At 41.9% G+C, this 72089-nt stretch overlaps 1 protein-coding gene across 1 annotated transcript; it reads left to right on the top strand.

The window, feature by feature from the left end:
* The first annotated feature begins 25692 nt into the window (after window positions 1-25692).
* LOC126234734 (hemolymph lipopolysaccharide-binding protein-like) lies at window positions 25693-59957 on the top strand. Its single transcript, XM_049943479.1, has 5 exons — window positions 25693-25764; window positions 37172-37299; window positions 37378-37504; window positions 52237-52536; window positions 59673-59957. The coding sequence occupies exons 1-5, from the start codon at window positions 25752-25754 to the stop codon at window positions 59825-59827; spliced, it is 723 nt and encodes a 240-aa protein (XP_049799436.1). The 5' UTR covers window positions 25693-25751; the 3' UTR covers window positions 59828-59957.
* Window positions 59958-72089: the final 12132 nt, after the last annotated feature.

The following is a 72089-nucleotide window of genomic DNA, read 5'->3' as shown; positions in this document are numbered from 1 at the left end:
TCCATACAACAACTTCAGGTAACCACACATACGAAGAAAAAGAGTACAGCTGCGATAGCGACAGAGGCGCTGGTCACATGATATGTCTAAAGATTGGAGTATCTTTCTGTTCAGGCACTAACGGATATTTATACGCTCTATAAAATAGAAAAAAGATGCGCTACGAAGGAATTAAGAGGATGGGACCGTGATCGGCAGATGTGATGTACATTTAGAGACAAACAAATGATTACAATTTCAGAAAAAATTGATTATTTATTCAAGAGAAATAGCCTCACAAATTGAGTACGTCAATAACGCGTTGGTCCATCTTTGGCCGTTATGGAAGCCGTTATTGAGCTTGGTAGGCATAAAGTTCTTGGGTGCCCTTCTGTCACGTTTCGTCCTCTTGGTGCGTTAGATCGTCAGAACACTGAGCTAGCTGGAGGGCCGTCCCCATAATTCTCCAAACGTTCTCAACTGGAGAGAGACAAGGAAATCTTACTGGCCAAGGAATGGTTTCACAAGCCAAGACAAGCTGTAGAAACTCTCGCCGTTTGAGAGGGGGGGAGGTTCAATTTTGCTGAAATGTAAGTCCAGTATGGCTTGCCATGAAGGGCAACAAAACGGTGCACAGAATATTGTCGACCTATTGCTGTGCTGTAAGGTTGCCACGGATAACAACCAGTGGGGTTTTGCTGTGAGATGAAATGGCACTCCAGACCATGACTCCTGGTTGTCAGGGCGTATGGCGGGTGAAAGTCAGGTTGGTATCCCACCATTGTCCAGGGCGTTTCCTGACACTCGGTTACTGGTCATTGGGGCTCAGTTCGAAACGGGAGTCGTCGTTTAGCACAAATCTACTGCAGTCAATTGAATTCCAGTCGAAGACGTGTCTGCAGACGCACTGGACAGCGGTGGGATTCCAGGCTAACAGTCGGTGCCATAAGAATAGCACCAACCAGCAGTGAAAGTCTGCGGTGCCATTCCCTTTCATTGCAGGACTCCTTTGATTGTCATCCGTGCAACCCTTGCAGCACAGCGGTACCTCAACAATATTCTACGCTCCGCTTTGCTGCCTTTCGTGGTAACCCACCCTGGGTTTATATTTCAGCCTTCACACGGCGAGACTGTCTACTGCTTGTCTTCGTGTTTGCCAGACCTTGTCTTGGCCAACAAAGTGGTCGGATTTCTCTCCAACTGAGAACTTTTGGTGCGTTAATGGTAGTGCCCTTAAACCACCTCGGGATTTTGACGATGTAAAGCGCCTGTTGGACAAAATATGACACGATATTCCTCAGGAGGAGACCTAACAGCTCTGTCTCAGTGCAAGCCCAGTGGATCAATACGTTATTGACTTGCTCACTTTGTGAAGCTCTTTCTCTTAAATAAATCATCCATTTTTTCTAAAACTGCAATCATTTGTTTGTCTGTACGCATGCATCCACCGATTTTCGTTCCTTTAGTGTAATTCCTTCGATTTTCTTTCCTTAGATTGTACACTCATGTTCAGAAAAAAAACCGAACATCTTCAACGACTTCATATTCACAAGACATGTACAATAGTATCTTCTGCAGACATTACCAACTCGATTCAGCGTGTGTCCTGTTGCCTACTAGGCACAGCGTCTGTCATGGGCACTAATATACAATGTGATCAAAAGAATCAGGACACCTGGCTGAAAATTACTTACAAGTTCGTGGCGCCCTCCATCGGTAATGGTGGAATTCAGTATGGTATTGGTCCACCCTTAGCCTTGATGACAGCATCCACTTTCGCAGGCATACGTTCAGTCAGGTGCTGGAAGATCTGTTGGGGAATGGCAGCTCATTCCTCACGGAGTGCTGCACAGAGGAGAGGTATCGATGTAGGCCTGTGAGGGCTGGCACGACGTCCGCGTTCCAAAACATCCCAAAGGTTTTCTGTAGGATTCAGGTCAGGACTCTGTGCAGGCCAGTCCATTACAGGGATGTTGTTGTCGTGTAACTGTTCAGACACAGGCCGTGCGTTATGAACAGGTGCTCGATCGTATTGAAAGATGCAATCGCCGTCCCCTAATCGCTCTTCAACAGTGGGAAGCAAGAAGGTGCTTAAAACATCAATGTAGGCCTGTGCTGTGATAGTGCCACGCAATACAACAAGGCGTGAAACCCTCCTCCATGAGAAACACGACCACACCATAACATCACCGCCTCCGAATCTTACTGTCGGCACTACACACGCTGGCAGATGACGTTCACCGGGCATTCCCATACCCACACCCTGCCATCGGATCGCCACATCGTTTACCGTATTTCATCACTCCACACAACGTTTTTCCACTCTACAATCGTCCAATGTTTGCGCTCCTTACACCAATGCGATGTACGGCTTATGGGCAGCCGCTCGACCGTGAAATACAAGTTTTCTCACCTCCCACCTAACTGTCATAGTACCTGCAGTGTATCATGATGCAGTTTCGTATTCCTGAGTGATGGTCTGGATAGATGTCTGCCTATTACGCATTACATCCCTCTTCAACTGTCGGTGGTCTCTGTCAGTCAATAGACGAGGTCGGCCTGTAAGCTTTTGTGCTGTAGGTGTCCCTTCACTTTTCCACTTAACTATCACATCGGAAACATTGGACCTAGGATGTTTAGGGGTACGGAAAGCTCGCATACAGACGTATGACACATGTGACACCCAATCAAAAATGGTTCAAATGGCTCTGAGCACTATGGGGCTTAACTGCTGAGGTCATCAGTCCCCTAGAACTTAGAACTACTTAAACCTAAATAATCTAAGGACATCAGACACATCCATGCCCGAGGCAGGATTCGAATCTGCGACCGTAGCGGTCGCGCGGTTCCAGACTGTAGCGCCTAGAACCTCTCGGCCACCCCGGCCGGCTGACACCCAATCACCTGACCACGTTTGAAGACCGTGAGTTCCGCGGAGCTTCGAGTTGCGCCGTAGTAGCTGTTTATTGTTTGAAAGTGCGTTGCACCACGCAGAATGCGGCCCCTATGCATATGCTCTTCTCAGGTGAGGAATAGATTAGTCGCGGTTCATAAGAAGCGAGTCTCTTTCTGCGAGTGGCTGTCCTGAGGGAACTACAGAGGGTCACCTAAAAGAAATACCGAAGATATCACAAGTACTATTTTCTCCCATGGAAACTGCCTTCTCTTAAACAAGCACGGGACCTGTCACCTCTAGGCAACTTGACAGTACGTGGCGGGTCAGTAGTAGGTCTAAGACGCTTGCACAGTGTGATGGTTCTGCAGTTTTGCAATCATGGAATAAAGGATGTTTCTCTCTATGTATCAGAATGACTTTACATTTATTTTGAGGATCAATTTCCACTCCCTGTACCAAGCGTCAACCCTTTGCAGACCTTCCTGCATTTCACTACAGTTCCAGCGTGCAACTGACAGAGAAGGTTGAGAAGACTAGTCTTGATGACGGAATTTCATAAAGGTTCGTGCCTCGCTGAGCTGTTCCTTTGATCGTGGCCCTGGTTCTATCGAGTGGATGACTCGACCCAGAGGCTCCAATGGTTCAGGGACAGGCTAGGCTGTGAATTTCTTGCGTTGCATCACATTGTTGTGAACTGAACACTGCCCCTAAATGGGTCAGGTGTGCATAACACATCACCTGCTGACTGTATATAGGAGCCACGCTTTCTTTTCTTTAATGTCCAATTCTTCCTTCATCGAACGTTCACATCGTATGAAATCCCATGACTATGGCAACTTGTGGCAAACTCATGTAGCCTCAGAAGCAAACACTTCTACATAGTTAAGCCAATATATTCCTAAAGAAGTTAATAACGTACTGCCTTGTCGGCGTTATCTACATATTCTTTCAGCTAGTTACGGGTTAGCACACCGTCGTTTCACCTACACAGTGTTACACTGCCACTAGGAATGTGTCTTTTCGGAGAACGTGCAGCACGCAACAGCTCCTGTCCACGTTGTGTAACGCTCTCCTCTTATTTATTTATTTTTATTTATTTACATGTCAAGTTCCGTAGAACCAAATTGAGGAGCAAATCTCCAAGGTCATTGAACGTGTCAGTACATGAACTTGCAACACAAAAGTAATAACAGATAAAAATAAGTGTTCATGAACCTGAAAGAAAATCAGTCCATAAGTTTTAGCAAACGCTATCAGCAATACAATGAGAATCAGCTTAATTTTTCAAGGAACTCCTCGACAGAATAGAAGGAGTGACCCATGAGGAAACTCTTCAGTTTCGATTTGAAAGCGCGTGGATTACTGCTAAGATTTTTGAATTCGAGTGGCAGATTATTGAAAATGGATGCAGCAGTATACTGCACACCTTTTTGCACAAGAGTTAAGGAGTCCGATCGAAATGGAGGTTTGATTTCTGCCGAGTATTAACCGAGTGAGAGCTGCTTATTGTTGGAAATAAACTAATATTAGTAACAAGAAACGACAATAAGGAATATACATATTGAGAGGCCAACGTCAAAATACCCAGACTCGTGAACAGAGGTCGACAAGAGGTTCGTGAACTCACACCACTTATTGCCCGAACCGCCCGCTTCTGAGCCAAAAATATCCTTCTGGAATGGGAAGAATTACCCCAAAACATAATACCATACGACATAAGTGAATGAAAATAAGCAAAGTGGACTAATTTATGTGTCGAAGTATCACTCACCTTCGATACCGTTAGAATAGTGAAAATGGCAATATTGTCTTTGAACAAGATCCTAAACGTGGGCTTTTCACGACAGCTTACTATCTATCTGAACACCTCGGAATTTGAACTGTTCAGTTTCACTAATCATATGCCCGTTCTGTGAGATTAAAACGTCAGGTTTTGTTGAATTGTGTGTTAGAAACTGTAAAAACTGAGTCTTACTGTGATTTAACGTTAGTTTATTTTCTACAAGCCATGAACTGAGGTCATGTACTGCACTACTTGAAACCGAGTCAATGTTGCACACAACATCCATTACTACCAAGCTAGTGTCATCAGCAAACAGAAATATTTTAGAGTTTCCCATAATACTAGAGGGCATATCATTTATATAAATAAGGAACAGGAGCGGCCCCAACACTGATCCCTGGGGCACCCCCCCACTTGGCAGTACCCCACTCAGATCCCACATCACAGCCGTTATCCACATTGTGAATAATGACCTTTTGCTGCCTGCTGCTAAAGTAAGAGGTGAACCAATTGTGAGCTACTCCCCTTATTCCGTAATGATCCAACTTCTGGAGCAATATTGTGAGATCAACACAGTCAAATGCCCTGGTTAAATCGAAAAATACGCCAAGCGTTCGAAACTTTTTGTTTAGCCCATCCAGTACCTCACAGAGAAAAGAGAATATAGCATTTTCAGTTGTCAAACGACTTCTAAAGCCGAACTGTACATTTGAAAGCAAATCGTGTGATATAAAATGATCAATTAACCTTACATACACAGCCTTTTCGATAACTTTTGCAAACACTGATGGCATAGAAATAGGTCTAAAATTATCTACATTATCCCTGTCTCCATTTTTATAAAGCGACTTTACTACTGAGTACTTTAATCGCTCAGGAAACTGACCATTCCTAAAGGAAAAATTACAAATATGCCTAAATACAGGGCTAACATGTGCAGCACAGTACTTTAATATTCTACTAGACACTCCATCATAACTATGAGAGTCCGTAGTCCTCAGTGATTTAATTATTGACTCAATCTCCCTCTTGTCTGTATCATAGAGGAGTATTTCAGACGTCAACCTCGGAAAGGCATTTGCTAAGAAATTTATATGATTTCCTGTAGAAACTAAATTTTTATTTAATTCACCAGCAATGCTCAGAAAATGGTTGTTAAATACTGTACATATCAGTAACGGAAATATTATTACTGCGAACTGACTTTATATCATTAACCCTGTGCTGCTGACCAGACACTTCCTTCACAACTGACCATATGGCTTTAATTTTATCCTGTGAATTAGCTATTCTATTTGCATACCACATACTTTTTGCCTTGCTAATAACATTTTTAAGCACCTTACAATACTGTTTGTAATGGGCTACCGTAGCTTGATTGTGACTACTTCTAACATTTTGATATAATTCCCTCTTTGTTCTAAATGATATCCTTATCCCACTAGTCAGCCAACCGGGCTGTCCATTACTGCTAATATCCCGTTTAGAATGTTCTAATGGAAAGCAACTGTCAAAGAGCATGAGAAATGTGTTAGGGAAAGCATTGTATTTATCATCTATATTATCGGCACTGTAAACATCTTGCCACTCTTGTTCCTTGACAAGTTTTGAAAACCTCTCTATTGCTGTTGGATTAACTTTCCTACGTAGTTTGTAGTTAAATACGACGTTGGTTTGAGTACAAAAACCTTTTAATGTTAAAATTTGTGCATCATGGTCCGAAAGGCCATTGACCCTTTTAGTAACAGAATGCCCATCTAGTAATGAAGAATGAATAAAAATATTGTCTATGGCTGTGCTACTGTTCCCCTGCACCCTAGTTGGAAAAAACACAGTTTGAATCAGATCATATGAATTTAGGAGGTCTACCAACATCCTTTTCCTTGCACAACCATGTACAAAATTAATATTGAAGTCACCACATATAACTACTTTCTGGTACTTCCTACAAAGTGAATCAACAACCCTCTCTAGCTTAAGCAAAAATGCTCTGAAGTCGGAGTTAGGGGACCTATAAACAACAGCAATTAGAAGTTTAGTTTCACTAAATTCAACTAATGCTGCACAACTTTCAAATATCTGTTCAGTGCAGTGTCGTGATACGTCTATGGACTCAAATGAAATACTGTTTTTTACGTACAGAGCCACTCCCCCACCCCGCAAAGAACTCCTTGAGAAACAGCCAGCTAATCTGTAGCCTGGTAAAGGAAGCCTCTGAATTATCAAATTATTTAAATGGTGCTGTGATATACCAATAATTTCAGAGTTAACATCTATTAGCAGTTCACTAACTTTATCTCTAATACCTCTTATATTTTAATGAAATATGCTAATTCCTTCTCTACTTGGAAACATTACATCCTCTGGAGGTGAGCCCTTAGTTAGAAGCACTTCCTTTAAGCAGGTATACCTATCAGCTGACTTCAGTCTAAAAAAGGTGCAGCTCTAACACCAACTACTACAGGAATTTTTCCATGAGTGATACCACCACCACCACCACCACCACCCACTACACTGTCACCTATAAGCTTAGCCAGCCTCCCCTTCCCATATCTATTGAGGTGCAGGCCATGCCTAGTGAAACCCCATCTACTGACAGACCCAACTGGCATCACTGAGATGTGATCCATGCCCTCCGCCATCAGTGCCCTCCCCAGCCCCACATTAACGCGCCTAACAGCCGCATTGAGGTGAGGCCGATCATGACGCTGAAACAGTTGCACGAAATGCACGTTAGTGCCACCAGTTTGAGTAGCTATCTTAACCAAGTCACCACTGACATCATATTCTCCGTCCCTCTTGAGACTGTTCCCTGCTCCACCCACTAGCACTACCTGATCCTCTTTCGTAAAATTCTTACATAACTCCCCTATGCTTTCAGTCACCTGAGCCAATCCTGCACTAGGCTTCACAATGCTGGTGACCTGGTACTCACTCCCCAACACTTCCTCCAACTGCTGGCCCACACCTCTACCGTGGGAACTACCTAGCAGCAGAACCTTCTTTCTGCTAGACTTTGCAACTAACCTAGGCCTCCTAATTGCTGAGGACTGCTGCAGTTTACCTACATCTACGGCTACACGAGGCTCCTCTCCACTCAACTCTGACAGTTGGTCGTATCTATTGCATGTATGCAAAGTAAAACTGTCTGAATACCTCCTCTTCCTAGGTACCTTCTTGCCAACTGCCAGTTCCCATTCCCCACCACCCTTCACCCTCCTCAACCTATCTAGTTCCTCCTTTGCGCAATGTAACTGCACCTGAAGGGCACAGATCTTACGCTCCTGCTCCTCTATTAACTTGTTTCTACTACAGATTCTACATTCCCAGGAGAGGATCTCCCTAAAATGACCACTGGCTTCCCCACTGCATTCCCCCCAATGAAAATACTTTGAACAAATCCCACACCGTAATCCACTACTCACAAACCTACGACAGAGCCCACACTTTTCACTCATGGTAAAAATTTTACAGTTACTGAAAAAAAGTATACGTATACGTTACCAAAGTTAGTTACAGCAGTAGAACTCTCTGTTGTGCGTTCATTACTTTATATAATTTTTGTTTTATCTTACCTTTACGACATAGGTTAAAAATGTTAAAATGTCCTTTCTTTTCCCAACGAATATTTTTACAACTCTTTAAAGCAATTTGTGCTTATGTAATACTTTCTAAGGAAAGAGAGTTGAAACTCTAAACTGACAGGCATGGTATTTTAGGCACTTTAACTGACAAAAAAAGGTAGGTTAATGAGAAATGTTATTAGTTTATTTGTCGTGGTAGACAAGAATATTAAATTCACCGAGACAGAAACTCAAGAAGATGCGAGATTATTTGGCCAAGAGAAGGTATCAGGCGTGAGTATATATAAGTACTTGAGCTCTTTTGCCTTCTATCGACTACCAGCGCCTATCTTCACGTCCGGATGTAAATTTTTGAGGTAACGTCAGCTCGACAGTAACGAGTGTTCTCTAATCATAATGCCATCATTTCAAGACCCTTTTATCTGGAATAATTACAATTATGCACGTAGTGGACATGATACGATAGTCTCTGAAGTAATGTTAAATTTTTTCTGAAAACTTATTACAACAGATAATGAGGAAACCCCCTCACAGCGGAATCAGATCCTCCGGTAACGAAGATAGCTCATCTCTTTCTTGATATCCACAATGGAACTGGTACTAGTGATCAGTAGAGGGGAGCAGCAACAGTGTATACGAAAGAAGAATTGACATCTAAGGCAGGATGAAAGGTTTACATGAAAGGTAAAATAGGTAAAGGGGTAGTAGTATCGCATCTCGACCAAGAAGTAGAAACAGTTCAGGTGGTTGGCAATAGTGAGTCGTTTATAAAAACAGTTAACCAAGCTGTATATGGATATGTTCCTTGTGGAACTGTTCATAGTAGGATGTGCAGTAGCCGCAAAGAAATTTCTAAGGAAAAAGCGATTACCACGCAGCAGATGTAAATCAAGGCATAGGACCGTAGAAATATGGTAAATGAAACGTGTGTGCCTCTCAAGAGAGCAACTTTCGAAGCCTTCATCATCTACCATAATAGAAATTTTCTCGTAACACCTCTCACAAAACTCAAAGAAATTCTGATCGTATTTAAAAGCTGTCAATGAAGCGAAAATTGTCTCCACACACTCATGGACGACACAGAAACTGAAACTGAGGGCAGCCAAGCAAAAGCATGAATACTGAAGTCCGTTTAAAAATGGTTCTGTACTAAGTAAAGTACGGCTGTATGGTCCCAGTTTAATACTCAGGAAACTGCAAAGAAAGATGATATCGATATTAATGATAGTATTGTTGAGAAGCAGGTGAGGAGTATAAAATTTAATGAGGCCCTCTCAAACATATAAAGGTAACTGAAGAAAGCAAAGACCCCATCCGTCTACAAGAAGGGTAGCTGATGTGATCCAAAAACTAGCGTCAACTACGACTGACATGTATCTAATGTAAAACAAGCTCTGAGGTCTTACATACTGAAGTACGTCGAGCAGAATCCTCCATAGTTTCAGAAAACATCGATCTGGCAAAGCCAGACTTGCGCTTTCTTCGCTCGTTGTTCCAAAACCCATGGATCAAGGAAATGAGGTAGACAGTCATATTTCTTTACTTCCGAAAAGCATTGGAGTCCGTACCACAACAACGCTTGTAGGATACTAAACCATATTTGTTACTGGACTGAGGATTTATTGGTAGGGAGGACAAAGCTTGATACCTTGCACAAAGAAACATCTACAAAAGAAACTTCAGGTTTGTGCCTGGAAAGCATGTTGGGGACCTTGTTGTTAAATTTTTACATTAGTTACCTGAACTCAGTTTAATAGAACGCCAATCTTTTTCAGATAACGCAGTTGGGGTTGGGTTGTTTGGGGAAGGAGACCAGACAGCGAGGTCATCGGTCTCATCGGATTAGGGAAGGATGGGGAAGGAAGTCGGCCGTGCCCTTTCAAAGGAACCATCCCGGCATTTGCCTGGAGAGATTTAGGGAAATCACGGAAAACCTAAATCAGGATGACCGGACGCGGGATTGAACCGTCGTCCTCCCGAATGCGAGTCCAGTGTGCTAACCACTGAGCCACCTCGCTCGGTCAGATAACGCAGTGGTCCATAATGAAGTGCTATCTGAAAGTGCGTGCTTCGGTATTCGCGAAGATCTTGATATCATTTGGAATTAGTGGAAAAACTGTTGACTTGCTCTGAATGTTTAGGAATGTAAAACTATGCGAGAAAGAAAGATCAGAGCAATCCATGACTACAACTCATACAAAAGCATCGGTGCATAAATTTTTGGGGATGTGAAATGGAAAGATCATGGAGATTCAGTCGTCGGTACAGCGTATGACACACTTCGTTTGGTTGTAAAAATGCAGTCCGTCTCCAAAGGATATTGGTTACAAAACACTGGTCTGTCACATCCTAGAATATTGCTGAAGTGTGTAGGATCGATACCATATCTGTTTAACAATGTATACTGGAGGTACATAACGAAAGGCAACAAGAATAATCACCGATTTTTTTGATACACAACATTGTTACATAGAACAGCCAGGCGCTGGAAGATAGGTGCCAAATATACAGCGAAAACCAACTTACAATGGTTCAAGAACCGGTATACAGTCCGGATTCCATGAATGTAACACAGATACCTACAAATTGTCCCTTAGGGGCTACTAAGATAAGAATAAGAGTAATTATTGCGAGTTCGTTTACGCAGTGGTTCTGGAAGTGCTGGATACGCAATTATTGGAACGGTAAGAAATCCGAATAAGAGATACAATGGGATATGTCCTCTGCCACGCAATTCATAATCGTGTAAAGAGTATAGATCTCTGTTTCTCATGAAAACGATAATTTCCCAGAATTCTGTTACAAAGCTAAAATCTGATGCATGTTTCACCGACAACAGAGTATTTGTGATAGTTCCGCTACATATCGCTGCTCATTATGCCTTCCAGGAACTTTGGTGACATTACTGACTCCAATGGAGAGTCATAAATGGCATCATAGTGAACTATAAGAACAGCAAAAACATTAAGAAGCACCTGTACAATATAATGTGGCGTGTGGTTAACAACAAATAAACGTTAACGTTTCTGCCATAAAGAAAACAGAAATTATATCCAAAATTGGATCTAGCACAAGTAATGAATGAAATCAGCTTAGAAAAATTCTAATTAAAAAGGAAAAGATCAGCAGAGAGACACTTAAAACACTACAGCAGGTATTAGCGTCCATGAAATTAATTCACTGGAACAAAAATAGAAGCCGTAACCTCTCCATAATGCAACAAAACATTAAAGGTGTAAAGTTTATCAGAATACAAGAAATCAAATATATAAAACGCTTAGTAAATTTATCTTCTTATTACGTGAGACAATGATGAAAGCCCAACGGAAACTTAGAGACAATGAGCATACAATAAATGGCGAATTGTACGCTCCATGCTCCATAATCTGTGTCCTCATCGACGATATTATGCAGCCATGCCTCTGTAGACTTTTACCTAATTGGGGACGTGTTAGGTTATCGTGTGAGGATTTAGTGCTTAAATGCGAGGTTGTCACCCCATTACTGAAATTTTCAGAGATGAATGAGGCTCAACTGAGTAAAATTAAGAAAACTAAATGAGTAATATACACAGTCATTTAAAATCCTTCTTTACACTCTAATTTTCATTGACATTCGCCTGCCAAATCACGTTCAGTTCTTCATTTTGTTAAATTGAAAACGTGGTCGATTGTAACATCTCTGAAACTAATAAGCATTAATGAAGAGGACAATAAATTAATAAAATATGGCAGAGTAATCACCTGACAAAATATTTGGTTAGGCTCACCACCCTGACAACACAATGAAATCTTATCGATTATAATCGGGAAAACATGTGGGAAATTTAACATTATCTTAACAAGTTTACTGTGTTGATCGCGTATTCTGCAAAAATTATGTGTACAGCATTAAAGACACATAAGTTGTATCCACAGAACATGTGGTCTGTAATTCAAAAAGTGTCACGGTGATCTCCCGATCTCCCCATTGGCAAAATATTCCAGTTCAGTCCCCCATTCGTATCTCCGGGAGTGGTCTCCCAAGGGAGGGGGGGGGGGGTGACCATGAGAAAAATATGGAATAACCAAGACGGGATAACAATCTACTAGACGAAGCGAGTGTCGGAGTAGTTTTAAATAGGTAAATAAGCCAAAAAATATCCAAAACGAAATGCAAAGTCAGTCTTCACGTAGTGGGGGAGGGGGGTTAATGAAGTGAAATGGAAAGAACAGAAGGGTTTCTGGTGAGACGAATATACGATATTATCTTCAGCAGATGTCATAACGGAAGCAGTGTTCGTTACGAATAAGAAGATAGAGCAGAAAGTGAGTTAATGTGAACACTCCTGTGATACGGTTGTTCTCATCAGATTCTACAGCAAACCTGCACCGACAACAGTAGTTCACGTATTCGTGTCGATGTCGCAAGCAGAAAATGAAGAGACGCAGTTAATATATGGGGATATTAAAAGGGCAATTCTGTATGTAAAGGGAGATGAAAATCTAATAACCGTGGGAAATTGAAATGCTGTTGTCAGGGAAGGTAAAAAAAGAAATGCTTACACCAGAATATGCACTAGGTAGTTGGAATGACGGAGGAGAATCACTAACTGAGCTCTGTAATAAATTTGTTAGTAATAACAAGTACAATGATAAAAAATCAAAAGAGGACGAGATATACCTGGAAAATGGCTGGGGTAAGATTACAGCTGGATTAAATGATGGTCAGACGAGGGTTTCCGAAATCAGATATTGTATTGCAAGGTGTACTCTGGGGCAAATATAGATCCAAACCACAATTTAATAATGATGAAGAATAGGACGGAATTTGAGAGAACCGTACGCGAGAATCAGTGTGGAAGGAAGTGGGTTACTGAAGCATTGAGGAACGATGAGATGCGCTTGACGTTCGCTAAATGTGTGGAAGCTGCGATAATTAACACCAGAGTAGGCATTTCCGCTGAAAATTAGTGGACACCTGTAAAAAGAGCAATCACAAATATTGGAAAGATCAACATAGGTACAGGAAGGTAACTGTGAAGAAACCTGGGGTAAAATGACACTTCAATTGATCGATGAGAGAAGGAAGTACAAAAATGTTCAGGAAGAGACAGGTATAAAGCAATATAAGTCGGGCTGGAATGAAATAAATAGGAAGTTCAGGGAAGCCTAGGCGAAATGGTTGCCGGAAATACAGTACTGGTCATTAAAATTGCTACACCACGAAGACGACGTGCTACAGACGCGAAATTTAACCGACAAGAAGATGCTGTGATATGCAAATGATTAGCTTTTCAGAGCACTCACACAAGGTTGGCGCCGGTGGCGACACCTACAAGGTGCTGACATGAGGAAAGTTTCCAACCGATTTCTCATACACAGACAGCAGTTGACCTGCGTTGCCTGGTGAAACGTTGTTGTAATGCCTCGTGTAAGGAGGAGAAATGCGTACCATCCCGTTTCCGACTTTGATAAAGGTCAGATTGTAACCTATCGCGATCGCGGTTTATCGTATCGCAACATTGCTGCTCGCGTTGGTCGAGATCCAATGACTGTTAGCAGAATACGGAATCGGTGGGTTCAGGAGGGTAATACGGAACGCCGTGCTAGATCCCAACGGCCTCGTATCTGTAAATCTGACAGCTAAATAATAGAAGAAAAAGGGTGTGCAGTTGATTGCATGCCCATTGGTACAAAAACTGTGGTAGAATGATTCATGCTTGCGTTGTGCAAGAGGTAGGGCATGATCAGATGTATGATATTCTGCTTGCTGGTCATCTGCTGCTTCTGAGTCAACTGAGACAACAGTTTGCACTGGAAAAGAATCGTCATCCTACTCTGCACTCATCTCACTACCGGATTCATCACACAATTGCTTCAGTAAAACGTTCTCCGGACGGTATAGATTCTCGGCCCCCGAAAGACCACGTCGTCTTGAGGACCTGCTCCAGATGTGGACAGGTAGGACATGTGTGTACTGAATGCCTGCAACGCCGTCTCGTACAGACGCCCTCAGCAGATCAGATTCGACCGTCAATAGCGACCTCTATGTCGATTACGTTTGTTACGGCGTCGAGACGGGAGACGTCACCTTTATATGGCGACCCTTCTATACTGTTGCAAGCCTTGGAGGCCCCCCGCAACAGTTCCTGAGGAGCCCCCTGCGTCTTCCACCGCCGATGCCTCTGTTGCCCTCTCGTCGAGCCCAGGCGCACCGCTACAATGACAAGCCGACGGTGCGGCGGAAGTTGAAGAACAGGATGGCGCGTCCAGCCCCTGCTCTCCGTCGGACACAGAGGCGAGACAGCGTAAACAGAAATCGCCGAAGCGCCATAAGAAACGGCCCATAACGAGCGACGCAGTAGAACGGCCCGAGGAAGCAACGATGGATGATGAGGCACGTCAGCCGATACTCCGATCCGATACGGCCGATACTAACGTATCGCACGGTTCGTTGTCTTCCCCCGCTACCGGTGGGACCGCGCACTGTTGGGATGCAGGAGATCACCGAAGCCCTGCCCCCGGGGAACCCACAACTTCGTCTGCATCTCGAGATCCTCTGGTATCGACCTCCCTGGGAGACTGGGCGCAGGAGATGGAGATGCACGATAATTTTCAGGACCATGACGATACACCGATTCCGCTGGCAGCGTCTACGTTGACGGCGACAGACGCGTAGGCCTGCATGACCCACACTCATCGCTTCCTATCTCTACGACCTGAGACGCTCCACACCTGTAATACCAAGCACAGCCCCCACGTCTTGATGGAAGAGGCATACCACCTCGCCACGATCAATGTCAACGGCGTTACTTCTGCTCTCAAAACTCGTATGTTCCAAGATACGTTACGAGCTGCGGATCTGGATGTTGTTTACCTTCAAGAAGTCCGATCAGGAATCTGTATCGATACCTACGGATATGACGCCTACGCTGTGCCTTCAGATGAGGGTGGAGGTACGGCAATTCTGTTGAGGGAAGGGATTATGGCGACTGAAGTCTCCTATTTACCGGCGGCCCAGGGGCTCGCACTCACAGTTGGTACAGTTCGCCTGGTGAACCTGTATGCTCCTTCCGGCACCGACAGAAGGAGAGACCCCACACCTTTTTTGCCGAAGACATAACACTGCTCTTCCAGGGCAATTCCGACCACTTGGTAGTAGGCAGAGATTTCAATTGTGTGCTTAGACCATCCGACCAGATGCCGCACTATACCACCTGCCCAGCACTTCAGGTGCTTGTAAAGAACTTGGCTTTGTCAGACACACGGGTTATACAACGCGGCGACCGAAGAGCATACACCTAATTTGCTAGTCATACCGCGAGCCGTTTGGATCGAGTTTACATCCCACGTGGCCTGCGATCGGCAGTTGTCGACGCTGAGAAGTGGCCGGCAGTGTTCACGGACCACCTAGCGTTTGTGCGTACTCTCACCCTCTCCCGCCAACGCGTCCAACGAAGTAGAGGTCCTGACGCCTCATTGTGGCCCTTCTTGATGAGTTAAACTGCAGACGCGAAGTTGAGTCCACATGAAGCGTGTGCCATCGGCGATTACCCGCCTACGGTTCCATACTTCAGTGGTGGTTATGGTGTGTCAAACCTACCTTGAGAGAACATTAGCAAGGTATGGGCGAAATAGAGCGCGCTGGTATACTGCGACCACTAATTTCGACTACACTGCTCTCTGGCTGTGCAACCGCCATCGCCGGAACGACAATCGGCAGAACACCACGTAAAGGCACAATTTCTACGTATCACAGCCGTACGTCTCGCGAGTGTGCGGGTGCGGGCGAGGACAACTGATGATTTTAGAGGAGAACGACCTCTCCTCCACCATATCATTCAAGATAGGACAAGACGCAAGAGGCAGCTCATTACGGATGTCGACACGGGTGATGGACGACGTGCTGAAACGCAAATGGCCATCGTCCCAGCGTTCACACAGTCATATACACTCCTCTACAAGCGAACGTACAACATGGATGTGGGAAACAGGGAAGTACTATCCGACCTACCCGTCTCTCAGAACGCGCAAGATGCTGTAACGCTGTTGTCGGAGGTGACTGTGGAAGAACTACGAGAGGCTATATTGCGCGGACTCCCTCTTCAATTTTATAAAATGTTTTTTGATCTTATGGGCCCAACATGGGTCAGGATGTACAGAGAACTCCTGAACCCCGATTTTCAGGTACCATCTGAATTCACTGAGGGCCTCTTGATTCCGGTGCCCAAATCCGGAGGAGGCTGTCGCCCACTTGATTTTCGACCACTGACAATGCTAAACACCGACTACAAACAGTTGACACGCATCCTCCGTGAGAGGCTCAGATCTACGGTAATGGCGGCCATTCACACTGATCGAACCTGCCTCTGAGGGGACTCTAATGTGTTTACGGCTTTGAGCACCTATACAGACGTGGTGGCGCTGATGCAAACATGCCGTCTCTACGGCGCTCTTTTTGCGCTGGATTTTGACCACGCTTTCAATCGCGCCCAACATGGTTTTCTGCGTGCAGTTATGGAACACATCGGTATCCCACGCACGACGACATCTGTTGTGCCTCGTTTGATCTATGGGGCGGTCACGAGAATTATGGTAAACGGCTATTTGTCCTCAACAGGTCCGTCAGATAGGGTTGTCCTCTTTCTGCCATGTTATTCGCCATTGCCCTCGAACCAACTCTTCACGGACTACTGAGACGCTTGGAAGGTCACAGTCTCCGTTCTGTGACCTTTCGATGTGGCGCATACGCCGATGATGTGATGTTTTGAGCACGGAGTGGTGACGAAATACGAACGGCGGTTTCCTAGCTCCAACAGTATGGGGCGGTGGCAGGCAGTGTGATCAACCTCCGGAAATCACGCTACATGGAGACGGGACGAGGCATTCTTTCAGAACTGAATGTACCCCTTACAAAAGTCTCAGTGCTCAAATGTTTAGGAATATCGCTCCATCGACAAATACAACGTACGGTGGCCTTCGCGTATCGTAAGGTCTTACGACGACTCCACATAGAGGCTCGCCTCAACAAATTTAGATCGTAGGACATTTTCCAACGCGCTCAGTACGTCAGTGTGTACATACATGGCTTCTCAGCCATTACCCCCACGTATTCCCGACGACAGACGCGATTGCTTCCGGGACACAGGCAGTGTTTGGACACGTGGTGAACGCTGGTGCCGTTTTTAAGATCCGATGTGTTGCTCTTACTTTACCCTTCCACAAAGGAGGTGTCGGACTCACTCACGTGAAGCACAGAGCGGTGGTGCTGTACTTTCGCTCAATGCGTCGACTCTGGCTTTCACCAACAGACAGTCTTCCTCGCCCCCTGATAGCAGAGGTGGCCTCACACACGCTGTGACCACCGGTACCCGTTGGACATTTATCCCCGTCGCTATCACATATTAGGACGATTCTCGTGGAGCACAGCTATATGTTGGGGGCTATACCGGAGACACGGAATCCGACAGCAAACATTTATTACAGTGTTCTGCAACGCTGGAATCCGGCTAACGACATTGTACAACGCCACCGCACGGTCGACTGGACCCGGATTTGGCGAGCCATCCACTCGCCCTTCTTGTCCACTTTAGTGCGGTCGATGTGTTACGTGGTCACTAACAAGAAATTTCCGACCCGACGAAGTCTGCTTGCCATTCACCTAACTGACGGCCCCATGTGCCCCCGTTGCGCGACGGTAGCTGTGGACGAACACAGACTGAACTGTGGCCCCGCACGCGAGTGCTGGAAAGTGATCCGCCAGAGACTGGCTTTCCTCTTACGCCGCCCCAATGTTTCGATTGTGCCCCTGGACCTCTTTCATCCCGACGCCGTCTATTTCTCGATGACCCGGATGAATGCGGTCAACTGGGTGCAAGGAATAGCGATACACTACATGTACCGCGACGGCGAAAAGGAAGTCCTCGATTTGTGGCAATACATGATCGACGAGTTCTTGGTCTTAACAAACAGAACCCAGTACCGAAACCTTTTTGAGAACTATTTGGGGTCGTCATTCATGGACCCACCACCTAGCTGGGTGTGAGAAGAAGTTGACTTGCAAACGTGATATTTCCACGATTCCCCTACGGTAACAGAAACAGTCTCTGTGTGCAGCGGCCCCGGACGCTTCGACGGTTGATGACTGGTGACGCCCATTGTAAATACGACCGCCTCTCACTGGCCGCCCGCTTCGATAAGATGTTCCCAGCGGGCAAGATTGCCCTTTTTAGTTCACATTATCGGCATAACTTTTAGCGTATGGCTCCCTTGTTTTCGTTGCTTACTATATTAAAAACATAAAAAGAAAATGTGATGGTGCGCTTCGGTGGTAGGACGGGGGAGACATCGTGGGCATGCCTCGAAATTCGACCTTCCTTGACCGCCTTGCCTCACCCAGCCTGCCACTGACTGTGCTCCACAAAAAAAAAAAAAGAAAAAAACTTGGTAGGCGACGCGGGTTCGATTCCCGGGCGATGTATTTGTTTTTCATTTACTGTTCCATTTCCGTATACAAGAGGTAAAGGAAATGAAGTAATTATTTGTGCCATCAAGCAAAAAAGAAAAAAAAGAAAGATAAAGCGTCTATAAAAAAAAATCGCTAACGCATGCCCATGCGCTGGCGTAACACTCGGACGGAAGCCGATTCGAATCCTGGTAGTGGATGAAATTTTTACTGCAAGTATTTGGCTGGCAATGAGAGTAGAGTTCCTAGCGTAAATTTCCTGCTCACTACTGTTCATGCCAATTGTCTGAATTAAATTCTAGACCTTGAAAGGAGGACGGCCGCGGTGACCGAGCGGTTCTAGGCGCTTAAGTCTGGAACCGCGCGACCGCTACGGTCGCAGGTTCGAATCCTGCCTCGGGCATGGATGTGTGGGATGTCCTTAGGATAGTTAGGTTTAATTAGTTCTAAGTTCCAGGGGACCGATGACCTCAGATGTTAGGTCCCATAGTGCTCAGAGCCATTTGAATCTTGAATTGAATCTAATGTGGTGCACTTGTATGTGGAACCTGAATATTGAAGAAAAAAAGAAAGAAAAAGAAATGAGAAGAGGCAATGCGGTGGTGAACAGATACGCAGACCCACCGCTGTTTGAGTTACGTTCGCACCAAACTTTTTTTTCAGTTAAAGCATCAAATTGTATCCGATTTACACATCCAGAAAGCAGTATCTTCTATATTTCTTTCTGTTACTGTTAACTTTCTATCAGCATTAATAGATAACATGAACGTCTTACAATTGTAAACAACGACTTTGATTCACCCATGACACAAATAAAGCCAACAGAAAATCATAGTGGATGTAGTAACATCAACTGTATCTAGTGCAGTACCAAAAAACAAAATAGGTAGGCTACACTCGCTAGAACATTATGTTATGCACAATAATTCCATTCTGTACGTTTTACGCCCAGGCTTGTCTTCACAAAGCCGGTGCATACACATAAGAGCAATGTTCACTTTAGAGAAAACGTTCAATGCGACCGCCTTGCATTTGCAAAGACTCCACCACCCGTTGGATCATGCTTTGCTGGACCTTATGCAACACACATGCATCCACCATTGCCGAAGCGGCATGCACCCAATCTATTAGTTTGTGTACAGCCATGGGTGGAGTACTACAAACTTGTTCCCTTCAGCGTTCCACAAATAAAAATCAACTGGTTTAAGGTCCACGGAACCTGGAGGCCAGAACATTGAACCTCCATGACCAATCCATTTCCCTGGAAGCGCTTCATTTAAATAGTTACACACATTCATCCCAATTCGTGGTGGCCTGAAACCATATCTATCGCCAAACACCAAATGAAATGTTTTCTAACGCGTCAGGCAATGTATTGCAATAAAACGTATTATACAGTGGCGCATTCAACTACACTGGCAATAGGTAAGAGCCCAAAATCACTCCTCCCACGATTTCAGCACACAGGTTTATACCACAGCGTGCCTGAAAGCCATATTCATGGGTGACATGTGTGTTACGTTCCGACCAATAACGGCTTTTAATGTAGGTTGAAAATTGCTTCAAAAGTGAAACTAGATTTGTCAGTCCATACCACGTTATTTACAAAATGTTCCGCTTGGTACAAAAGCCATTCGCAGAACTGTACTCATCGAATTCGATCTTCTGGATAGTGGTGTTGATTTAACGTCTAATGATGTGAATGCAATTCTTCATCATGCCACACTTCAACAACCAGTCTTTGAGATATCTGGAACTGCCTTGCAATATCATGCGCACTTTGCCATGATGATTAGTGAAAGGTTTCAAGAATAGTATCCTCCGTTTGTGGATTACGTGTAGTCCTGGGATGACGTAAGTTACTAGTTAGTAGTTTCTCGAAGGCGTTGCTCCAGGCGATGATAAACATTCTTATCTGGTTGGCACCTGTGAGGGTACCGTGCAGCATACACTCGAGCAGCAACAGCAGGTTGGTTATTGGGTGCACCCAGTACCAAATTCGTATTGAAGTATTTATTGCTTGGGAACTCCATCGGGGGGCGCGAACTTGACAGGGCCAGTTAAGTTGGTGCACTGCTCCGTTAGTAGATACGTGCATGTTGCTTAATGGGACCCACCGTCATGTGATAGGCTATTGTATGAGACAAAATGGTGTCCTGCTTATAAACGACGAGAACTCTGAAACGGAGGCACATGACGAGAATTCGAACGATAGCTCTGTGGTGGATGTGGGTTTGATGTCTCAGCAATCTATTCAGTGAGTTACGACAGCAGGATATGATACTGCAGCGTGATATACATTCTTCTGTACATTCCAACGTGCTGCACGATATAACAGCGTTGCCAGCCCCTCATTTTTATACATGTATTTTCAAAATTCACCCGATTTCATTTTGATATATAAACTTTTGTCTATAATCTGGATGAAGAACCACATGCCAACCTACAGGTGGAGCACTTTTTCTTCACTCTGTGTGCGTCTCAAAGAAAAAGCATGCGAGGAAGGATGCGAATTGTTCAGACACGAACGATAGGGTAGTGTTAGTGTTCTTTCGTTAACTAGTTTCGTATTAAGGGGCAGAGCCCCGGAGATATTTAAGCCGGTCATTTGTATAGCAAAAGTTACTTGAGTCTGACCGCTTTTTGTTTTCGAGCTATGACAACCGTCAACCTAGTCACTGACCTGATATAACAGAAGTGACCGTGAATATGGAAGTTAATACGAATATAAAAAAAAGGGAGGAAGGTTTATCCGGTTAGCAAGAGTAATAGAAGGCAGATTTCAGACTACCTAACAGATCAAAACGAAAATTTCGGTTCCGATACTGACAATGTTGAGTTTTTATGGAAAAAGTTCAAGGCAATTGTAAAATGCGTTTTAGACAGGTACGTGCCGAGTAAAACAGTGAGGGACGGGAAAAACCCACCGTGGTACAACAACAAAGTTAGGAAACTACTGCGAAAGCAAAGAGAGCTTCACTCCAAGTGTAAACGCAGCCAAAACCTCTCAGACAAACAGAAGCTAAACGATGACAAAGTTAGCGTAAGGAGGGCTATGCGTGAAGCGTTCAGTGAATTCGAAAGTAAACTTCTATGTACCGACTTGACAGAAAATCCTAGGAAGTTCTGGTCTTACGTTAAATCAGTAAGTGGCTCGAAACAGTATATCCAGACACTCCGGGATGATGATGGAATTGAAACAGAGGATGACACGCGTAAAGCTGAAATACTAAACACCTTTTTCCAAAGCAGTTTCACAGAGGAAGACCGCACTGCAGTTCCTTACCTAAATCCTCGCACAAACGAAAAAATAGCTGACATCGAAATAAGTGTCCAAGGAATAGAAAAGCAACTGGAATCACTCAACAGAGGAAAGTCCACTGGACCTGACGGGATACCAATCCGATTCTACACAGAGTACGCGAAAGAACTTGCCCCCCTTCTAACAGCCGTGTACCGCAAGTCTCTAGAGGAACGGAAGGTTCCCAATGATTGGAAAAGAGCACAGGTAGTCCCAGTCTTCAAGAAGGGTCGTCGAGCAGATGCGCAAAACTATAGACCTATATCTCTGACGTCGACCTGTTGTAGAATTTTAGAACATGTTTTTTGCTCGCGTATCATGTCGTTTTTGGAAACCCAGAATCTACTCTGTAGGACTCAACATGGATTCCGGAAACAGCGATCGTGTGAGACCCAACTCGCTTTATTTGTTCATGAGACCCAGAAAATATTACATACAGGCTCCCAGGTAGATGCTATTTTCCTTGACTTCCGGAAGGCGTTCGATACAGTTCCGCACTGTCGCCTGATAAAGTAAGAGCCTACGGAATTTCAGACCAGCTGTGTGGCTGGATTGAAGAGTTTTTAGCAAACAGAACACAGCATGTTGTTATCAATGGAGAGACGTCTACAGACGTTAAAGTAAACTCTGGCGTGCCACAGGGGAGTGTTATGGGACCATTGCTTTTCACAATATATATAAATGACCTAGTAGATAGTGTCGGAAGTTCCATTCGCCTTTTCGCGGTTGATGCTGTAGTATACAGAGAAGTTGCAGCATTAGAAAATTGTAGCGAAATGCAGGAAGATCTGCAGCGGATAGGCACTTGGTGCAGGGAGTGGCAACTAACACATAACATAGGCAAATGTAATGTATTGCGAATACATAGAAAGAAGGATCCTTTATTGTATGATTATATGATAGCGGAACAAACACTCGTAGCAGTTACTTCTGTAAAATATCTGGGAGTCTGCGTGCGGAACGATTTGAAGTGGAATGATCATATAACATTAATTGTTGGTAAGGCGGGTGCCAGGTTGAGATTCGTTGGGAGAGTCCTTAGAAAATGTAGTCCATCAACAAAGGAGGTGGCTTACAAAACACTCGTTCGACCTATACTTGAGTATTGCTCATCAGTGTGGGATCCATACCAGATCGGGTTGACGGAGGAGATAGAGAAGATCCAAAGAAGAGCGGCGCGTTTCGTTACAGGGTTATTTGGTAACCGTGATAGCGTTACGGAGATGTTTAGCAAACTCAAGTGGCAGACTATGCAAGAAAGGCGCTCTGCATCGCGGTGTAGCTTGCTCGCCAGGATTCGAGAGGGTGCGTTGCTGGATGAGGTATCGAATATATTACTTCCCCCTACTTATACCTCCCGAGGAGATCACGAATGTAAAATTAGAGAGATTAGAGCGCGTACGGAGGCTTTCAGACAGTCGTTCTTCCCGCGAACTATACGCAACTGGAACAGAAAAGGGAGGTAATGACCGTGGCACGTAAAGTGCCCTCCGCTACACTGCCAGGTGGCTTGCGGAGTATTGACGTAAATGTAGATGTAAAATAAGAGGAAGGGTTCCAGTAAGGTAAACTGATCAGTATATTTCTGCAAACTTCATTATGCTGTATTGCAGCCTGCAATTGATGCAGAGCCGGCCGGTGTGGCCGTGCGGTTAAAGGCGCTTCAGTCTGGAACCGCGTGATCGCTACGGTCGCAGGTTCGAATCCTGCCTCGGGCATGGATATGTGTGATGTCCTTAGGTTAGTTAGGTTTAAGTAGTTCTAAGTTCTAGGGGACTGATGACCACAGAAGTTAAGTCCCATAGTGCTCAGAGCCAATTGATGCAGACGATAGCCATCCTCAGTGTGGATTCCCTCCATGTCGCGTCTGCTGTGGTGTACTGAATTGCTTCATTTACTGGTCGTAAAAGTAAAGTCACTCCTTTGAGACGCGTATCTTATGATCATCACACTGCTATGACGTGAGTGCAACGCCACATGTCCTCGCTTAGGCAGACTGATAGAACTGGTTTAGCTGACTGGAAACTTTTGAAACTTGTTTGTTTGATGAACTGGCCGTTAGTAATCAGGTTACATGCCGCAGTGAATGAAATTTCGTTGCATGTTAATGGGTCCAACTATTCATAATCAGTCTTTGGTTAAATGTATTTACACGTTCAGCGTCCATTGTGTACTGATTTAACTTACTACGTGCTGTTATGAACCTTCTGAATAAGACAGGTGTATGATGAATTGGTACTGTTAACATGTTGAGGTCTCTTGTATCTAATAGTGAAATGTTTGAGGTAAACCTCTGAGTGATTGTTCAGCCAAGATTATGATACAACCAGTCCGCATGTTTAACGGAACCTAAGGGATGTAAAATCAGCCTGGTTTGAGCAAGGCTGAGGGGGATCCAAACCTAGAAACATGGAAGTTCATTATTCCAGGGAAGCTATCTTTCGTAAGTGTTTGATTCTGAGATTGTGTTATATTTTTATTGCCGTCTGTAATCATCCTGAAATTCTGTTTTAAATGTTGGTTTTACTATCATTAATTTCGGTTTATAAGCCAGGTGTTTTAGGAGTTGGTTTCTTTTAGAAGTTCTCCCGGACAGTTGGGAACTGTCGAATGAGATCCCTCAGCATCGTCTACACAAGATGCTGAAGGTGACACCACGTCGCATTCGGGGTTCATCAGCATCTGAACTGTCATTAAGGAAGGTCGTTCTGTCGTCATTTTCGGAATACATAATGTCTGACACACCACCATCAGAAGCAGTAGAAGAAAATTCAAATCGACGTTTTCTGGGATTTTTTTCTTCTTCGTCTTATTAGCCTTATCCATTTCGCCCTTCTTGACTTTCGTCGGCTTTTTCTTCTTATTGGCCGCTTCAGCCACGATTCTGTCTTTGATGGGACTGTTTGTTAGAACAGCAGACAGCAGTAAATCTTCTCTTTCCCTCAAGTTTGGATTTTGTCGTAGGTTGGCTGCCGGGAAGGCCAAATTTCTTGTGGGCTGATGTGTATTTACCAATTTTTTACAGAAATTTTAATGATTAGCGTGAAGTGATTGTCACAGTTATTCCAATTGGCCACGTAGCAAACTGTGTTAACTATCCGCACAGCGATATCAAAAACGAGTTGGATAACACACAATCCCAAACATCAGAAACAAAAGATTACGCTACACGCTTGCAACCACAGTTCACCACTCTTTGGAAAACCGCCGTATGTAGCACCTCAACTTACTTTGTAGTAAGAAAAACAATGAGACAGGGTTCCTACCTTCGTGACGCTTCCCAGCAGACTGAAGTTACGTGTGTGATGCACCTTTACATGCACTCCCCACTAGCACGGTGACAGCGCTCTACACCCACGGTGGCAGGAAACAGATGCTGCGAGCAAACTAACCCCCTGTGCCAACTAACCCCGGTCTTCCCTACAAGTTTGTTATTTAAATAAATGTACAAATTTTTGCAATCGATTAGTCTCAAGCTTCCATCGTGCTGTTCAGTAGTGCCACAGCTGGAACCAGATGCTCGGGTACTTGTGTAGTATAAAACGGAATACTTCCAGTGGAATTAGTTTCCTCATTACGATTCATCACATGTCGCATGTGTTAGAGATACGTTATGCAACTGAGCTCTCCGTTTAAGGGCCGAGGTCGAGCAGATTAAGCTACCCCAGTTTTTATAAAGAGGCTTACAGCTGCCAGCAGAGGCACAAGTGTCCGAACCTCGCCGGCAATCGTCCCTGAGGCTCAGAATCCCAGCTCCACGACATGGCCTCCACAGGTACAGTGCAGGCTGTAGTAGGCTTTCGACATTATTAATGTTTTAGAGATACAATTTTGATACTGTTAATAGAACAAATGAAATATTATGAGGAACGTTTTCTGACTAGTATGAATAATGAAATTAATACTGTCTCAAGAAGCGATTGTAATATGAGCATAAAAAAGTAAAACAAGGGTAATGGAATGTAGTAAAATTTAATCAGGCTATGCTGAAGGGATTAGATTAGAAAATAAGACAATAAAAGTAGTAGATTCGTTTTGCAATTTGGGGATCAGATTAATTGGTGATGAGCGAAGTTAGAATACATCATTTCTGAAAAAGAGAAATTTGTTAAGAATTAATATAAATTTAAATGCTACGAAGTTCTTTTCTGGAAGTATCTGTCTGGAACGCGGCCTTGTACGGACGTGAAACGTGGGTAATAAACAGTTCAGAAAAACCGAGAATAAAAGCTGTAGAAACGTGGTGCTACAGAAGAACGTTAAGGATTATATGGGTAGATCGAATAACTGATGAGAAGAGACTGAATCAATTTGGGAAAAACGGAATTTATGGCACCCTGAGGCATCAAACAATCTTCAGTTTCGTAAAATGAGGGGGGTAAATTTTTTAGAAAGAGGCCAAGGGATGAATACAGTAAGAAGGTTCAAATAGATGTAAGTTGCAACAGCTGTTCGAAGAGAAAGAGGCTTGCACATGATAAAGTAGGACGGAGAGCTACATCAAAGTAGTCTTCTGATTAAAGACCATGATAACATCGGCAATAACCAATATTCTGTTTGGAAGCAGGAAATACTCTGATAGTAAAACGTTTTCTACAAATGCTTCTAAATACCGTTAGCTAATGTATCTAACAACTAAAACAGTTTATTAACATATGTTTACTAATATACTGAAATTTTTTCTTAAGTACAGTGTTGTGCCATGTCTTTACGTTTCTCTCAACAATGTGTGTGTGTATACTTAGTTATAGAAGGCTGTTTTAGACTCGCCCATGTCATCGTGAACTTATTTTAATGGACTTAGTGTTGTAGAATTTTCATAGTTTAAGATAAAAACCAACAAATTTCTGTTTAAGCCACTGGTACTTTTTTAAACCTAACTGCGATTTTTGATGCCGGCTAATGCCTGGCGATGTAAAACAGTGTATAAAAAATATTTGGGGAAAACGATATATTTGTCTTGCCCAAACTTTGATATATATTTTTTATGTTATTTGAAGGATTTATATGTGTAAGCTACTCGTTTTTGGATCAAATCAATTAGTTCGAGTGACCAGTAGTGACAAACCGACGGTGTATGAAAAATGTAATTGCGGAATACGCAGAACTGATGGAACGTTATTTATAGCATCCCATGTAATATCTGCCAACCTTTGAAGCTTGCACGAACATTTTTAAACATCACAGTCAACAAATCCTGAACAGAATAATAACAGAAGCCAAATTATTACACTCTTTTACGGTACTGTGGTAACGTTCTAACGCCTTAGAGATAATTTCCTGCGACTTGTCCTCGAAGTGGTGTGTTTCTTTATAGGATATGGGTTCCGCCTTTTTGCAAACACACTGTTTTTATTTTACCCAAACATGTTTCAGCACCTCTGTGCCATCATCAGTGGGTTTATGTTTAATAAAAAATGTAAAAAATGAAGATGTTTCCGGTTATATATCATATGCAAATCAAATGATGCAAATTTACATTTGCATACAGTTGGTCCTGGAAAACCATATAACGTGCTATCACGGTAAGAAGCAAAACGAACAAAAATTCACTTTTTACCGTTTTCGACAAACAATAACCCACTGATGATAACACAGAAACATGTATGGTTAAAAGAAAAAACAGTGTGTTGGCAAAAGTGCGGAGCCAATAACCCATAATTTATCTGAAAACGCGTAAAGAAAGGATGAGCGCTGCAGGTCCAAAAGATGGTGTGTCTGTGCCCCTAAGAATACAGCCATTCTGAAGAACTAGTTAAGTCGGCCAGTTGCTCCCTCAGACGTATGGCGTTAATAACTAAAGATCCGGACAAAAAGGATTTCAGACTGTTTGACCTATACATTACGGGAAGGTAATATCTACAGACACCATAACTTCGATGTTTTTCTATTTTACCTTTTAGAAGGTAATGTGTGTTGACACAGTGTTCTTCTCCTCATGGAAACACATACGCCGAATGTAAAATACATTTTCAACTTTTGTGGTCCTGTCCTCCTCAGTTGCGCGTAATACTACGGTATATTGATAATTTTCACTTATGGACCGTCTGACAGCAACTGAATAAAACACAATTTTAGTGCCATACGCGTTTCGCCTTTATTTTCTGCAAGGCATCATCAGTGGCCTGGAATATGTACATATGTTAGCTATTTTATTTACATTTTTGTCACTGTGCCTATAGGTTATAAACAGTTCTGGTGGTTGGTATTTCGTATTAAGTAGTCATGTTTTGAACTGTACTTACAGGTTGCGTAGACAGTTTCTTACATATTACGCTCCTGTTGCATTTTTGGTGTTGTTCTTCTTTCTATGAGCGCCAATTTGTTGTTTTTTCCGCATTCCACAGCACTATGCACTGAACGCTTGTTTTAATGCAATGTTTTGGTTTCTGTTGCCGACTGTCAATTGTTTTTGCCAAAGATCGAATATTATGCCAAAGTTATGAGTGTAACTATTGAAGTATGTGTGGTCTGTTCGTGTATGCATTTATGTGTGCGTTTGTGTGTGTGTGTGTGTGTCTGTCTATATATATATATGTGTGTGTGTGTGTTTGTGTGTGTGTGTTTTTTGGTGTCGTATTAATTTAATTTAATTTTATTGTATTTATTTATTTATTTTTGTTTTTGTCCAGTGTATGTGTGTGTGTTTTGATATATATGTGTGTTTTGATATATATATATATATATATATATATATATATATATATATATATATATATATATATATACTGTGTGTGTCTGTCTGTATTTTGGTGTCACGTAATTTTTTTTTGTTTTTTTTGTTTTTGGGGGAGGGGGCTGTGTGTGTGTGTGTGTGTGTGTCTGTCTGTATTTTGGTTATATATATATATATATATATATATATATATATATATATATATATATATATATATATATATATATTGTTATTTCCTTTATTAAGTGTAGTAGGGAGCCTGTGCTGATGTGTGTTTCTTCATTTATCACATGTTTGTTTTCTGCTATGGCTTTCTGGATGTGGAAGTTTTCTTGCATTTGTATAAGATGTTTGTCATGGTTGCTTATTCTCATTATTTTCATTTCTTGTTCCATGTTTGTGGGATGATGGTTGTAGTGTTTTAAATGCTCTGCAAATGTGGAATGGTTTGTTTCATACTTCCAACATCTGATATGTTCTTTGTATCTTGTCTCAAAACTCCTGCATGTCATGCCTATGTATACTGCATCACAACTTTGACATTCAAGTTTATATATTCCTGATTGTTGGAATTTGTCCCTCTTGGTAGCTGGCTGGCTTAGGTGTGATTGAAGGGTTTGCCCAGGCTTATATGCTATTTTGAAGCCCTGTCTCTTTAGGATGTTTGCAACTCTGTGCGTTAGTTTATGTGTGTAGGTCATGGTGTACCATCTGGTTCTTTTCTGTGTGGTGTTGTCACTGTGTGTGTTTGTTGAGTGTGTTTGTAAGTTTTCAGCTTGTGAGTTCTTTTGCATTGTGGAAATGTTGTGTTTGTTTTTTATTTGTGTTTTTATTTTTTGATTGAGCCTGTGTACCACATGTGTGTCATACCCAATGTTCCTAGCTATTTGTATGATCGTGTTCATTTCTTGTTCATAGTTTCTCTTGCTGAGTGGGATTCTGTTTAATCTATGTAACATGTGTCTTAGTGCTGCAAGTTTCTGGCTTTGGGGGTGGTTGGATGTGGAATGTATTATTGTGTCCGTGGCTGTTGGTTTTCTAAAGATGTTAAATGTATGTTTTCCATTTTCTTTTTTAATTGTAATGTCAAGAAAATTTATTTGATTTTCTTTTTCTTTTTCAAGTGTGAATATTATGTTCTTATGAGCTTTGTTTATTTCAGAAAGGAGTTCATCTATTTTTTCACTTGGCTCGTCTACCAGACAAATAATGTCTTTCATTTGTGGTTATCTTATCAAATATCTGATTTTCAAGGTGACTGATGAAAATGTTTGCTAGTGTTCCTGATATTGGGGATCCCATGGGCAGTCCATCAGTTTGTAGATAATATTCTTCCTCAAATTGAAAGTAGTTTTGTTCCATTGTCAGTCTGAGCATATCTGTTATTTCTTTTATTGCGTCTGTGGTGAGGTTGCTGTGGGATGAGAGATTTTGTTCTATGATTTCTATTGTTTCTGTGATAGGGATGGAGGTATACATATTTTCTATATCGAATGAAATCAGTGATGCTGTGTGTGGTACCTGTATGTTCTGTATGTTTTCTATTAGGTTTCCTGTGTTTATCACTGTTCTGTTGTTTTCTACTTTATAGTGTTTTGTAACTAACTTTTGGAGGTGTTTGGCTATGCGGTATGTTGGGGCTTTCTTGAAGTTGATAACAGGTCTCATTGGCATTCCGTCTTTATGTTAAGTAGTATTTCTGTTTGTCTGTGAGTGTGTGTTCAATGTTTTTCAGTGTTCGTTTCACATTTGCCTGGAATCGTGTAGTTGGATCTGACTTCAGTTTTTGTATCGCGTTGGTGTTTATGTATTCCGTGGTTTTTGTGATGTATTGCTCTTTATCCATGAGTACTGTTACATTTCCCTTGTCTGCTCTTGTTATTAATACGTTGTTGTTTGTTAACTTTTGTTTTAACCTTTTCATAGTAGCTGCTTCTGTTTGGTTGTTCTTATTGTGTGTCTGCTGTGTTTGTTTTATTATGACTTTTATTTCTTCTTTTACTAGTTCTCTTGTCAGTCCTATGTTTATTTTACAATTGTTTTGTTGTTCTTCACGTGTAAGGATGTGTTTGGTTTCTACTATGAGATTTTCTATGTACTGATTGTTTACTTTGCTATTGGTGCAGTGTTTCAAACCTTTTTCCAAGAGCATTTTTTCGTTTTCGTGTAGTTGTGTCTCTGTTAGGTTAACTAAGCGTGGATGGAATGTGTGTTGGTGTACATGTGGTTTCACACTTAAAATGTAAATGTATTTTTGCGTCCTTTTTACTGTTAGTTTCATTATCTTGTGTTTATGTTTGTTTTGTAAATGTTTAATTGCTATGTATGTGTTGTGCTCAGTTTTTTCTACTAGTGCCATGAAAACTGCGGCGTTTCCTACGTTTTTTGCCAATTCTAGATGAGTCTCATAGAGCATCATGTTTAGGTGCTGTTTTTTCGAATAGAGCATCTTAATTTCATGTAGTAACCAATATCGTTCTGCAAATGATATCGACTTTTGTGCCACTGTAGAACTGTTTTTAACCTTTACATTAATGTAACTTGCAATTAAATCGTTCTTTTTGCATGTTCTGTTGAATTTTATATGCTGTATCGTCTTATGGAGTCTCAGATGTATTTTCTTGAACCTGTTGTACACGTTGACAGGGAATGCTTGACATACCTGTATTGACATCTTCAACTGTTGTGGTCCTGTCCTCCTCAGTTGCGCGTAATACTACGGTATATTGATAGTTTTCACTTATGGACCGTCTGACAGCAACTGAATAAAACACAATTTTAGTGCCATACGCGTTTCGCCTTTATTTTCTGCAAGGCATCATCAGTGGCCTGGAATATGTACATATGTTAGCTATTTTATTTACATTTTTGTCACTGTGCCTATAGGTTATAAACAGTTCTGGTGGTTGGTATTTCGTATTAAGTAGTAATGTTTTGAACTGTACTTACAGGTTGCGTAGACAGTTTCTTACATATAACGCTCCTGTTGCATTTTTGGTGTTGTTCTTCTTCCTATGAGCGCCAATTTGTTGTTTTTTCCGCATTCCAAAGCACTATGCACTGAACGCTTGTTTTAATGCAATGTTTTGGTTTCTGTTGCCGACTCTCAAATGTTTTTGCCAAAGATCGAATATTACTGCCAAACTTATGAGTGTAACTATTGAAGTATGTGTGGTCTGTTCGTGTATGCATTTGTGTGTGCGTTTGTGTGTGTGTGTGTGTTTTTTTGGTGTCGTATTAATTTAATTTAATTTTATTGTATTTATTTATTTATTTTTGTTTTTGTCCTGTGTATGTGTGTGTGTTTTGGAATATATATATATATATATATATATATATATATATATATATATATATATATATATATATATATACTGTGTGTGTGTGTCTGTCTGTATTTTGGTGTCACGTAATTTTTTTTTGTTTTTGAGGGAGGGGGCTGTGTGTGTGTGTGTGTATGTGTGTGTGTCTGTCTGTATTTTGGTGTTATATATATATATATATATATATATATATATATATATATATAATGTTATTTCCTTTATTAAGTGTAGTAGGGAGCCTGTGCTGATGTGTGTTTGTTCATTTATCACAAGTTTGTTTTCTACTATGGCTTTCTGGATGTGGAAGTTTTCTTGCAATTGTATAAGATGTTTGTCATGGTTGCTTATTCTCATTATTTTCATTTCTTGTTCCATGTTTGTGGGATGATTGTTGTAGTGTTTTAAATGCTCTGCAAATGTGGAATGGTTTGTTTCATACTTCCAACATCTGATATGTTCTTTGTATCTTGTTTCAAAATTCCTGCATGTCATGCCTATGTATACTGCATCACAACTTTGACATTCAAGTTTATATATTCCTGATTGTTGGAATTTGTCCCTTTTGGTAGCTGGCTGGCTTAGGTGTGATTGAAGGGTTTGCACAGGCTTATATGCTTTTTTGAAGCCCTGTATCTTTAGGATGTTTGCAACTCTGTGTGTTAGTTCATGTGTGTAGGTCATGGTGTACCATCTGGTTCTTTTCTGTGTGGTGTTGTCACTGTATTGCTGTATTGACATCTTCAACTTTTGTGGTCCTGTCCTCCTCAGTTGCGCGTAATACTACGGTATATTGATAATTTTCACTTATGGACCGTCTGACAGCAACTGAATAAAACACAATTTTAGTGCCATACGCGTTTCGCCTTTATTTTCTGCAAGGCATCATCAGTGGCCTGGAGTATGTACATATCTTAGCTATTTTATTTACATTTTTGTCACTGTGCCTATAGGTTATAAACAGTTCTGGTGGTTGGTATTTCGTATTAAGTAGTAATGTTTTGAACTGTAATTACAGGTTGCGTAGACAGTTTCTTACATATTACGCTCCTGTTGCATTTTTGGTGTTGTTCTTCTTCCTATGAGCGCCAATTTGTTATTTTTTCCGCATTCCACAGCACTATGCACTGAACGCTTGTTTTAATGCAATGTTTTGGTTTCTGTTGCCGACTGTCAAATGTTTTTGCCAAAGATCGAATATTACTGCCAAAGTTATGAGTGTAACTATTGAAGTATCTCTGGTCTGTTCGTGTATGCATTTGTGTGTGCGTTTGTGTGTGTGTGTGTGTGTCTGTCTGTCTGTATTTTGGTGTTATATATATATATATATATATATATATATATATATATATATATATATATATATGTGTGTGTGTGTGTGTGTGTGTGTGTGTTATTTCCTTTAATAAGTGTAGTAGGGAGCCTGTGCTGATGTGTGTTTGTTCATTTATCACATGTTTGTTTTCTGCTATGGCTTTCTGGATGTGGAAGTTTTCTTGCAATTGTATAAGATGTTTGTCATGGTTGCTTATTCTCATTATTTTCATTTCTTGTTCCATGTTTGTGGGATGATTGTTGTAGTGTTTTAAATGCTCTGCAAATGTGGAATGGTTTGTTTCATACTTCCAACATCTGATATGTTCTTTGTATCTTGTTTCAAAATTCCTGCATGTCATGCCTATGTATACTGCATCACAACTTTGACATTCAAGTTTATATATTCCTGATTGTTGGAATTTGTCCCTCTTGGTAGCTGGCTGGCTTAGGTGTGATTGAAGGGTTTGCCCAGGCTTATACGCTTTTTTGAAGCCCTGTCTCTTTAGGATGTTTGCAACTCTGTGTGTTAGTTTATGTGTGTAGGTCATGATGTACCATCTGGTTCTTTTCTGTGTGTTGTTGTCACTGTGTGTGTTTGTTGAGTGTGTTTGTAAGTTTTCAGCTTGTGAGTTCTTAAAACAAAAGTTAACGAACAACAACGTATTAATAAAAGAGCAGACTAGGGAAATGTAACAGTACTCATGGATAAAGAGCAATACATCACAAAAACCACGGAATACATAAACACCAACGCAATACAAAAACTGAAGTCAGATCCAACTACGCGATTCCAGGCAAATGTGAAACGAACACTGAAAAACATTGAACACACACTCACAGACAAACAGAAATACTACTTACACAGAAAAATCCACAAGCACCAACACTCCGCAGTCAACCGAAAGTACATAAAGACGGAATGCCAATGAGACCTGTTATCAACTTCAAGAAAGCCCCAACATACCGCATAGCCAAACACCTCCAAAAGTTAGTTACAAAACACTATAAACTAGAAAACAACAGAACAGTGATAAACACAGGAAACCTAATAGAAAACATACAGAACATACAGGTACCACACACAGCATCACTGATTTCATTCGATATAGAAAATATGTATACCTCCATCCCTATCACAGAAACAATAGAAATCATAGAACAAAATCTCTCATCCCACAGCAACCTCACCACAGACGCAATAAAAGAAATAACAGATATGCTCAGACTGACAATGGAACAAAACTACTTTCAATTTGAGGAAGAATATTATCTACAAACTGATGGACTGCCCATGGGATCCCCAATATCAGGAACACTAGCAAACATTTTCATCAGTCACCTTGAAAATCAGATATTTGATAAGATAACCACAAATGAAAGTTTCAAAATCATATATTGGTACAGATACGTGGATGACATTATTTGTCTGGTAGACGAGACAAGTGAAAAAATAGATGAACTCCATTCAGAAATAAACAAAGCTCATAAGAACATAATATTCACACTTGAAAAAGAAAAAGAAAATCAAATAAATTTTCTTGACATTACAATTAAAAAAGAAAATGGAAAACATACATTTAACATCTTTAGAAAACCAACAGCCACGGACACAATAATACATTCCATATCCAACCACCCCCAAAGCCAGAAACTTGCAGCACTAAGACACATGTTACATAGATTAAACAGAATCCCACTCAGCAAGAGAAACTATGAACAAGAAATGAACACGATCATACAAATAGCTAGGAACAATGGGTATGACACACATGTGGTACACAGGCTCAATCAAAAAATAAAAACACAAATAAAAAACAAACACAACATTTCCACAATGCAAAAGAACTTACAAGCTGAAAACTTACAAACACACTCAACAAACACACACAGTGACAACACCACACAGAAAAGAACCAGATGGTACACCATGACCTACACACATAAACTAACGCACAGAGTTGCAAACATCCTAAAGAGACAGGGCTTCAAAATAGCATATAAGCCTGGGCAAACCCTTCAATCACACCTAAGCCAGCCAGCTACCAAGAGGGACAAATTCCAACAATTAGGAATATATAAACTTGAATGTCAAAGTTGTGATGCAGTATACATAGGCATGACATGCAGGAGTTTTGAAACAAGATACAAAGAACATATCAGATGTTGGAAGTATGAAACAAACCATTCCACATTTGCAGAGCATTTAAAACACTACAACCATCATCCCACAAACATGGAACAAGAAATGAAAATAATGAGAATAAGCAACCATGACAAGCATCTTATACAAATGCAAGACAACTTCCACATCCAGAAAGCCATAGCAGAAAACAAACATGTGATAAATGAAGAAACACACATCAGCACAGGCTCCCTACTACACTTAATAAAGGAAATAACATAATATATATATATATATATATATATATATATATATATATATAAAACACCAAAATACAGACAGACAGACACACACACACACACAGCCCCCTCCCCCAAAAACAAAAAAAATTACGTGACACCAAAATACAGACAGACAGTCACACACAGTATATATATATATATATATATATATATATATATATATATATATATATATATATATATAACACCAAAACACACACACACACACACATATACACAGGGCAAAAACAAAAATAAATAAATAAATACAATAAAATGAAATTAAATTAATACGACACCAAAAAACACACACACACACACACACACACACACACACACAAACGCACACACAAATGCATACACGAACAGACCAGAGATACTTCAATAGTTACACTCATAAGTTTGGCAGTAATATTCGATCTTTGGCAAAAACATTTGACAGTCGGCAACAGAAACCAAAACATTGCATTAAAACAAGCGTTCAGTGCATAGTGCTGTGGAATGCGGAAAAAACAACAAATTGGCGCTCATAGAAAGAAGGACAACACCAAAAATGCAACAGGAGCGTAATATGTAAGAAACTGTCTACGCAACCTGTAAGTACAGTTCAAAACATGACTACTTAATACGAAATACCAACCACCAGAACTGTTTATAACCTATAGGCACAGTGACAAAAATGTAAATAAAATAGCTAACATATGTACATATTCCAGGCCACTGATAATGCCTTGCAGAAAATAAAGGCGAAACGCGTATGGCACTAAAATTGTGTTTTATTCAGTTGCTGTCAGACGGTCCATAAGTGAAAATTATCAATATACCGTAGTAAAATACATTAATTGAATTCCTATGGTTAGTTTTAGGGAGAAATTGATACTTTTTGAGCAACTAGAAACAATTAAAATCTAAATTCCCACCTCTCTCTTCTAGACCTTAATAAACTGCATCTGTTTTTACGGCATATTGTATTGTAATCATTAAAACATTCATACCGAAGCTTTACAAGTTTCTTAAGGAAATGTGATAATTTGTACCGTATATATTAGCGTATATAAACCGTGAGCTGAAATGGAAGAGGACATATATAGGCAAGAGTTAAAGCAAAGACAAGTTCAATGTCTAAACGTAGTGGGAGCTGATTTCCACATCTTCAAAATAGAATATCGTCTCATTGCAGGTGACCAACCGTATTCTGGTATCGGCAATCTGAACATAGAGTCCCGCCGTTGATTTAGATACAATGTGTTCTCTCCTTCTACAATGAATGGTGCTGTCGCCGTTATATCTGTATCATAACGTTGTACCTAGAGTAGGGTTCTGCTATGTATATATTTTTCTCCTGACAGATTTGTCACTTGTGGTATGAGGCACAAGTTGTTAAACATATAGGCTATGAACACATAGCATTCCAAAGTTATTGTAGGCTAAAGAGGCATGCACTTATCTCCTGGTTTGTTTTCCAGTGTCGACGATGACTGGTATAGTAACCGTGTTTACTCTAACAATTGTAATCGCGACACTGTCAACGTCTGCAGCGCATTCTTCGGGAGCAACTTGTCAACAACACCCGACGTTGCATTCGATTGTTAAAGTAAGTGATGGAACGTATTGTATGAGTTAACAAAACAAAGAGCCTTGTTCTGACATGATGTTCACGCTCCATTTATAGACAACCGTAACTCCTAGAGAACCAAAGCCAGGACATGACGGTGAGAAAGCGGCAGGTTGCTCGGTATACGAAGTGGAGGTCACGAATCACATCACGATAAGCCTGGGATCTGAGGCAGCGACAAAAGGTGAGAGAAATTCCATTGCTTTTTATAGTCAGCGGCGTTTGACTACAACCTCTTTTCCAAAACTTACTTTTTATTAAGATTTTTACTGATACATTTGTCTGTTACTCTTAGTACAAACGAAATCCCTGAAAGTATATCACACACAAAAAAGTGAGTGCTATTTCCTGCAGTCTTTGTACGTATAATTCGGCTACTAATTTCCATAACAAATTAACGTAAAGGAAGTACAGATTCTGCCAAACGAATAGCGCCAGGCAGAAATATGAGTACTAACATGAGTAAGCATATAGTTGCGAAAACAATAACAATCTATGTCGACTAATACTTGACATATTAAAAATATTTCCTCACACTCAGAGCCAAACGGTTGATATCGAGAGTCCTGCAAATACATAGATAGTTGTCGAAAATTTCTGAAATAATTTACCTTTCAATTTTCGATATTATTACGACTGAAAAAGTAATTTTAGTAATAATTCAGTTATCAGAACTTAACTCGTACTTACAACGCTTATTTAATTAAACAACAATTTCTATTGCTAATAAATGACGGCTACAAGGGTCCTATCTCATTGATAACTTTTTAACGGTGCATCAGTTACACGGTGATAAAATATGTCCCATTACATCTGTAAACAAATTAAAATACTGGCTGTCTTTCTATGGATCATCTCATATAAACGTCTGCATACGTTTGAAGTACAATTGATTGACGCCGACAAAAACGTTTAACGAGTATATAGGTTCGTCGGTTGGGCGCATAAAAACTATCGACAGTACTTTTGACCAAGAGCATGTCTGCCTTCCTGCAATTCAATATTTTTTGTTTGAAAAAATGTTTCGCGTAGTATTGCCAAGCTTCTTATTTTTCTGTACTCTTTATCTTGGAGGGTGTGTTAACACACCTTAAATATCGCTATTGTTCTCCCAGAGCAAATTATAATTCAGAACATTTGCAGTTTACCTATATCCCTGAGACGGCAAATTCAGCAGCACAAACTACAGATACTAAAATACAAGGTAGGGACCACGAGGTGTGTGTACAGTAGGAAGGCGCACCGCTGACGCCAGAATGAACCCAATCAGGGCTCAGTAGCCCGTATTGCCATAACGTATTGTGCTGTAATTGCGTTTACGACTGAAAAGGTTATTTACGGCAGCGTAAATTTTTATTAGTGAATGGCGACTGAGACAGAGTTACGTCATAATTATCAGTGTACTGAGATATTACTTAGAGTAAGTTTTTAAGTGAAAGATAATGGTTTTCTGCGTGATCCCCAATTCTATTAACCATAGCAGACAAGTACGTCGTGACTTCTAAATGTATTTAACACATTCTACGTAGCCACGTTTTCAAAGTAACAGGACAGAGGCGGGTCTGTGACCGCACTTTGCCTACCACTGTCTCCCAAAGAATTGTTTCATTCTGAGCTGTAAAGCGAGCGAAATCCTGCCAGGTAGTGCATGGAAGAAAGAAAGAGATTCTGATAATTTAAGTGTTAATTGACTGGCATAAACGCGAGATGAGACAGAACTGTAATCTTCTGAGATGGACTTATCATCTACAGGAAAGTGAGTGCGAAATAAGGAATTTGTAGAGATTGTTTCGGAGATGGGAGACATTTTTGAGAATTGCACCAAATACAAAGGGGAAAATGTTACACATTTGAAGGAAAATGTAGAGCTGTTAGAGGTGATTACGAAGTATCTTGCTTATAGAGTCAAATTCGAACACACTGTACGTCAGATAAGTGATGATTACAAAGAAAAAAAAATCAATTGTTCTTAACCTGACTGCCAAGAAATACTTTTTTCGTTGCAGTTAATGCAGAGAGATCAGCTTCAGTTGTACTAGTATTTATTCAAACCACGACGGGTTTCGAGGTGTTAAAAATCCGTCTTCAGGTATATGAAACTGTACAGTTTCTTACACCTGAAGATGGGATATTAAAATCTCGAAACTAGTCGTAGCTTTAATAAATATTTATATGACTGAACTCGATCTGCCCGCATATCGTGGTCGTGCGGTAGCGTTCTCGCTTCCCACGCCCGGGTTCCCGGGTTCGATTCCCGGCGGGGTCAGGGATTTTCTCTGCCTCGTGATGGCTGGGTGTTGTGTGCTGTCCTTAGGTTAGTTAGGTTTAAGTAGTTCTAAGTTCTAGGGGACTTATGACCACAGCAGTTGAGTCCCATAGTGCTCAGAGCCATTTGAACCATTTTTTTGAACTCGATCTCTCTAAATTGATTATCATGCCTCTCACATGTGGATGTCCTACAGAAATAATCTTTTTTCCATTATTCACCAGAGTAATTTCATTGATTAATAGATCACATACCACGTATATCTCTGGATGTAAATTTTGCCTATTCTCTGAGAGAACAAATGAGGACCGTAGCATTCGTTTTTCTGAAGCATCTTTCATTCTTCTATATTCGCAGTATTCAGAAGTATTTAAAGCAGCACGCGAAAGTATAGAAATATGGGGACTCTCATCAATCAATGGGTATTTATTTTAACTTACATGGACGTGTAGTAATTCCTGAAGATGAAATATCAATTGATATTGATTTTAGCGTATTTCACCACATGAACGTATAATAGTTTCTGGAGACCAAGTCTCATGCCACGGAGCAAAGAAGTGCAGACAAAAGACCACTATTACGTAACGACGACTGTAGGTGTTCACAAGAAGTTTACCGTCAAAAGTGTAGTGAAAATTGTCCGTAGGCCTGTTCCAGTTGGAAATGTGCATTTCTATTCCACAAAATAAAATAGAATATACATTAGGGACACCTAGGGAACTTCCCAAAGGCTGTCAACTGTAGTGTTCTTCGGAAGTGGAAACCATCACAAAAATTAACTTCATTCTTACCACGCTATTATTTCCAAACAAAACACTACAACATTTGCATGGTTAACTAATTGGTCACTTAAATTTTTCAGGAAAGAAGTGGCTTCATACAGTTTCTGGAGGATATTTAAAGCAGCTGATTGAAAGTTTTATGGCATTTGCTTTGAGCGTGGAAAGAAAATGTCAACATTTCAACATCAGCTTCCTTGATTTTAATCCAAAAGTCATAATAAGATTAAATGACATCATAAATGAGAAGTATTTAGGAATGGAGCACTTGGCTGTATTGCGGTTCGTAAGGACACGCACTTTCATCAAAATGAAAGCTAGCAACAACACAAAAGATGTGCAGGGGTAGTAAGCGAGCAGAGAGTGATCAAAAACAGGAACTGAAAAAAACTGAAAAGAGCTTTTAACATTACTTTCCACAATTGAAAAAGAAAACCTATTAATAAAGCTAAAGAGCTTAAAATGACACTCCGAACTACAGGTCTATGTGGTCTAAGCCTGTATGAGCCTCTTCCCCAGAAAAGACAGCAGTGTCCACCAAGATGGTGAAAGAGGTTGACGTCCTAGCATTTCACCTACGATAGACAAAAATAGTCGTAACTAATAATGAAGCTTCATAACGATAATAGTAATAACACATTAAAGAATTTTAATCGTCGATTACATTCATACCTGCGTAAGAGTTGAATATATGTATGCCGTGTGCCTATAAGCTTCAATGCAGTGCGGCGTGGCGGAAGGGTTATAACTCTGGAACACATGCAGATTTACAACTATCATTTCACATGGCTTAGCGGTAAATATATTAAATATTCGACAAATTCACGATTTTGGACATATATATTCGAAACGACAAAAGTCTTTCCGTTACCTACAACACTAAATCTCACTGACATAATGATGTCAACCACACCGTGCATATTTCATAAACATGTAGTGAAACATAATGAGAACCTACACTCTTCAGAGAATTAGATCGCAATTTAATATTTACACTAAGGTGACCAGAGTCATCGTATATCTCCAAATATCGCGTCGGACCTCCTGAAACGTCCCCTATGGGAAATTATAAATGAATGTGCTGATAAACCTCTTACGTTATTTGATTTTCAAACAGCTGAGCAAAACTGAACGTGCTCAGACATTTCTCTCTTTACTTATTCTGATCATCAATAAACTGACACACAATATTTTTAGCGCAACGCAATCTGACTTTCAATAATACCTACAAAAGAATGGCCCTGACTAATAATAAACTATACCTTTCACGAATCACTTACCTCACAAAAATCTTCGTTACTCCAACTACTGCAATACAGCGAGCGCCAATACTGCCAGCTAAATGAAAGATTCTAACCACTGAAGGCACTAACTACTGATAGGCACAGTCAGCAAATGAAAGATTTTGATAGAGAACAGACAATGTATTTACCTTAATAGTGTTCAAAAGTCATAATATATATCTGAGTTCATGGTACCCAGTACCACAAATTTCCTCCTTCTGACGGACACACGTCCAGATCGTCCGCTCTCAAAACTCTCCCATCTCTCCCCACATCCACCACTGCTGGCGGCTCACCTCCAACTTCACAACGCTACGCACTGTTCACATCCAACTGCCCAACACTACAATAGCGAATATTCCAACAATGCAAACCAGCCACAGACTGCACACAGCACAGTCAGTGATATTCATACAGAGTGCTCCGTGGCGTTACCAACATAAAAACCTAAACAGCCTACTTACACTCTTTTTGCCCGACTTAGTGCAGCAGCTCGAGGTGACATTGACTCAAAAAAGGGAGTCCCCTGTAGAAATACTGAGCGATGCTGCCTCTGTAGCAGTCCATAATTGCGACTGTGTTGCTGATGCAGGGTTTTGTGTACTAACTGACCTCTCGATTATGTGCCATAAATGTTGGATGGGATTCATGTCGGACGTTCTGTGTGTCCAATTCATTCGCTATAAATGTCCAGGATGTTCTTCAAACCAAACGCGAAAACTTGTGGCCCGCTCATATGACACCGTTGTTTGGTATCATGAAGTCCATGAATGACTGCAAATGGTCTCCATATAGATCAAGATAAATATTTCCAGTCAATAATCGGTCCACTTGGACCAGAGGGCCCAGTCCAATCCAATGTAACACAGCCCACACCATTACGGAGCCACTACTAGTTTTCACAGGGCGTTGTTGACAACTCCGGTCCACGGCTTCGTGGGGTCTACATCACAACTGAACCCTACTATCACCTCTTACCAACTGAAATCGGGAGTCATCTAACGAGGCCGCGGTTTTCCAATCCTCCAGGGTCCAACCGATATGGTCACGAGCCCAGGAGAGGAGCTGCAGACGATGCCGTGCTGCCAGCGAAGATAATCATGTCGGTCGTCTGTTGCCATAGCCAATTATCAGCAAACTTCGCCGCATCGTCCTAACGGATTCGTTCCCCGCACGTCCCATATTGATTCATACTGATTTCTGCGGTTATTTTAAAGAGTGTTGCTTGTCTGTTAGCACTGACATCTCTATGCAAACGTCACTGTTCTCGGTCATTAAATGATGGCCGCAGTGAGAGGCAGTGCCTGAAATCTGCTATTTCCTGCACAGTCTTGACATCTTGACACTGTGAATCTCCGAATATTGTATTTCCTAATGATTTTCGAAATCTAGCTCCAACTATCATTCTGCGTTAATAGTCTGTTAATTCCCGTCGTGGGGCCATATTCACATCGGAGGTCTTTTCACATGAATCACCTGCGTACAAACGACATCTCTGTCAATACACTACCTTTTTATACCTTGTATACGCAGTACTACCGCCATTTGTATGCGCGCATATCGCTATCCTATGACTTTTGTCACTTCAGCGTATGTTTCTCAACTCGTTTTCCGACGTAGGAAACGTGGATTTTGTACCCTGTATTACCTTTGCATATTTTACTGCGTGACATTTTACAAGTGTGTTTTCGTGAGGATCAGGGAAAGCGTTTGATAGTGGCTTCACATTCCAGCATTTTGTGTCCACAGTGTTCAGTTAAAGTTCACCGAGGATAGCAAAGTACCTAAGCTCATGTGGAAATCAATTCGTTCATGAAGTCTTCACCACGTGGCGAGGGTCTTCATCAGAACGATCTCCTAGCCTCCTAGCAAATATAGGAACATATCCTGGGAAAAGACCTGATAAAAGAGGCAGATGTGGAAGGCAAATTTTAGATTGGCAAATTTTTTGCTATTTTCTTTTTTGGGTATAATATGTAATAAGTTATATTTTAGAGCCACTGCAAGCTCGTTATCAGGTAAAGGTGTTACAGGAACATTATCTAGATCATGTGCAATTAAATACTGCGATCGTGGTGCTGGCGGAAATAACGGAAATCTGGTTACTGACAGCGAACAGTTTACGAAAGGAAAAGGCTGTGTTCTGGATACTGACGTCGGGTTGTCTCATAGTATCCATGAAAAATCCTTTGTGATAAAGTATCTTTCTCAAGTTATATACACATTACGCAACCTTTAGTTGCAGTTGGTTTCGACCTCATTCGCACTCAGTAAACGCTGAACGTAAGTATAAGGAATGTAAACAAGATAGCTATCACACCTTACACAGCGCGATCTTTGACTGGAGATGAATTCCACAACATAATAAATATTTACAAGCATCGATAACTGATGCAAGCGAACCATCAAATATGCAGATGTCCTCATACATTGTCAATGTACATGTAACATGTATGAAAAAGTTACACGAAAGATAAGTAAATGCAGTGAAATATTTAGCACCTAATTAGAGAGTGATTAACTTACGGCCATACACGACAGAGCTTTTGTTTGTTGTACCATGTCAATATCAATAATAAAGAGCTAAACAGTTATGAGTAAATAGAGTGCTCTTCTTGCTACATGAATAAAAGTACGATAATTTATGCTGGAGGTTGAATATATCTTAGTATTGTCTTTTCCGTGTTTTGATGCGATTATGTCTGGGAATTCTGGAATAAAAGGTTCGGTGTTGATGCAATCTATTCGCCATGGATTTATTGAACTTCTTTTAAACTGTGAATGTGAGAGTAGTTGTAAGAGGAGATCCATTTGCAACTCTATGTCAGCAATGTGTAACACGCAAAAGTTGTCTTTTGTGTCCTCAAGGAAGTGTACATGATATGGACAATGCGTGATGCAAAGCTTGATTTGTCTAAAGTTTTTATTTAGAGGGATCCATACGTCCTTCTTAGCGTGTTGCAAAGTTTCTTCCTACTTGTCATATATAGAACCAAGAACTACAGCATGGTGAGTTCATATATGCCAGACTTTTTATGCTACTCTCCAGTGAATTTATTATTGTGAATAATCTTATGTTGTAGTTCACTGTCTATATGGAAGGACATTTTCGTATTATGTCGTTCAAAGTTTGTTTGATATGTCACCAAGGAGGAAGACATACAAATTTTGGCATTTGTTTTTTAACTTGCGGTTTCGATGGTAGTTCCTTTAGCTTACATTGGATCTGTTCAGCAAGGATGTTTATATGAGAGATAAATAGAGACACATTAGGCTGGTATAGTACATATACAGGGTGTTTCACTAAATGTGTTTGTCTCTGTAAGCTAAGAAGTAATAGGCGACGGAAATATTTATTGCGGTAGGTCACCATAAGAAACGTTGCACTGTCTGCGGAGCTATGAACATAGCTTATTGTGTTATTATCCAAAGAGCTACAGCAAAAAGATACTGTTTTAATGGAACAATAGTTGTTTCTATCATGCACTGGAATCAGTAGCACCAGCTGTGTATACATCATTTTAAATTACACTCCTATCACTTTTAGTTTGGGAGCTACAACCCTTCAAAGTTTCAGGCGCAGATACTACACACGCTGCACATAACGCAATGTGCCTTCTAAATGTGGTGCGGCCGAGTTGTAACGTCGCCGGTGTCACGGAGCGAGAAGCTTCCTCGATGCGCTGTGACTGCTGACTGTCGCCGCACACGGCTGTATACCCGACAGTTCGAGCCACACAAACAAACGGGGCTCAAAATACCACAGTTACTGACATCTGATGAAGATGGCATTCACGAACAACGAGTACTTTGACATGATGCTGATGCTTGGCGAGTGCTGACACGATGCCATGGAGTACGCCGTGATATATCCTAGGCGAAGAGCTCCGGTAGCCATTACGTTCTTACGTGCCAAACAACGACTTCGGGAAACAGGCAGCTTGGTAATGCTCCGCAGTAATAGACGACGAATTGCAAGGAGTGAGGAGACGGAGGTGTTCCTTTTGGCTGCAGTACACCACGATCCTCATGTCAGCTTACGAGCCTTTGCTGCAGTCGCTGGTGTCAGTCTCACATCTGTGTAGCGTATAGTACACGGCAACAGGTTTGAACCGTACCGTCTGTCACTGACCCAGGAGCTGCATGGGAACGATTTCCGTGCGAGGGTTGCATTCTCTGAATGGGCCATGCGTAATTTCACGCTGGAATCTTTACCAGATGTTATGTTCTCTGATGAGTCCACATTCACAAATTATGGCGCAGTGAATCGCCTGTCGATCGTCAACGTAGGTGTGGTGTGGAATCCTTGGGGATGAAATCATCGGTCCACGCTACTTCCCAGGTACACTGACAGGTGAATTATGCCTCGCGTTTATACTCGACAGTTTGGGTGGTCTCCTTGAACATGTGTGTCTACACACGAGAGTCGTTATGTGGACGCACTAAGATGGTCACCCAGCTCATTCTACGCGTGCTGTTGTGGAAGAACTAAACAACAAGTTTTGCAGGAAGGTGGTTGGGGCGCCATGGTCCTCATTCATGGTCCGCAAGGTCGCCCGATTTAACACCATTAGATTTCTTTTTGTGGGGATATCTAAAGGATCGTGTTTATGTCACTGAGCCCACATCTCCAGATGATCTAAAACGGGGCATCGAGGACGAATGTTGCTCCGTGACACCAGCGATGCTACATCTCGTCCGCTGATCCTGTAGAAGGCGCACTGCATTGTGCATTCAGGAACAAGGGACATACATTTGAACATCTCATTTAAATCAACATCCCACCACCAGAACATCCATCACCCACCACACAGCCATGTATTATGTACATCGTGTGGTATCTGCCCCTGAAACTTTGAAGGGTTGTAGCTCCGAAACTAAAAGTGATAGGAATGTAATTTAAATTGATGTATACACCGCTGGTGTTACTGATTCCAGTGCGTGATAGAAACAACTATTGTTCCATTTAAAAAATGTAGCTCTTTGGATAATAACACAACAAACTATGTTCATAGCTCCGCAGACAGTGCAACGTTTCTTATGGTGACTGCTGCAATAAATATTTCCGTCGCCTATTACTTCGTAACTTACAGAGACAAACACATTTAGTGAAACACCCTGTATATGGTACGTAGATATAGAGATATAGTACGTAGATTCCCGGATGTGGTCGATTGGAGACAAGTCTGGTGGTCGAGAAGGCCAAGGCAATATGTTGACACTCTGTAGAGCACGCTGGATTACAACAGCTTTATATTGGCGAGCGTTATCCTGTTCAAAAACACCCCCTGGAATGCTGTTAATGAATGGCAACACAACAGATCGAATCTCCAGATTAACGTACAAATTTCCAGTCAGGGTGCGTGGGATAAGAACGAGAATGGTCCTGCTGTCATACGAAATCGCACCTCACACCAGAACTGCCGGAGTAGGTCCAGCATGTCTAGCATGCAGGTTGGTTGCAGGCCCTCAACTGGGCTCCTTCTAACCAACAGACGGCCATCACTGGCATCGAGGCAGAACCAGTTTTCATCAGAAAGAACAGCACACCTCCTTCCTGCTCACCGATGAGCTACCACTTGATACCAATGAACTCCCAAATGGCGATGGTTTGGGGTCAGTGGAACGCACATTGCGCGGCGTCGGGCTCGGAGCTGTCCTTGAAGTGATAGATTTGTAACTGTCCTTTGTGTCATTGTGGCGTCAACTGCTGTTCAAATTACTGCTTCCTACGCAGTACGATGCGCCAGAGCCATACTGCGAAGGCATTAATCTCTCTGTGTAGTGCCACCTGACAGTCCGGAGCCCGGTCTTCTTGCGACCACATATTCGCATAACCACAACTGCCAGCTGTCATGTACAATGGCCACGTTCCTGCAAAGTCTTTTTGCAGTTTTACAGAAGCAATATGCAGCTTCTCGTTGCCCTATTACCTCGTTCAAACTCTGTGGGGTGCTGATAATGGTGTCTTCGTCACCTTAAAAGTATTCTTGACTAACTACAATTCACCAAGTCCAATCTCACGATAACTAAGGCTCACGAACTTTACGGCGTGTGTTTAAAGCAAACCTGATTTGCATACTCATAATGGCGCTACTAGTGCCACTCGTATGGGTGAAATCTAAAGAGACATCACCTTCCGGATACAGAAACTTTGATTTATGTCACACAGCTTCTTCTTTATTTATATGTATCTGGAATGTATGGTTGTTGTTGTGACCGGAAATAGTCATAATAAGGAAATTAATCCCGTTGTTTGATGTGCGGCTGTTTTCTTTGTTGTATTTTGATCTGCGAGATTAACTAATTCTTCTTGTGGGCCACTGAATTATTGTGTCATTTATACGTCTTTTATATGTATATCTGTAAACTGTGTATGAGTTAAGAAGAATTCTTCTTCTATGTTCTGCCTAAATACGTCATCAAGCAGGCATGCAAGCTGCGTCCCTCTGCCAGATCTTTGTTTTGGACGTAAATCTTACCGTTGAATGAAAAATAGTTACGTGAGAAGATTAATTCAAATAATATATGAGTTAATAAATTTCTGCTTTATTTATAATTTTACACTTGATTTAATTCTTTTGTTTTGATTTGAGAGAGTCTTTCCAACGAATATATGTTCACAGGTTTACGATGTCAGAGCAGGCTAGTATTGTTGTGTCTGGCATTGTTAGAAACTCAATCTTGCTTACTTTCGCAAGTTTCTTCAATTTCGAGATGTATCTTCCGCAAAGTGAAACAGTTTCTTGGGTCTTGCCAGCAGCGCCGGTTACTGTGATTTTTCTCAGATTTGCAGAAGTTATGTGTTTTATGTCGGTGCGAATCTGTCACTGTTGGAAACTAAAATAGTGCAAAGACAGATGGCTCCAAACAGTCGCGCCATTGGAATCCGTAGACACACTTAACAACCCACAGTCATCCAAGGAAGTGCAAAATCATGTATATTGATTGCTTTGATTCACCGGAAGGGGAAGTAGAAAGAAAAACAGACGTCTTCAGGTTAATGTTAAAGTAAACATAAATGCATTACGTTTGTAATAAAATAATTGATACTGTCTGTAGAAATCGAAGGATAATTAAAAGACGATCTCTTTGGCATTTTTACCCTGTTTTCGAATAGCTGATTGTACCACAGACAAGAAATATTCAAATATTGCGCACGACATTCTTAAGGAGCTTTTATTCTCAGTGGGGTCCTCTGATTTTAATTTTTTTTTACTGACTTTCTCTAAATATAATAATACAAGCCACTGTACCGATCTCTTCACCCAAACACTTGTTTCTGTTAACATTTCAGTTTTCACCTCGATTTTTGTTTAGTAATAATAATAACAATAATGCAATGAAGGTGGCACCTGGTTTCCTTTATGCACGAAACATTAAACTGCCATGTGCCTATCTAACAACGCAAATTTTAGTGGGAACTCCTCTGCTAGTAAGTGAAATTAAATATCACATTTGACTTCCAGGAAGAAAACTTTCGTAAGTTTTTGTTATAATGTAAAAAGGTCAGCAAGTATTCGGAAAAGTTGCTGGAGGTAGTTATTTGCTGGTGGACACAATCATTAATCCAGAATGAGATTTTCACTCTGCAGCGGAGTGTGCGCTGATATGAAACTTCCTGGCAGATTAAAACTGTGTGCCGGACCGAGACTCGAACTATGGACCTATGCCTTTCACGGGCAAGTTTGGATGGTAGAAGGCAGAAGTAAAGCTGTGAGGACGGGGCGTGAGTCGTGCTTGGGTAGCTCAGTTGCTAGAGCACTTGCCGGCAAAAGGCAAAGGTCCCGAATTCGAGTCTCGGTCCGGCACACTGTTTTAATCTGTCAGGAAGTTTCACAATCATTAATGTCGTATGCTGAATCAATAGCAATGATTTAAGCTGCTGCAGTACCATACTGCCGGTGTTCGGCGCCGTCGGTAATTTGTTCTCGATACAGTTGCCTCGAATTCTCGCTCGTTCGTATATTATCATATGGATGATGTGTATTACGTATTCTGTGTATGTGAAAGCTGCCATTGATGCAATATTGCAGTTTGTTCGTTACCAGCTGTTGGCATAAAACGTATCCACAAGACTAAACGGAATTTTACTATTGTACACAGAAAATGTAGGCCCTATTTTACATCGTGTCATCTGATACTCTCTCCCTCTTCGTATCAGACTTCAGTCTGACACATAGGGCATTGCATAAATGTGTGGTTTGGAATCCTGCACTCGATACATCCATGCCGCAAGTCACGAAGCCTAGCATTCCATCAAGTAACACTCTCAGTGAAATACGAATATGTGTGAGTATTTATTTGCACGCTATAGTAAAATTATTTGCCGGATATGTAGATGCAAACATTGCAGGGTAGTTGAACCTGACCGACATATGGGTATGAGGACGAAATAGTTCCTTCCATAAGGACATGGACAATATTCTTCAATATCTCCGTCTACTCCGAGCTGATGCTCCGCCTTTAATGATGTCGCGTCGTCGACGGACGCTACTTGCTAATCCATCTCCCCTCAACCTTTTGTGCCTGTAGGGCCCAGTACAATTGTGCAGACAAGTAAAGCAGACACGGAAATACATCTTTTTGGACTTTCATCATCTTCATCACTCCTATGGTAAATAGGTCCCTCCTGCCTTTCAGTACTGTCAATCGGGAGCTATGTTCCTCATGAGAAACTCATTAATTTCACTTTTTGTTTATTAGTCCTTGAAAAGCTTATGAAACGTCCCCTTAGAAAAATTAATGAATTACTGTGCTGATAATTCTCTTACATTATTTGATTTTCAAACAGCTGAGCAGAACTGAACGTACTCAGACATTTCGCTCTTTACCTATTCTGATCAACACTAAACTGACACACAATATTTTTTAGCGCAACGCAATCTGACTTTCAATAATCCCTACAAGAGAATGGCCCTGACTAAATTAACCTATACGTTTCACAAATCACTTTCCTCACAAAAATCTTCGTTACTCAAACTACTGCAATACATTAAGCGCCAATACTGCTAGCTAAATAAAAGATCCAAACTACTGAAGGCACTAACTACTGATAGGCATAGTTAGCAAATGAAAGATTATGGTAGACAACAAACAATGTATTTACCTTAAAAGTGTTCAAAAGTCATAATATATACAGTAGTTCATGGCATCCATTCTTACAAATGTACTGTTTCTGACAGACACACATCCAGATCATCCGCTCTCAAGATTCCGCCATTTCTCTCCCCACATCCACCACTGCTGGCGGCTCACCTCCAACTGCGCAACGCTACGCACTGTTAACAGCTAACAGCCCACTACAATGGCTAAAATTACAACAATGCCAACCAGCCATAGACTGCACACAGCACAGCCAGTGATTTTCATACAGAGCGCTACGTGGCGTTACCAATATAAAAACCTAAACAGCCTACTTACAAGCTAGATCAACAAGATAAAGTAAGTGATCAACTGCATACGGAAACCCTATGTAATCACTAGATGTAACGAGAAGTGGACTAGCCAGTGTAAAGGGAAGCAGTGAGTATTGCCAGTGTAGAAGCAGTGACAGTAAAATGGTTCGGTCAGGAGAGCTCAGTGATTTTAAACGTAGACAAGGATTCTATGTCACCTTAGTAACAAATTCATTAGGGAAATTCCAAGCCCTCTAAAGATGCCCAAGTCGACTGTATAACTAACACAATGACTATGTGTAAAGAGTTGAAAAGAATGGGGTACAGTGGTCGAGTAGCTCCTTGTAAGTCACTCATTTCTGTAGTCAGTGCTGAGTGACACTTGAGGTGCTGTAAAGAGTTACACCACAAGGCAGTGGTGAATTCTTGGAGAGTGTTACCTGCCGTAATGCGTAATGCCAACAGTGAAGTACGAAAGAGGTCGCCTTATAATTTGAGGCTGTTTTCCGTGGTTACATTGTGGTCCCATTATTGGGTTTGCGGAAACGCTAACTGCGGAAGGACATGAACAGAATTTACAGTATTGTGTACCGTGTACAACAGAGGCAGAGTTCGGACGATGGCTTTTTGTATTGGCTATTGGCATTACGACGCACCTGTCTTAAAGCAATGGTTTGTGGACCGCAACATTCCTGAAATGGACTGCCCTGCCCAGTGTCCCGAATCGAACTCAGTTCAGTAGTTTTGGGGTTAGTTATAACGTAGACTTCGCTCCAGACTCCAGCGTCGCACGTCACTAACTTACCTGTTTTTGGGTACTAAGGAAGAACGAGATACCATTCCTCCATAGACATTCAGACAACTCATTGAAATTGTCTCCAGCAGAGTTCAAGCAAGTGTAAGAGCGAAAGGTAAACACTCTCTATACCGATGTCTACTAACGGGTGTTCATTTACCTTCGATAAGATAGTGTAGGATATAGGACCAACACAAAACGATCGGAGGCTGACACATATGTTGTAACCATCGTCTAAGACATTTAAAAAGTTCTTATCTGCTGTAGAAAGTAACGTGAAGAAATTGTTCAAAAACAAAAAGAGAATTATCATACAAATTGAACTTTCGACTGTTTATAGAACGAATAAATGTGTCAATATGTTTTTACGCTATAGCAGTTACTCTGTTTACAGGTACTCCACATCTAAATCCTAGTGTTAACAACAACAATGACTCATTGACGACGATTACAAAACATTGGAGTACGCGATCTGATTACGAAAAATATGATGGAGTTGGTTCTTATAAATTGCATGAGTCACCGAGGACGTGGTCGGAGGCAAAGAAGATCTGCGAAGAAGAAGGTGCCCATCTGCTCATAATTAACTCAAAGGCAGAAGAAGAGGTCATAAAGAAAGTCATGAACCGTCACCGTCGCTTGTTCGTTGGATTCCGCTACCTGAGAGAAGAGAACTACTACGAAACGGTTCTCGGTAAGTGTCATAGCATCCAGAATATAGCACGTCGCAAGATAATGAGAATTAGGTGTTAATTCGCGAGACCGGTAACCCTCTACCATAGATAACATTTCGATAGTAGCTGTGCTATCTTTCTCAAAAGTCGTCATACATAAATATAACTATCGAAAGTGGTGCCTACTCTGACCTTGGCGTAAAACATTAACATTTGTCACACAAATTTCTAAAACCCTCAAAAGGCTCCTTGTTTGGAAATGGTTATGAAAAAATTGCACCGTGGGTGGGCTAGTAACGGAGTGGTGTACAGGTGATTGCGATATGGAGGAGGACCTACATGCTTGTTGCGGCTTTGGAAGTTCCCTCCTGATATACACTACTAGCCATTAAAATTGCTACAACACGAAGATGACGTGCTACAGACGCGAAATTTAACCGACAGGAAGAACACGCAGTGCCATGCAAATGATTAGCTTTTCAAAGCATTCACACAACGTTGGCGCCGGTGGCGACACCTACAACGTGCTGACATGAGGAAAGTTTCCATCCGACTTCTCATACACAAACAGCAGTTGACCAGCGTTGCTGGTGAAACGTTGTTGTGATGCCTTGTGTAAGCAGGAGAAATGCGTACCATCGCGTTTCCGACTTTGATAAAGGTCGGATTGTAGCCTATCGCGATTGCGGTTTATCGTATCGCGACATTGCTGCTCGCGATGGTCGAGATCCAATGACTGTTAGTAGAATATGGAATCGGTGGGTTCAGGAGGGTAATACGGAACGCCATGCTCGTTTCCAACGGCCTCGTATCACTAGCAGCCGAGATGACAGGCATCTTATCCGCATGGCTGTAACGGATCGTGCAGCCACGTCTCGATCCCTGAGTCAGCATTTGGGGACGTTTGCAAGACAACAACCATCTGCACCAACAGTTCGACGACGTTTGCATCAGCATGGACTGTCAGCCCGGAGACCATGGCTGCGGTTACCCTTGACGCCTGCCGACAGTGGACGCAATATCATTAACAGCTATGAAAAAAATAATCACTCTTGAAACTCAGCCCTGAGGGACACTATTCAATACTATAAAGCAATCACAGACAGGAGTGCCTACGATGGTTTACTCAACGACGAACCTGGGTTCACGAATGGCAAAATGTCATTTTTTTCGGATGAATCCAGGTTCTGTTTACAGCATCATGATGGTCACATCCGTGTTTGGCGACATCGCGGTGAACGCACATTGGAAGCGTGTATTCGTCATCCCTATACTGGCATATCACCCGGCGTGATGGTATGGTGTGCCATTGGTTACACGTCTCGGTCACCTCTTGTTCGCATTGACGGCACTTTGAACAGTGGACGTTACATTTCAGATGTGTTACGACCCGTGGCTCTACCCCTCATTCGATCCCAGCGAAACCCTACACTTCATCAGGATAATGCACGACCGCATGTTGCAGGTCCTGTACGGGCCTTTCTGGATACAGAAAATGTTTGTTGCCCTTGCCAGCACATTCTCCAGATTCCTCACCAACTGAAAACGTCTGGTCAATGGTGGCCGAGCAACTGGCTCGTCACAATACGCCAGTCACTGCTCTTGATGAACTGTGGCATCGAGTTGAAGCTGCATGGGCAGCTGTACCTGTACACGCCATCCAAGCTCTGTTTGACTCAATGCCCAGGCGTATCAAGGCCGTTATTACGGCCAGAGGTGGTTGTTCTGGGTACTGATTTCTTAGGATCTATGCATCCAAATTGCGTGAAAATGTAATCACGTAAGTTCTAGTATAATATATTTGTCCAATGAATACCTGTTTATCATCTGCATGTAAGTTCTAGTATAATATATTTGTCCAATGAATACCCGTTTATCATCTGCATTTCTTCTTGGTGTAGCAATTTTAATGGCCAGTAGTGTTAAATGACGGCGCTCTACATCCACATCAGACGCTGGGATTGGGGTTTCTCGTAATTGCTTCTGTGACCAGCCATCATGACGAATAAGGTGCACTGTACAACAGCTGCCGACAGTGGACGCAATATCATTAACAGCTATGAAAAATATAATCACTCTTGAAACTCAGCCCTGAGGGACACTATTCAATACTATAAAGCAATCGAATAGGACATTAAGCACTAAACATTTAAAATGGCATGGCGATAGGAAGGACCGAAGCAAATGTGGAAGACGTCCACAAATGCCTCATGTGTGACACTGGTCGAAGATACAACGCTTCAAGCAGTGTCATAATTCTTCTTTTGATCGATAAAGATACCCATTATGTAGTGCACACACTAGGAAGCTTGTTGTAGGCCGATATGCGTTGTCAGTGGAGTGAAGTTACCTATCTCGTGCCGGCCGCGGTGGTCTCGCGGTTCTAGGCGCGCAGTCCGGAACCGTGCGACTGCTACGGTCGCAGGTTCGAATCCTGCCTCGGGCATGGATGTGTGTGATGTCCTTAGGTTAGTTCGGTTTAAGTAGTTCTAAGTTCTAGGGGACTAATGACCACAGCAGTTGAGTCCCATAGTGCTCAGAGCCATTTGAACCATTTGAACCTATCTCGTAAATCAACATTGATAGCGACTAAGGAGATGTGTGTATTCCAAGATACGGACAAGGCACCGGCTGATCAGGTACTCCAAGGTCTTTTCCATACAGGGGGCTATGTTGCTGCTCGGACATGCGTGATATTCATAGGCTTGAGCAGGCAGAACTGAAACTCCAAAAGTCGGTCAAATGTTGCGATTAAAAAATTAAATTTAAGAGGTCGTTGAAGATTCTTTTAGGGTTTCCACTGATGTGCCACAACATAGTTCAACCAATGACGTCAAACCTTGTGTCCTGTCACGTGCCACACGCAATGTTGTCTCTAGCTCACACACTGAGAAAGAGTTGTAAACTTCACCGCTGGTAGCACAGAAGTCAACACCGCTCGTCTCGGCGATCGCTCGATGTCGACGGAAAGTTGGATCCTGTCGGGCAGTCAATATAAATGCTGATTCAGCCACCTATAGATTTTACGGAGTCCGCAACGTCTTCAAATACCACGCGCAGATTTTCATATTCTCTTTTTCGCTAAGCATAAACTGTTGGTCCTACAGAAAGAAATTAATGGACTTTTTTGCAGGAAATTTCATGTAGTTAAATTTTGACTGGCGAGACGTTTTCGCTAGTGCCCATAGTTTTCGAATTATTCAAGAGAAACTTAGAAAAGTCAACTTCAAACGCGTTTTTCAGGAATATCTCGAAGACCATGGCCTCCAGCGACAACGTATCCCAGTAAAAAATTTAACTACACTAAATTTCGCTCAAGAATGTTTTCATTTTTCTGTACGACTATTGGTTTACGTATAGCGAGTAAGAGAATGTGAAAATCTCCCACATGGCCCTATGGGTTGCAAATGACCCATATGTAGGGGTACCTGAATCATCCTGTATGAGCAGAATGTCCGTCCATAGTCTGATCCACGTTTCCTTTGTTGGTCTGGAGAACATCATTCCTCATTAAAACAGCAATAGCGCATCTTTCACTTTTTCTCCGAAATCTTCGTGATTATCTCCCACACTTTCTACAATTTAGTGGAACGATAACTGGAGTTCAGTATTGCTTGGCACGATCTCTTTTCGCTCTCTTTTGAAGTGCAGCGATATTTTAATGTCATGAACCGTAAGCTGAGAGGTTCTCAAGAAGTGGTCGGCACTTGAAACTCTGAAGCGGTGCACATCTCATTCTAGTAGTGATACAGAAGGAAGAGAGAGGCCTTAGCTCTCCTGAACTAACAGTCGTGGAGGATGGAGCTAATCACGTGATCCACTCAACACTGGACGTCCTCACTAAGTTGAAGTACCGCCACCTAGCTGGACAGCATCCAGTTTGCATTACTGGTTACCACCGTGGCGGCTGTCTTTAGACGACCCCTTCTGGTAGATATGTCCAGATCGATAAATAGTTACTGACCTGAACGTCAATGGCATTTCGCACAGAGTACAGTGTGCAAGAGTTGGATATCGTAACTAGTGATAGATGCCGGGGAACGATTCTGTAGTAGCGAAAATGTGCATTGTCTGTTTCAGTTTTCGAAGACACAGATATTCTGCTAACTGCTCTCAACAATTTGAGTCCGAGAGCCAATGGTACTGAAGCTCCAAGTACGCTGTGAGCATTAAAATCCTCACATAGTACGAAAGGCATGGAGAGTAGTAGTTCCATGGTAACGAAAATCTCTAGGTCTGTCGTGTAAAGGAGAGAATGAGAGAGGGAGCATAATGAAGCTCTGTGCTACAGGAACATAGTAATTACAACTTCTTGTAGACTGATACTGATAGGGAGGGGTGAGACTTGGTATGTAACATCATACGAAGATTGCTCTCCTCTTTTAGCTCTCTCTTCACTTTGGTCATTTCGCTGTGGAGGCTACAACAGCTTAGCGCAGGGGTGTCAGATAATTAAACTAGGTTTCTTGCAAAGATAATTAAACTAGGTTTCTTGCAAACACAAGGTCTCATTTGTGCTAGAAGCCTGATTTCCTCCACAAATGTCTTCGACTAATTTACGTTCCACCGAAAAATGTCACCGAGACACTTGTAGTTTCATCGTTCCTATTTTTCTGTTGATGGGAGCATTTTGCGAAATAAGGTGATTTGTTTGAGTAGAATCTTGGTTCCTTCACGTACTATTCAGTGTTTATAACATCGGCAGTTTCATTAGATTTTCCACACATAAAAGTTCAGAATAATCTGATGGCTCCATTTGTCGCTTACACACCATTCAGCTTTGTGTGCCTGGATGGATTGGCATGTAATGTGTGGACTGCGTTTGTCTGTAGGCTTTGCTTGTTGCATGGAGTAAGTAAATTCCTTTACAGCAACTCCATCAGTGTAAGGGAACTTGTGTGTGCAGTCGTTTGCGGCAGCTTCTGCTGGGATTGCGTTGGTGAACTCCTTTCCTGAGACGTTCTTTTGGCCATTGAAGTAAATGGGCTTCGACAGGATTGTGGTTCCAGACCTACTTGAACATCCAGACACCCCCAAAACATACATTTTTCGTATTAGGTGCATTGTGCTGCCATCTACTGCCAGGTGTTCCATATCAGAGACGTCATTAGTAATTAGACATCGTGAGAGAGCAGAGTGGGGGGTTCCGGGGAACTCACGGACTTCGAACGTGGTCAGGTGATTGGGTGTCACTTGTGTCATACGTCTGTACGCAAGATTTCCATACTCCTTAACATCCCTAGATCCACTGTTTCCAGAGTGACAGTGACGTGAAAACGTGAAGGGACACGTGCAGCACTAAAGCTTACAGCCGACCTCAATTGTTGACTGACAGAGAACGTCGATAGTTGAAGAGGGTCGTAATGTGTAATAGGCAGACATCTATCCACACCAACACAAAGGAATTCCAAACTGCATCAGAATCCACTGCAAGTACTATGACAGTTAAGCGGGAGGTGAGAAAACTTGCATTTCATTCTCGAGCGGCTGCTCACAAGCCACATATCTGCCTGTAAATGCCAAACGACGCCTCGCTTGGTGTAAGGAGCGTAAACATTGGACGATTGAACAGTGGAAAAACGCTGTGTGGAGTGACGATTCAGGGTACACAATATGGCGATCCGATGGCAGGGTGTGGGTTGCTTCCCACTGTTGAAGATCAATTCGGGGATGGCAACTGCATCTTTCAACACGATCGACCACCTGTTCATAAAGCACGGCATATGGCGTAGTTGTTACACGACAATAACACCCCTGTAATGGAATGGCCTGCACAGAGTCCTGACCTGAATCCTATAGAACACTTTTGAGATGTTTTGGAACACCGACTTCATGCCAGGCCTCACCGACCGACATAGATACCTCTCCTCAGTGCAGCACTCCGTGAAGAATGGGCTGCAATTCCCCACGAAACCTTCCAGCACCTGATTGAACGTATGCCAACGTATGTCATCAAGGCTAAGTGTGGGCCAACACCATATTGAATTCCAGCATTAACGTTGGAGGGCGCCACGAACTTGTCAGTCTTTTTGAGCCGGGTGTCCGGATACTTTTGATCACATAGTGTAGGTAGGATGCTTGTTGCTTCAATCTCCTGAATGTTCATTTCACCCAGGCCTGCGTTTGCATTTAACACAGAATAAGGGAGATAAAAAACTAGTCCTAACTACATATGCATCTTTTCCAGATTTTGAACAAATTGCCCTTCTGCTGCTTATTGTTATAGCGCGTCTGTGGTCAGTTCGGATCATATGCTCTCACTTTTAATCGCAAATCCCAGTCACGCCATAATATTACCAACAACAACAACAACAACAACAAATGGTTCAAATGGCTCTGAGGTCATCAGTCCCCTAGAACTTAAACCTAACTAACCTAAGGACATCACACACATCCAAGGCCGAGGCAGGATTCGAACCTGCGACCGTAGCGGTCGCGTGGTTCCGGACTGAAGCGCCTAGAACCGTTCGGCCACACCGGCCGCAGTCCTAGCAAAATTCCTATAGAATCATCATATCTATATGCATGCGACCTCTGTATGATAAGAACCCAACCTGCCCCCTCCTCATTACTAGAATGTAGGGTGATCTACAATTCACTCACAACTGAATGTTTGGGTAGCACATTTGCTTCCTGTATCTGTTCACTGTTCAGCTTGCTGTTGTGTAGATGTTTCCCCCAGAAGTGTTCCTGTACCCACTGACCGGACAGATTTTATTCTGCCTGCTACCACATTGCATCCTTTGTTGTAGATAAAAGCTTTAACAGGACAAGATTTCGCCGGCCGAAGTGGCCGTGCGGTTAAAGGCGCTGCAGTCTGGAACCGCAAGACCGCTATGGTCGCAGGTTCGAATCCTGCCTCGGGCATGGATGTTTGTGATGTCCTTAGGTTAGTTAGGTTTAACTAGTTCTAAGTTCTGGGGGACTAATGACCTCAGCAGTTGAGTCCCATAGTGCTCAGAGCCATTTGAACCATTTGACAAGATTTCAAAAGATATATAGTCTTTAAGTTTGCCTTCATTGGGGGAACATTGAATTCTTTCAGCAATACGCGAAAGAAACACAGCGGATAACAATGAACCCTATCTTCCTGCTTTTAGAAGGACTGCTGTCAAACTTGATCTATGGCTGAGAGCTCATTTTTATGTTCTGGCAGGTCAACCTCTCAACTCGACTGGGTACGTCAACTGGGACGAAGAAGCAGACACCAGCGATAGCGATGAACTGTGCGGCGCTGTGTGGTTCACAGGGGAGATCGTGAACGTCAGCTGTAGCGACGATTATACGTTTATCTGTGAGCTGTCAGCGTAGCCACTGCAACTGTACGAAACTTAACATGCCTGCCGCTGACAGATTTTGTGGTACCAATTTTTGTAAAAATGTTTGTAAAATAAATGAACTGTAATATCTGAACAATATGTAACAAGTAACAGTGAACGAAGTGTAAGGCAGCACTTACAACTACTTGATGTTTTTAATGTGTCTGCTGTTGATCCTGCAGGACAAAAAGAGGCCTCTTGAATGTTACCCACTGCGCTCTAACATTGAGTACATTGTCTAGTTCACTACCATGCTTCATAAACGCAACTGCCTTCAGGATATTAAACCGTTTCGCACAGCATATTATAAACTCGTCTGGCCGGACGGTGTGGCCGAGCGGTTCTAGGCGCTACAGTCTGGAACCGCGCGACCGCTACGGTCGCAGGTTCGAATCCTGCCTCGGGCATGGATGTGTGTGGTGTCCTTAGGTTAGTTAGGTTTAAGTAGTTATAAGTTCTAGGGGACTGACGACCTCAGTGGTTAAGTCCCATAGTGCTCAGAGCCATTTGAACCATTTGTAAACTCATCCGGCAAGCAAATCTCGTAGATATGGTCAGCGATTACGACTGATTCACACTGCTTAGACGCATCAGTGTACACTGGAATAATCTTGTGGTGTTTGTGTAAAATATTACAAAAATCACATTTAAAAAATAGTAGACGTTCTAGCTATCTCCAAAGAGAAGAAGGCTTTAAATACCCGAAGTATAGAGCTGCTTTAAGTTTCGTATAAAAATTTAATATTTTTTAAATCTCTTTCTAAACGGTAAGCTTTTCGAAAAATCTAAAAGGGCCTCTGTATAATAATTTACTACGTCAACGATCGGTTATATGTATAAAAAATATTCATATTACCGGTTTCGGCAATTAGTAACCATCATCAGATCTGCTTAATCCACAAAAAACTTCCTGCAAACAAACAAATACTGTTAGACATTTTAAACATTAAAAGATGCATCTACTAGGACAAATTTTTATGAAAGATGTGTATATCAGAGAAATGTCAGTTTGTGTTCGTAGGTTTCAGAGTTTATTTGGAATGCTTACTTTTCTGAGCATCACTGCATGCCGAACACATGAGTGAGACAGATTCTTTGTTTACAAGAGGCTGTCATATTATTGAGTAGGGCGCGGGTGAGCGAAGGAGACGTCCAGAGAACGGGAGAGGTGTATTGTCATGGCAGAGTGAGGAGCTGGGATGGTGGATGTACCGCATAGAGATTTCTTTTCTTCTTTTGAGATATTCCATGATGCGTAACTGAGGACAGAGGATGATTTGATATGACGGTACAGAGAGACTGTTCAGTTGAAAGAAAAGGTAAATTCCATTGAGTTTCTTTTGGTGCAAGCGCGAGGTGAGTAATTATTTTAGAGTAAAGATTTCTATGTGTTTAACAATACACTGATAAGTCAAAACACACTGCCCACGGCGACATTGGATGCTGCCTGGTGACGTCGTGGGCACATTACGCGATAACAAAACTATGTAAGCGGAGCAGACTCGGACGGGGAAACGCCCTAGCGAAGATACGGGCTGCAAATCGGTAAATCCATTGAGATAAGCGACTTTGACAAACAGAAGATTATTACTATGCAGAGGATGAGAACGAATATTTCGAAAACGGCGAAGCTGGTCAAATGTTCACGTGCTACGGTCATGAGCGTTTATGGAAAGACACAGAAGAACAGTGACATTACCACTGGGAGCTAAGTGATAGGACGTCCACGACTCCTCACAGAACGTGGGGTTCGGAGGCTTCCTGCTCTGTAATGTAGGTTAGATGGCAATCTGTGGCATATTTGCTGAAAGAGCACAATGCTGGTGCTCGCGCTAGTGTTTCAGTGCCCACCGTTCTTCGTACCTTGTTGAACATGGAGCTCCGCAGCAGGCAAACCCTACATGTTATCATGTTGACCCAACGACATAGTTAGCTAAAATTGCAGTGGGCACGGGACCATCAGGATTCAATAGAAACGTGTCGCCTTTCCGGGGATTCATATTTTTGTACACCGGGTTGATGGTCATCTCTACAAAAGCCGTCATCCAGGTAAACGGCAGTTCGAAACGTGCTGCTCGGCACGGTCGTAGCTTGGTGAGGGCAGTATTGTGCTATGGGAGATACTATTCTGCTCTTGCATAGGACCTGTGGTAGTAACTGAAGACACGCTGTTAGCTGCGGACCACCTGGATCACTTCATGCTTGATCTCTTCCCCGACGGCGATGTTATCTTTCCGTGTCTCAGAGTCTCAACAGTGCTACTGTCGTTTGAGGAGCATTATAGTGAACTCACGTTGATGTCTCAGCGACCAAATTTGCTTGATGTAAATCCCATGGACCCTATCTAAAACTACCAACACACTGTCGGATATGCATAATAAATTATTTATTTCGTTTGAAAAGCGGGAAAACGAGGTATTAAGCAGGTGGTCATAATATTTCTGGTCGTCAGCATATCTACATGTTGATATCCAGAGATAATCGTCATTCCTGTGTTCATTATTCTAGCTAGTCACAACCACCAAGGTAAACGTAAAGGTATTTCAGTAGGAATCTAAAAGAGTAAAGTTCAAGTGTGTTAAAACGTATTTTAAAAATATTCTGTGTGGTATATGACAACGTTGAGAGAGATAATGTCGGGAAACAATAATAGCTCTTCTTAACTCGAGTTTCGTGTTATTACAAGGCTTCAATTTAACTGCAAAACGCATTTACGAAGCACTTCACAGAAACTTACCCTCACTGTGTGTGTGAAAAATGTGTTTCGTTACTGTTGCACCACTACGTGAACAGTGATAGTCATTTCTGAAAAAAAAAAAAGAGTTGAGCTTGCTAATGCAACCCGGTAAACGAATTAAAAAGGCAAACTGCCACGCACTGGTAGATTTCAGCTCATCATTTTTGCCAGTGCAGACCTATACGTTGCAAAGTAAGAATCTGTTGTAGGGCCTAAATGCCCTTTTTGAGAGAGAATTAGGATCAGTTTGCATTAACAGAATTTCCAGTAAATTCAACAGATGCGTGCTTCTAACAGGGCACAGTTTTCGTTATATAACAATCAACACTGTGTGATAAATCCATGACAAAGTATTACTGAAAGTGACTGCTAACAATTCTTTACATTCCATCTCGTATACAGATAGATGCAGTTTAGATTAACTGGTACCACATACATCAAAAGTAATTTGCGCAATTATAATCGATATTAAAAAACGGGTAGCAAAGGTGATTTCAGATCAGACATTGTAATCGTTATTCAAAAGTACTTGCTTTGACATTGTCAGTCAGAGGTTTCGGCACACAAACAGTTTCCAGTTACTAGAAGTAAATAAATTCTTATGTGTCACCTGTCAAACTTTCTGTTCGGGATACTTTCTTTTTGATGCTATGGTTTTTTTTTTGGAAAGAAATTTTGATCCTGCAGCTGAGTGTGCCCTGATATGAAAATTCCTGCCAGATTAAAATTGCGTGCCGGACCCAGACTCGACCTCGGGACCGTTGCCTTTTGCGCGCAAGTGCTCTACCAACTGAGCTACCCAAGCACGACTCACTACCCTTTCTGACAGCTTCAGTTCTGCCAGTACCCCGTCTCCTACCTTCCATACTTGAAAGAAGCTCTGCGAAGAAGACAGTGAGAAGCTGTGGCAAGAAAAGCTCCTACCTTCCATACTTGAAAGAAGCTCTGCGAAGAAGACAGTGAGAAGCTGTGGCAAGAAAAGCATGCAGTGGCATACTCTAAAAATTATAGTGGCTCAAGTGGGGGCTTGGAGGCTGCTGCAGTCCAGATCTGAGGACCAGTATGGTGTTAGATATACTAAATATCTTGCTGATGGGGACTTCTCTCCGTTCAAAGCTGTAACAGATAAAAATCTATACAATACAACAATAGACAAGTGGGAATATGTTGGCCACATCCAAAAGACGCTTTGAAAGAGAAGTAAGGTGAAGTACTGAGGATGGAAAACCACTAGGAGGAAATGAAGGCTTATTGTGAAAGAAACTGATTCTCTTCAGTTATTTTATGGGAGAGCTATCAGCAAAAACACACATAATTTAGAGGCAATGACGAATGCTGTGTGGGCAATTATTTTCCACAAACTATCCACTGACCAAACACTAATGCACAATCTGTGTCTGAAAGACGATTAGTGTAAGTTAAACAACAGAAATGAGACGTATTCACATAAACACTCATTACCAGAACCCGTTATGAATGCAATTAAGCCCACATTCAAGTTTCCTGCAAACACTGATTTATTGTGGAAATGTCTTCACGGAAAGCCACAAAATGCAGATGAAGCCTCAAAAGTTTTATTTGCGTTAGATGCTCAGAAATGCCATTCTATGGACTTGAAGTACTCAAAATAGGTGTCTATGATGCAGTTTTATGTTACAATTACGGAAATAATCGCAGAATTGAAGTGCTGAAGAGAGCTGGTATAGATCTTGGTGTGTTTACAACTAAAGTATTTTACACCATCGACGAGAGCAGGGTCAAGAATTCTAACAGATCAGTGTTTTACCCTCAAATACAGGCCAGAGAGAATCGGAGAGAAGAGCAGTACGGAGGATTTTAAAGCTGGGGTAAGCTTATTACATGTAGAAGTGTGAGAAGAAAATCTTTGGACCTCGTTTTTCCTATTTTACATTTTTTACGTGATTAGAAGCCTTTTCCCAAAAAGTATATGCTATGAAAAGTAATGCTATGAAATTTTCAGAAACTGTTCGCAAGGTGTTGCCGTCTCCCTAGAACTAAAAAAATACTAGATCCTGCAATTGCATTCTGGTTTTTAGATGATTGTATGTAGAGAAAAAGTTAATTTTTGAAGTGCAAAATTAAAAATCTGTTAATGATACAATTTGTACCGTAAATTAATAACTGCAGTTCAGTGGTCTCATAACCTTCTCAGGGCACTGGAATAAAATTTTCAGATTAATTGCATCATTACAATTTGTATTACTGCTTTTTATTAAAAAGATAATAAAAAATTTAAAAATTCAAATTTCTGCCAATATGTTAATCCTGCATATTTTATTATATTTTTCCGTTACAAGACAGCTCTTTTGCTTTGCATATGCAAAATTTGAGATTTGTACATTGTAAATATGGCCGTAGTCAATTTTTTAAAAAAAATGTTTACATTTTCCATTACATCCCCGCTTAAAAGCCGCTAGGGAAATTCTAGTTCCAACCACTAAAGGTCAAGTTATAGGATTCCTGGGACTCATAAATTTTAACATTCGTTTCGTTAATCTCAAGAAATTGTCAGTACCTAGGGTATGTGAACATACAGAGAAGAATGGAGTGTGCCACCAGAATGACAAGGCTCAGGCCAAATTCAAAAGTTTGGAAGAAGCACTTCTTGCTGCTCGCAGTTTATGTCGTCCAGATTTATCATGTGACTTTTGTATTGTCACTGAGAACTCAAAATTAAGTCTTGGTGTACACTTACTTCACGAAATTGGGGAAGATGGTATTCTTACTCAGAAATGCATAGCATTTGCCAGGCAAAGTAAGAACGAAATTACTCAGTGTTAGAAGCATTCGCTATAGTCGTAGCCTCCACTGACTTCCGTTACTATTTATATGGTAAATACACTATAGAATATACCGATCACCGTGCGTTGCAATTTTTAATGAGTGCTAAGTTACCACGTGATTGATTAGACATTTAACTATGTATTTGCAAGAATTTAATTCCACTATTGTTCATATTTCTGGGACACAAACGTAATTAGGGGTAGTGGGGAGGACTACCACGAAAACAACTTTAGTCTGCAGTAAATTCGAAAGGTTGCGATTCAAAACTACATTTCCTTATTAGTCAGTGACACTGCCAACGAGCAACATAAGGATCCTATTGGGAAGAAAGTGAAAGGGGAGTGGCATAACAAGACAAATACTGCACTGAGACATTACTACTTGGTACGAAACGATTTTCTGTTGAGACACAAAAATCCTCACAGCTCTCTTTGGACTATGTTCACATCCAGTGATTTGGTTAACAAACTTATTTGGTACATAACTTAGTTGAGCCCAATTTTGTGCGAGAAAATGTTTCAATAAGCTGTGTGACACACGTTATTTCAGCGATATGGAGAAAAGAATTCACTGTATACTGGCGAAGTGCAAACATTGTCACAGATCAAAGGCACATACTATTTTACACTGTGCGCCATTATTTACAGTTACTCCAAGTAAATTAAAAGAATTATCTGCAGCAAATCTATTCAGTCCTATGTCAAAAACAAACCATGCTTTTCCTTTTGTTTTTCTAGCAGTTGAACTCACTTCGAAATTTGTTTCGTTTACTCCACTGCGAAAACCAACTTTGAATACGATATCTGCAGCCGTTGTTAGAAATTTCTTGAAGGAAGTTGTCCATGTTGATAAGAAAATTTCAAATAATAGACCTCAGTTTCAGTAACGTCACTGGTTAGGCACTTTGCAATGTACGAAGATTAAACCAGTATTTATTCGATGTTACCACCCAAGTCCAAATCCCTCTGATGTATCGTGAAGAATTAGAAAAACTCTGTAAATTGTACTGTTATCACCAACATAAAACTTGAGTTTAATATTTAAACAAGTTCCAAGATGTACTAAATGAACTACTTACTGATTTCACGTTTTTGTCTCCGCGTCTTGTACTGAAAAACAAGCAAGCACCTCAGAGTATAAAGAAACTAGTACCTTTACCACCACAGCCACGGCTATGTCATTATGATATAATCGACTTAACATTTATTAATATCAAGAAAGCAACAGAGAACAAAGAGACTGCATCGATTACGAATAAATGTTAAGGAATTAGGTATGCGACAGAAAGTACTGGTCCAATATCACTGTTTATCACATGAAAGGAAATAATTTAGTCAGAAACGTTTCCTAGTATACAACACTCTATTCCACATTTGAAGGATTGCACCTGCGAATGCTGTAGAAATGGAAACGTTACGGATTTGTAAGTCGCGAGTGCAATTGTAAATAACTGTAAATAATACCTTAGAATCGATAAGTGAGATGTATTTCTCGAAGATGAACAAGGTGTCTAGTAATATGAATACAACGTGTTGTTGTTGTTGTTGTTGTTGTGGTCTTCAGTCCTGAGATTGGTTTGATGCAGCTCTTCATGCTACTCTATCCTGTGCAAGCTTCTTCATCTCCCAGTACCTACTGCAGCCTACATCCTTCTGAATCTGCTTAGTGTATTCATCTCTTGGTCTCCCTCTACGATTTTTACCCTCCACGCTGCCCTCCAGTACGAAATTGGTGATCCCTTGATGCCCCAGAACATGTCCTACCAACCGATCCCTTCTTCTAGTCAAGTTGTGCCATAAACTCCTCTTCTCCCCAATTCTATTCAATACCTCCTCATTAGTAATGTGATCTACCCATCTAAGCTTCAGCATTCTTCTGTAGCACCACATTTCGAAAGCTTCTATTCTCTTCTTGTCCAAACTAGTTATCGTCCATGTTTCACTTCCATACATTGCTACACTCCATACAAATACTTTCAGAAACGACTTCCTGACATTTAAATCAATACTCGATGTTAAAAAATTTCTCTTCTTCAGAAACGCTTTCCTTGCCATTGCCAGTTGACATTTTATATCGTCTCTACTTCGACCATCATCAGCTATTTTGCTCCCCAAATAGCAAAACTCCTTCACTGCTTTAAGTGTCTCATTTCCTAATCTAATTCCCTCAGCATCACCCGACTTAATTCGACTACATTCAATTATCCTCGTTTTGCTTTTGTTGATGTTCATCTTATACCCTCCTTTCAAGACACTGTCCATTCCGTTCAACTGCTCTTCCAAGTCATTTGCTGTCTCTGACAGAATTACAATGTCATAGGCGAACTTCAAAGTTTTTCTTCTCCATGGATTTTAATGCCTACTCCGAACTTTTCTTTTGTTTCCACTACTGCTTGCTCAATATACAGATTGAATAGAATCGGGGAGAGGCTACAACCCTGTCTCACTCCCTTCCCAACCACTGCTTCCCTCTCATAACCCTCGACTCTTATAACTGCCATCTGCTTTCTGTACAAATTGTAAATAGCCTTTCGTTCCCTGTATTTTACCCCTGCCCCCTTCAGAATCTGAAAGAGAGTATTCCAGTCAGCATTGTTGAAAGCTTTCTCTAAGTCTACAAATGCTAGAAACGTAGGTTTGCCTTTCCTTAATCTTTCTTCTAAGATAAGTCGTAGGGTCAGTATTGCCTCAAGTGTTCCAACATTTCTGTGGAATCCAAACTGATCTTCCCCGAGGTCGCCTTCTACCAATTTTTCCATGCGTCTGTAAAGAATTCGTGTTAGCATTTTGCAGCTGTGACTTATTAAACTGATAGTTTGGTAATTTTCACATCTGTCAACACCTGCTTTCTTTCGGATTGGAATTATTATATTCTTCTTGAAGTCTGAGGGAATTTCGCCTGTTTCATACACCTTGCTCACCAGATGGTAGAGTTTTGTCACGAATGGCTCTCCCAAGGCCGTCAGTATTTCTGATGGAATGTTGTCTATTCCTGGGGCCTTGTTTCGACAGGTCTTTCAGTGCTCTGTCAAACTCTTCACGCAGTATTATATCTCCCATTTCATCTTCATCTACATCCTCTTTTATTTCCATTATATTGTCCTCAAGTACATCGCCCTTGTATAGACCCTCTATATACTCCTTCCACCTTTCTGCTTTCCCCTCTTTGCTTAGAACTGGGTTTCCATCTGAGCTCTTGATATTCATGCAAGTGGTTCTCTTTTCTCCAAAGGTCTCTTTAATTTTCCTGTAGGCAGTATCTATCTTATCCCTCGTTAGACAAGCCTCCACCTCCTTACATTTGTCCTCTAGCTATCCCTGCTTAGCCATTTTGCACTTCCTGTGGATCTCATTTTTGAGACGTTTGTGTTCCTTTTTGCCTGCTTCATTTACTGCATTTTTGTATTTTCTCCTTTCATCAATTAAATTCAGTATCTCTTATGTTACCCAAGGATTTCTACTAGCCCTCGTCCTTTTACCTACTTGATCCTCTGCTGCCTTGACTATTTCATCCCTCAAAGCTACCTATTCTTCTTCTACTGTAGTTCTTTCCCCCATTCCTGTCAATTTTTCCCTTATGCTCTCCCTGAAACGCTGCACAACCTCTGGTTTAGTCAGTTTATCCAGGTCCCATCTCCTTAAATTCCCACCTTTTTGCAGTTTCTTCAGTTTTAATCTACAGTTCATAACCACTGGATTGTGGTCCGAGTCCACATCTGCCCCTGGAAATGTCTTACAATTTAAAACCTGGTTCCTAAATCTCTGTCTTACCATTATATAATCTATTTGAAGCCATTACAACGTAATGCTTAATAAATTGTAATGCCATCCTGTAGAGAGATAAGAGGTGTTTACTATAGAAAGTTTCGGTGATGAGTATTTTTTGCTGCTTAGTGAATTGTGTATTGTCTTATATTTATGTTATTGTGGTATGCTTATGCAGGAATATTTTTCTTATCAGATCGTTCGTTAATTTAGTTTGAGAGTACATGATACAAAATTTCTTGAGATGTTACTTATTTCATTTCCTTATTTATATGATGCGCACAATTTCTAAACTAAAGTGAGGGTTCTCAGAGTCCCATATCCTCACATTGTTTACCTTCGTCGACACATGAAAGCGAGCTTCGTTCGTGAACATCGCCTTTCTAAGATAGTCTGGGTGATCGTCGGTGCGAGTCAGAATCTCAATTGAAAATGCTTTGAGCTTTGGCCTGACATCAGATGTGGTCTCTGACAACCATTCTACACACTGTACCATTTGCTGGGGAGCGGCCATTTTCGTCACTAGTTAAACAGCAAAATCAAGCAAAACTCCAAGTCTGTGAGAACAATGCCGCAAACCACGCTTTTCTACCCATGCCCGTTTCTGAAATATACGTGATCATAGACGTAAAGGACATATGGAACACTCTGTGCTTTGACGGTGTGCAGTCTGAGATCATTCATAGCATGAATTTGTTATTCATTCAGAGAAATGTTGGTTACGAGTAAATATTTTCCTCGTTCGCATCATAAAGTTGGAGGTAAAGAACTTCACTGAAACTTGGGTGGAAAGTAGTAGTATCTTCCTGGGTGTGGGTCTGTCCTTTGTACTTTGGTGAGGAGAGTAGGCTACGATACTTGGCACAGAATCTGTTTCTCATTCATGGAATGGTAGAATGTTTAATTTAATCACATTCCCTACCAACGAACCTTTGTCAATGCTTTTGCTTTGTCTGAACTTCTCACGTGTTGCAACTCTCTGTGCCGTTGTTTTAAGAGCATTCACGTTACACGTGGTATCATGATTTAACTATCTTCTGAGACAATTATATGGGTTTACAATCAGACGTTCTTTCAAATCAATTTTTCCTTACTAATCACTTTCCTATATAACTGAGGTTTTGCTACTGGCACTCGACAGTCGGCACACGATCATTCAATGCGAACGTACTATTTGCCCTCTGCAAATACACTCCTGGAAATGGAAAAAAGAACACAGTGACACCGGTGTGTCAGACCCACCATACTTGCTCCGGACACTGCGAGAGGGCTGTACAAGCAATGATCACACGCACGGCACAGCGGACACACCAGGAACCGCGGTGTTGGCCGTCGAATGGCGCTAGCTGCGCAGCATTTGTGCACCGCCGCCGTCAGTGTCAGCCAGTTTGCCTTGGCATACGGAGCTCCATCGCAGTCTTTAACACTGGTAGCATGCCGCGACAGCGTGGACGTGAACCGTATGTGCAATTGACGGACTTTGAGCGAGGGCGTATAGTGGGCATGCGGCAGGCCGGGTGGACGTACCGCCGAATTGCTCAACACGTGGGGCGGGAGGTCTCCACAGTACATCGATGTTGTCGCCAGTGGTCGGCGGAAGGTGCACGTGCCCGTCGACCTGGGACCGGACCGCAGCGACGCACGGATGCACGCCAAGACCGTAGGATCCTACGCAGTGCCGTAGGGGACCGCACCGCCACTTCCCAGCAAATTAGGGACACTGTTGCTCCTGGGGTATCGGTGAGGACCATTCGCAACCGTCTCCATGAAGCTGGGCTACGGTCCCGCACACCGTTAGGCCGTCTTCCGCTCACGCCTCAACATCGTGCAGCCCGCCTCCAGTGGTGTCGCGACAGGCGTGAATGGAGGGACCAATGGAGATGTGTCGTCTTCAGCGATGAGAGTCGCTTCTGCCTTGGTGCCAATGATGGTCGTATGCGTGTTTGGCGCCGTGCAGATGAGCGCCACAATCAGGACCGCATACGACCGAGGCACACAGGGCCAACACCCGGCATCATGGTGTGGGGAGCGATCTCCTACACTGGCCGTACACCACTGGTGATCGTCGAGGGGACACTGAATAGTGCACGGTACATCCAAACCGTCATCGAACCCATCGTTCTACCATTCCTAGACCGGCAAGGGAACTTGCTGTTCCAACAGGACAATGCACGTCCGCATGTATCCCGTGCCACCCAACGTGCTCTAGAAGGTGTAAGTCAACTACCCTGGCCAGCAAGATCTCCGGATCTGTCCCCCATTGAGCATGTTTGGGACTGGATGAAGCGTCGTCTCACGCGGTCTGCACGTCCAGCACGAACGCAGGTCCAACTGAGGCGCCAGGTGGAAATGGCATGGCAAGCCGTTCCACAGGACTACATCCAGCATCTCTACGATCGTCTCCATGGGAGAATAGCAGCCTGCATTGCTGCGAAAGGTGGATATACACTGTACTAGTGCCGACATTGTGCATGCTCTGTTGCCTGTGTCTATGTGCCTTTGGTTCTGTCAGTGTGATCATGTGACGTATCTGACCCCAGGAATTTGTCAATAAAGTTTCCCCTTCCTGGGACAATGAATTCACGGTGTTCTTATTTCAATTTCCAGGAGTGTAGTTCAGGTCTGTGGATTCCTCGCTGCAACTACGGGGACTGACCGGAAAGCAAGGTTCAATCGCTCGCGAAAAGCAAATCATAGTGAATATCAAAAATGTTTTATTTGCAACGGTGCGCTACACCCTCCTGCTACTTCTCTATGAATCCGCCACTCCGACCTAGATATTTGCCGTAGCGTTTCACCAACTTTCCAATATGGCAGCCGCCTTTGCTTTCTGGGGTTACGTGTGACTGCATCAAATAAGGCACAACCTCGGAGTGGGCACACGTACTTGGCGGGAGTCACACTTCGTACTAGAGACACTGCACAAAACACCTCCTCAAAGCTTCATC

The sequence above is a fragment of the Schistocerca nitens genome, chromosome 2 (genome assembly GCF_023898315.1).
Source record: "Schistocerca nitens isolate TAMUIC-IGC-003100 chromosome 2, iqSchNite1.1, whole genome shotgun sequence".
NCBI classification, from domain to species: Eukaryota; Metazoa; Arthropoda; class Insecta; order Orthoptera; family Acrididae; genus Schistocerca; species Schistocerca nitens.
This window is presented reverse-complemented; position numbering and strand designations above follow the sequence as displayed.

Bases quoted from the DNA above. Each gene is read 5' to 3' on its own strand.
- LOC126234734 (XM_049943479.1), top strand. The intron at 37,300-37,377 runs GTAAGTGATGGA...CTCCATTTATAG, and splicing joins CGTTGCATTCGATTGTTAAA to ACAACCGTAACTCCTAGAGA. The intron at 52,537-59,672 runs GTAAGTGTCATA...ATGTTCTGGCAG, and splicing joins CTACTACGAAACGGTTCTCG to GTCAACCTCTCAACTCGACT.